Below are 71,356 nucleotides of genomic sequence, written 5' to 3' on the forward strand. Positions count from 1 at the left end.
ATGCCATCTCTCAGGGCACCACAGCACTTGAGTGCCCAGGGCTGGATTGCTTTTCTCTCTCTGCATATACCCCTACTCCCTCCTCCCCCATTTAACTTGGCAAATCCCTCCACTTGATTCGTGAGTCATTCGTTCCATAAATATTTTGTTAAAGTGCTGGCAATATGACAGGAAATCAGTGTCCTTGCATTCAAGAACGCTATAATGACATCGTTATCATTTTGCTAGCATATACTGAGAATTTAGCACATCCTTGGTGAAACTTGTGTGGAACATGAGAAATCATAGAAGTCAGTGGACATTTAATAGAAGATTAATTGATAATTCTAGAATAAAAAAACAAACCCTCAATTTGGGGAAGATCGGAGGAGGAAGCACAAGGCTAAAGTCCCCAGAAATGCTCCAGAACAGTGAGTGAGGAAAGAAGTCGGCTATTGCCACATCCCGGAAATAGCACTTAGCAAATGAGGACATTTCGTAAAGTGATTTCTTGTCCTAAATTTGCCTGACTCATCCTGCAAAGTCCAGCTAATCCATTCACCTCCCTGTCACTCCGCTTCCCACATCTGTCGTTAACCTAGTCTCAGCCTATGCGGTGGGTCTAGGTACAGTGCGAATGAAGTCCTGTACCTTAAAGGGCAGTGGATTACAAAGCACCTTATCAATGGGGAAGGAGAAAGGTTTTAAAAAGTCCCTCCTAGGGGTGATGGGGTGGCTCAGTCGGTTGGGCAACTGATCCTTGATTTCAGCTCAGGTCATGATCTCTTAAGATTCTCCTTCTCCCCTCCTCTGCCCCGCCCCTGCAAAGAAAAAAAAAATTTTTTTAAGTTCTTCCTAAAAAAAAAAAAAGTTCTTCCTAAGGGGGCTGAGCTCCTCTGTCCTCCAGGTACTTTCTTTCATGAACTCCCCCTCCCTGGTTCTACCATTCCTAGGGAGGGGGGTGGGGGGACTTTTACCCCAGCAGGGGTGCCTGGTGCTAGTGCCAGGGTCACTAGCCTTGTGCATGGTGCTTCCTTGGCAGACACTCTGCAGGGGAGAATCAACATGTCTCCTGCTTTCAAGGTGACAGCCAGGAGGCAGTGTCATGACCAGGGATCACAGACCAAGAGGTACCGCCACCAAGCAAGAGGCGGGGAACTAGATTTTCTGAGGAGTGGGTGTTTGAACCCCGTCTTAGAAGCACTTTGAAGATGTGAGAACACTTTTTCAGTGTTGCACATTGGCCCTGACTCCACCACAACCCCAGGGGTCCCAGAGGTCTGGTTTTGCATCCCAGGAGAGCCCCGAGGATGGTACTTGGCGTCCTTCTCCAGTGTCCATACCCAGGCGGTGTGCCCGCTTCCAGCACAGCTCTGTTCGCATGCCAGGCTCTCTACGGTCGGGAATGAGCTAGACTTGCAGAGAATCTCGTCCTCGGGTGCATGTGAAAAACCCCCGGTGGAGCCTTTAACACTCTGGCCTCCGGGTCGTTAAAATCAGACTTTCTGGGAGGTCGGGAGCTCTTGCATGGGGAGTGTTTACACCCTCCACCCCTCTTCCCACCCCTGGTGATTCTAACGTGCCTGGAGAGAGAACCACCAAAAGGCAGCACCCATCAAACTTTCATGCGTACACGAATTTCCTGAGGGTTTTGCAAAACGCAGATTTTTGATTCAACAGCTCTGGATTGGGGGCCCGAGATTTCCCCTTTCCAAACAAGCTTCCAAGAGACATGCTGATGCTGGTATTCAGACCAGGGTGGCCTAGGGCAGCGGGAACTCAGGCGGCAGGGCTCATGGTTCTTGCGCCCTCTGCTGGTCAAAACCTCCCTAGCGGCACCCTGCCGACGAGAACGGACGTCCGGAGTCTCCCGCTATAGATTCCATTTCCAGAGTATTTCCAGATCCTTCCCCAGAGCCCGGCCACTGACGTCTTCATTTCAGCGTTGCAATAACCTGCGTGCAAACCTGCCTGGACTCCTGACCTACAAAACTGTGAAGTAATAAGTGGGTGTTATTTAAGCTGTTAAATTTGTGGTAATTTGTGATGCAGCAATAGAAAAGTAATATAGGGAGTTTTATAGGCTTTACGATAATAGGCCGAGGGAGACTCTCAAGCCCACAGGCATTGAGCCGTGGCCCTGCACGATATCTTTGATGGATCTCTTCCCAGCCTCCCACTCAATGCGAGAAGCGGGAGAAAGGATTGTATTTTTTTTTTTTAATTTTATTTATTTGAGAGAGAAAAGGGGAGGGGCAGAGGGAGAAACCAAGCGGACTCTGCACTCAGCATGGAGCCCAACGGGGGCCTGATATGGGGTGTCGGCGGAGGGTGGGGGGGTGGGGGGGTGGGGGGGTGGGGGGCGGGGGCTCCATCCCATGATCCTAGGATGAGACCTGAGCCAAAACCAAGAGTGGAAGCCTCAGCTGACGGCACGCCCCAGGTGCCCGCTTGTATTTCTTATTTATCAGCATGACACCTGCTTTCTTATTTCTCACGACGACACACTTCTGTTCACATCATGAGGTCTGTTGTTACTGACACTCATGAAGGCTCAGGAACGGAGTGGGGCCCACTTTGCTCTTGGTGGCGGATTTTATCTTCCAATGACAAAGCCCATCCTACCTGCCCTTCTTACGGTCTGACCTTCTTACGATGGAGAGACTCCTCCATCAAGATGTGGCATCTACGTTCCCTCCCCCTGAGTTCAGCAGGCCCAAGACTATGGTGGGGATTGCCCTCGGAGTCTTTTGAGGCTAAGTCACAAAAGACAACACACCCTGCCTCAGTTTCTTCCAGGACCTCATCCCCAGAGCCCAGACACCACGCTATGAGGAAGCTCTCTAGCAGCCACATAGAAGGGCCGCCTGTAGGTGTCCTGGTCACAGCGCCCCCTCTGCAGCGTCAGTTGCAGACATGTGAGCCAGAGCCTGGAGAAGTTTCTAGCTCCCTGTCCTCAGGCTGGCCGCCCCCCACCCCCTTGCTGATGTTGAGTGCAGCAGACATGACCCGCCCCCGAACACCCCGCCCCCCGCCCCAGCCCTGTCCAAACCGCAGATCTATAAGCAATACAGATGTTCTAAGTCACTAAACTTCGGCTTATTGTTATGGGGCCATCGGTAAATGGTACTCTTTCAGACTCTCCCCTGGGGACAATACTCTGAATGTGACCAGGCAGCATGGGGTGGTGGTGAGTTTCAATTAATTACAGGCGAGTTACCCATTTTTCATTATTTACTATTTTTCCAGGGCCGTCTCATTAAGTTCAATGCTTAGAAACTATCAGGAACGTGGCCTTAATGTATTTTAGAAAGACTGACATTTTTATAACATTTCTCCTTTGCCATTTAATTCATCGAAACATTTGATTCCTTCAATAGTTCTCAAGAATAGGGATTTTCCTACAGATTCTTCCTCCCTTGTGGAAGGCCAACTTCTAAGAGGCCCTGCCATGCCCTCCCCCAGCACCTGTCCTTGGACTTGCTGTAATTTCCATCCCTGGTGGACCTGAACTTGGGACTGGCTTCTCCTGAATAGAACACTGCAAAGGTGATGGGCTGTCCCTCCCTTGATCAGACTTCAGATATTGCGACTTCTGTCTTGCTAGCTGACTCTCTCAAGTGCTTCTTGGCTTAAATGCTTTGATGACATGGCTGCCATGTTGGAGAGAAGGACCCGAAGGCAGCCTCCAGCCAACAGCCAGTGAAAAACTGAACCTCTCCGTCCCATAGCCCACGAGAAAGGAGTGAGCTAGAAAGTGGCTCCTTCATGGCTGAGCCAGGAGAGGCAACATCAGCCCTGCCTGACACTTCCATTGCAGCCGCAGGAGAGACCCAGAGCACGGCACCCAGCTAAGCAGTGCAGGGACTCCTGACCACGGAAACTGGGGGTAATACAGGTGTGTTGTTTTTAAGCCACTAAGTCTCTGGGTAATTTGTTACGCAGCAGTAGCTAACTAACACTCCACATCTCCTCTCGTTGCCTGCATGTCATCGCTTGATCAGAATCCCCAGTCACTCTCAGCCTAAACACGTACCCACACTGACCACACACGGCAGAGTTCTTGCCAAGCACGAGGACCTGCATCTAAGTGAAAGGAGTACTCAGTTCCACTCCAGCCACATGGCTTCTTTCCTGTGTGTCTCTATCCGTGTTGGCCGAACCCGTCTCAGAGGACTGACTCTCTTCACCGCCCCTGTAAGTCTTCAATCCTGGAGCCTGGGCTGGATTCTGGTAAAGCCTCAGACTCACACTTCCTCCCTGAATATTGCAAATTCATGCTCTCCCCCACGGGGCCAGGCAGAGCTCAGACCTTGCAGAACGTGCGGCTTCCTGAGGATGTCCTGGCTCTTCCGGTGGCAGGAAGAATCATTTCCTCTGAGCTAAGGGCTCGCTTCCCTTTGAGCTCTGGCTTTCCTTCTCTGACAGAGCTGGACTAGGACCCTTGGATCAGAAGCCACTTAGTGCTCCTTGGCATGGGCATCTGAGAAGTCTTGCCAATCAGAGAAGTTGATTGATTGGATCATCGAGAGGACAGCAGCAGCACCAGGAGCAGGGGCGGAGTTTTGGGCTGAGTTTGGTGGGAGAAGGACATTTTAAGGCAGCTGGGGCCACTGGAGTATCTCTGACCCCCCCCACACCCCCATACACCCGCTTACATATCATGTGAGAACAGAAATTGTTTTCCCCGCAAAGGTTGCCTTCACACCCCTGACTTTTCCTCTTGTCTTCACACATTGTGTTTTAAATTCGCATTCTGTAAACCGGGACTACACACCACAAACCCAGAAAAACAGACCTGTTTTGGTGCTGTAACGTTAGATTTTCCCCCCAGGACTTCTGGGATCACATCTTCTGCAGTTTTCCAAGTCAGACAAGAAAGATGTTTTCTAGATCCTGGAGCCATGGAATCCTTTAGTGACCTCCCCACATTATGAGAAAGGATGACTCAGCAAGGCTGGTTAGGGAACCACCCCAGAGAAGGCAGACAGCGCGATCACGGTCAAGGGGCTTCTTGCCCCGGGGAGAGACTACAGACAGTCTCCTTCTTGGAGAAATGTCCATGCACCTTGCTATTTGGGACAGGCTCTGAGTGAGTTTTCCTGTGAGAAAGAAGAGAAATGGAAGGCGCACCCTTGTGTGAGTGCCTTCTTTTGAGTGTGGGCCTGACTTCCTGTCTTGCTTCTAACCAATGGAATATGGCAAATGCGAAGGGATGTCACGTCCATGATGAGGTTACAAAAGACCGTGACTTCTGTCTTACTAGAAGCCTCTTTCAATTCCTTCTGTCTTATTAGTAGCCTCTTTCAATTCCTTGCACACCTCAATGATGTGAGACGCCATATTGGGATTATATAGTATGGGGGCCAGTAAAGCAGCATGGGCAACAGAAAATAATGGTTTGGGGAGAGGATGTATTGGCAGAACTATGTGTTAATTTGTGCATCCATTCCACAAATATTCACTTGAGTATCTACAAGGCATCAGGAACGGTCTTAGAAAGTGGTGCTCCAAAGGAGGATAGGGCGTAGAGAGCCATTCTCTCAAATCAGGATCCAACAGGAACAATGCAGAAGCCTAAACATAAGGCATGGGAATCCATGAAATACGTAAGTTAGCATGCCATAGTATTTGTAAAGATCAATGTCAGCTTTGGAGTGGTCTTTCTTTGTATGATATCAGAAATGTAAAGCCATAAATAAAACACAAAAAGCTAGAAATAATTGCTCTTCATATAACAATGGGTTAACTTGCCACCTATGTAAAGAACTCCTGAAAATCAATAAGAAAAAATAATAATTTAGTTTAAAAATCGGCCAAAATGATATCCTAGAAAAGGTCAATCTAAGGTGTCTAAGACTTAAAAAACCCACTCAAGCTCATTCACCTTGAGAGAAATGCCCATGGCCTTCTACATACGTGCACTATTTTCCACAACACCTTCTGTGTCAGAGAGGCCAGGACACTGCAGCCTCACCACCTGCACACCCAATGCCAGATAACAATTTTGCTTTTGGCTCCTCCCAATATCACTTTTGGCCTCATGACCTGTTTATTTACTGTGTCATCCATGTATTTATTCATTCGGAAGACTTTTTACAGCCGTAGTGTGTCTTGGCATTGAGTAAGATCTTACTTATCTGTCAATAAGTAAGGTATGTTCCTTATGCCGAGTGAACTAATGAAATATTTCTTCCTGTAGATAAATCTCACTGAGCAACCATCATGACTAAACCTTTTATATCTAAATAGAGGTTTTTGCAAATGCTGTAAATTACCTCCCACCCTTCCCCTATGTTGTAGCTAGCAATCTGAAGGACAGAGAAATTGGGTGACCATTTCACAGTTTTTATGCATTCAAATCAGCCTTAGGAGACTCAAAATTCCTTATTCTTCACCGTTTGCCACACTGGATTAAACTGTGACTCACTCTGGATGACCCAGGCACCCCAGGGCTGGACCCAGGCCTGGACGGAAGCCATCCCACACAGGGAACCCAAACCAGGGCAGCCAAGGGGAATTATTCCCTAGTGTTTTCCTTTTACCCACTTTCCACCCAGTCTGCTGTCCGTACCTGCTCCTGTGGTATGCACAACTTCCTCGGGGTCTGCTCTGGGTTGACACCATTCAAGGACTCTGCTGCTCCTATCAATAAATTCGAGCAGTATTTTTTATTTGATGGATCCTTCAGCATCAACGTTTTAATTTGAGAGTCACCTAAGAAATGATAACAACCAATGGCATTTCTCTAGTGCTTTAGAATTTACAAAGTGGTCTCACATACAGGATCCTAGGCAACCCTCATCCGAGACACGAGGAGCCTAAAGCCTAGAGGGAAAATGCGTGGCTTGAGGGAAAGTTAAACCCGGAATTAGAATCCAAATCTTCAGACTTTTCTGTGACAAAACTTCCATGTTCCCACAGAAGACGTTCTATAAGAGAGAGAAGGTTTGGGAATGATGGCAGGGGATCGGCAAGGTGTGACAAGAAGCATGAGGAATTCTGTAGAAAAGGGGGAATCTTATAAGTTAGTAGACATTTTGTAGGAGAATGAATGAAAAGCTAAATACGGAGGGAGGAAATAGGGCGACGTGTCTAAAATGATGGGAGGAAGTGATGAGATCGTAAAAGAGAGAATGAGGACACAGTTCTCAGACACTCATCTACACTGACCAGGAATGGAAGCCAGGAGCTCTCTCTTGCTGTGTCTGGAACAGAGCGTAATGGTTGGAAGCAGGTAAGCTAGACCTCGGATGAATGCTGCCTTATCAACCACGGGCCATCAGGATACTCTCTTTTTAAAAAATATTTTATTTATTTATTTATTTGAGAGTGAGAAAGAAAGCGTGTGAGTGGGGGGAGGGGGCAGAGGGAGAGAGAAAGAAAATCCTCAAGCAGACTCCCTGCTGAGTGTGAAGCCCAAGGAGGGGCTTGATCCCAGTACCCTGAGATCATGAAGTCAAGAGTCTGACGCTTAACCAGCTGAATCCCCCAGCACCCTAAGGTCCGGTTCATATAAGCAATCCCTTATCTCAGTCTCTTCAGAGAAGTTCTGCTTCCCTCACTGAATTCAGATAGACAGACAGCGATAGTATGATGAGTGGTTCTGGAACAGAAACTGAAGGATGGGAATCTGGACCAGGTACTCTGATTTGATTTGATTTAACCGTGTTCACGCCCGTTTCTGATGGTAGAGGAGACGGCAGTTGTCCATGGTGGGCAGTGGCACACCAGTGACTAAAGTTATTGCCTGTTGAAATGTAATGCCTGATGTGAAGCGCTGATTGCCAAGGTCTCCATTTCAATAGACATCCGTTCCAGATAAACATATCGCCAGCTGTAGGACGCAGCTACAAGTAAAATAACTAGATAAGGAACTAGGCACCCCCACACCCATAAAGTTCTCCTTTCAGAAGACACTGGGTGATGGCGAAAACTGGCATTTCTTGGGGCGCCTGGGTGGCTCAGCCTGTTGTGTGTCTGACTCTTGGTTTTGGCTCAAGTCATGATCTCAGTGTCATGAGATGGAGGCCCATGTTGGGCACCCTGCTCAGCACAGAGTCTGCTTTAAGATTCTCTCCCGCTGCCCCTCCTCCGTGTATGCCCGCTCTCTCTCTCTCTCAAATAAATAAATACATCTTAAAAAACAAAAAAAACAAAAAAAACAACTGATGCTCCTTGCATGACCCTGCCTCAGTCTCCCGTGCTCTGATTCCCACTCTAATGCTTCAAATGAGCCAATATAGAGTGACCTCGTGAAACCTAATAAAGACCCTAGTAAGACCATAATAAAGGCAGAGCCCCAGGTCTATATTTTCTCTTTCTCTCTTTCTGTGACCTCACTCTGAGGCCCCAGCATGCCAAGACTTGTGAGTTATTAGTCTTGTTTTTCAAAATTCCCAGACAGTTTTCCACTAAGTGCATCCTGCAATCAAAGTAAGAGCAACAAGATCCAATCCAGCCACAATACGGGCCCTGCTGGGGGAAATGTCTGGGCCTCCTACAAATAATACAGGCCTGGCAAAGGCCTCAGGTGTTCCTCGCTGAGAACATTACCTTTGGACAGGCTGGGACCAACACCACACCTGTAATCAAGATACCTGTGCTGAAGCGTCTCTGGGGTAAGGCTCTAGATGACCAACCACATCATTATCTGCGATAACTGTGATTTCTGCAGCCACAGCTCATTTTAGCAAAAATTTAAAAAGGAGTATAATGAGGTCTCTTGGTTGCTTCAAAGTACAGAAAGAAGATGAGCTCAGGGCTTCAAATTCTCAGCTCAAGGTCAAGGTAAGGGATAGACAGATTTTATGGCTGTCCTAAAAGAAACCCTTATTTCCCTCCAAGTTGAGATTTCTGAAACCTGAACCCAAAGTCTAATCCTATAGATGGCTGGATTATAATATAAATTGTGTATTTTGAAAGGAACAGCATCAGAAACACTCCTGGCATAAAATGGACAGCTTGATTACTAGTAACTTGGTGGCTTTAGATCCATTTTCTTCTGAAAGTTCACAGCAGCTGAGTCAGGAATCAAACCCGTGCCTGAGCAGACTCGCAGATGTGAAAATCACTGTCCTTCCTCTCCTGAGATGTCATAAAACAAATTTCCTTAAAGACATACAAAAATATACTAGTAACTTAAAAACATAAATGACAAACATTAATCTTGGAACTATAATTTGCAAAGACAGGCTGAAAAAGAGGGAGGACCCCTAAAAAGAGATATAAACCCCCGAAGAAATCTTAAAAGTAACCTGAGAGGCACTGTTTCCACACCACAGACAATAAGGGATCAGACCCAAGCACCTTGACAACCAAGTCTCAAGAAAAGTGCTAGGGAATTCTTTTTGGATGATTTGAAAGGGGATTTCTAAATTCAGTGGAAAGAATTGAGAAGGAAATAGTAATACTTTGAAAACAGTCAGTAATAAAGAGGCACTAGAAGACATCAACAGACACTTCTCCAAAGAAGACAAACAGATTCCCAATAGACACATGAAACGATGTTCAACATCACATTGTCAGGGAAATGCAAATCAACAGTACAAGGAGAGATCACCTCACACCTGTCAGAATGGCTAAAAAAATCAGCAACACAAGAAACAACAGGTGTTGGCAAGGATGTGGCAAAAAAGGTGCCCTCTTACACTGTTGGTGGGAATGCAAACTGGTACAGTCACTCTGGGGAAAAAAGTATGGAGGGTCCTCAAAAAGTTAAAAATAGAATTAACCATATGATCCAGGAATCGCACTACTGGGTATTTAGCCATAGGACACAAAAACACTAATTTGAAAGGATACGTGCACTCCTTTGTTTACAGTAGCATTATTTACAAGAGCCAAATTTTGGAAACAGCCCAAGTGTCCATCAACAGATAACAGATAAAGAAGGTGTGGTATATATGGGCACCTGGGTGGCTCAGTGGGTTAAGCCGCTGCCTTCGGCTCAGGTCATGATCTCAGGGTCCTGGGATCGAGTCCCACATCGGGCTCTCTGCTCAGCAGGGAGCCTGCTTCCTCCTCTCTCTCTCTCTGCCTGCCTCTCTGCCTATTTGTGATCTCTGTCTGTCAAATAAATAAATAAAATCTTATATATAAAAAAAAGAAGGTGTGGTACACACACACACACATACACACACAAAACGGGATAGTATTCAGTCATAAAAAGAATGAAACTTTGGGGCACCTGGGTGACTCGATCGATTAAGCTTCCAACGCTTGGTTTAAGCTCAAGGGTCCCGGTACCGAGCTCAGGGTTAGGCCCATGTTCAGTGTGGCGTCTGCTTGAGATTCTCTCTCTTTCTCTGCCCCTCCCGCTCATTCTCTCTCTCTCTCTCTCCCCATCTCTCTCTAAAGTAAATAAATAAAATCTTTAAAAAAAAGAATGTAATCTTACCACTTGCAATTATATGGATGGAATTGAAGTGTATTGTGCTTAGTGAAATAAGTTAGGCAGAGAGAGACAAATACCATGTGATTTCACTCATATGTGGAATTTAAGAAACAAAACAAGTGAACAAAGAAAATAAAGAGACAAACCAAGAAACAGACTCTTTACTAGAGAGAACAAACTGATGGTTCCTGAAGGGAAGATGAGTGGGCAGCATATGCCATTACAGATTTCCAGAACCCAATGAATATCAGACTTGGCCCAACACAAAATCATCCAGGGAAGAGAATTCATCCCAGATAGCAGAACTTGGCATTCTCACAAGGGCCTGCACTTTAGTTAAGACTAGGAAAATTAATATCTGCATAGACACAGATCGCTTTTGAGCTGTGAAAACTGAATAAAAGGAAATGTCACTTAACATGGAATTGGGAGGCCAGAAGGGGGAGCTCTCATACTGTATCACTCCTTACAGCACTCTGCAGAGCCAACAGGAAGAGACCTACTTTGCATTTTCCAACAGGAGGAAGCCTCCTTTACTATCCCAGGATGGGGAAGGAAGATTTCCTCCTTGCCCAGCAACAGCCCAGCCAATGACAGACTGTCACAACTCAACTAATGAAAAGTGAATAGACCTTGGACTCTCCGTTGACTCCAATGGACTTTTGTTTACAACAGCCTCTCCCAACTCCCCCCTTTTCTCCATAAAAGAGCATTCTTCTCCTTTGTTCTTTGAACCTGCCTATGGTTTTCCTGTAGTTTGCCAGTCTGGAGTTGTAATTCTCTGCAATTCCTGAATAAACCCATTTTGTTGGTAAAATCACTGACAGTTTTATTTTTAAGGTTAACCCAAGCCAGAGATTCTAGTGAGTATTAAGTGTTGCACTCCAAGTTACTGAACCCAGTAGAACAAAGAAGGTCCTCCACATATTGAGTAGCACAGAAGTATAAGGGAAGCCCAGAGTCTTCAGATTTATACAGAATATTCAGGCAAAACTGTTGGAGGCCATGATAAGGCTTGAGACAAGGACCAAACCAGGCCCTGACTTGTATCTCCCTTTAAGTCCAAATACCTTAATAAAGGGTTACGGACAGGAAAGGTTGAGTAGAACTGACTGAAAAAGGGTCTGCGCTACGCGTCGTGCGCTCGCCTACGTGACTTCCCACATGTTCTCCAAACAGAAGGGAACAATGTGGTCAGGGTCATAAATTCTTAGTTGGTCCTTGTTGTTCCTGTACTTCCCATAATCCACTCTCTGGTTGATGGTAACTTCTTGTATCAATAGTAGCTAATGGCATTAGCTGTGATTACCTGGCATCACGAGATTTGTATAGTAGGAACTTTATCTGACTAGATACTGATGTATTACTCCTTCTATTGTGGTCTGCCTTATAAATGCTTGTAAGATGTGGAATAAAATCAGCACTGGACATCCTCCTCAGTGCTTCTCCTGCCCCCATCTCTTTGTCTCTTAATTTCTTTTCACCATCTTCTTACCCTCACATTCCTGGTCGATTTGACACGCCTGCTGCTGCCTGCTGCGACACAAAACAAGTGGGGACTTTGGGAAAACCCTGGAGCACAACAGTCCAGGTACACAATTGATTTTCACACAGGAGGGTGAAAAGGGCTTGGGAGTTATACACAGGGGGTCTGCTGAAGAAAGCACAGTATAAATCAACCATGATGAAAGAAGTGGTGTCAGAGGGTATAAAAGCAGTGATAGTGCTGGGAGTCGGGAAAAACAATACACATATTACAATTTTATTTATGGCTCATAATTCTTGTACAAAATGGCAACCCTTTCCATGAGACAGGTAGGGAGGGTCAGAATTGACCAGTTGAGACATCCTAGTGCCCCTGGGATGGTCAGAATTGAGCCAGAATTGTAGGACACAGAGTCAGTGTCTGTTGAGAACTGGAGAACTGCATGGTGTCTTGCAGAGCTCAGAAATGGACCCATACAAATGGAGTCAACTTATCTTTGACAAATGAGCAAAAACAGTTTGATGGAGAGAGGGTAATCTTTACAACAAATAGTTCTGGAACAGCTGGACATTCCCCATACCTAAATAAATAAATAAATAAATAAAAATCTAGAATTGAGACACAGACCTTTCATCTCCACAAAAATTAACTCGAAATTGTTCACAGTCCTAAATTTAAAGCACAAAACTGCAAAAAAAAAAAAAATCTGAATGACCTTGTGTTGGGCTGTGACTTTTTATATACAGTACCAAAGGACAAGCCATAAAAGAGAGAAATTGATGAATTGGGCTTCCTTCAAATTAAAAACTTCTCCTCTGGGTGCCTGGGTGGCTCAGTAGGTTAAGCTGCTGCTTTCGGCTCAGGTCATGATCTCAGGGTCCTGGGATCGAGTCCCGCATCTGACTCTCTGCTCAGCAGGGAGCCTGTTTCCCTCTCTCTCTCTGCCTGCCCCCTGTCTACTTGTGATCTCTCCCTGTCAAATAAATAAAATCTTTAAAAAATACTTTAAAAAAACTTCAGCTCTGTGAAAGGAACTATCAGTAGAATAAGAAGAAAACCTTCAAATGGGGAGGGCATTTTTTACAAAATGTGAATCTGATAAAGGACAGTGACTAAAAAGAAGGACTTCTAACTCAACAAAGAAAGTAAACCACCCAATAAAAACAGGGCAAAAGGAACAGACACCTCCCCAAAGACACAGAGGGCGAGTAAGCATATGAAAAGATGCTCACCACCACATATCGTTAGGGAAATGCAAATTAACACCACAGTGTCATACCGCTATACACCTCTCAGAATGCCACAATCCAAAACACTGACAACACCAAATGCTGGTGAGGATATGGAGCAACAGAACTCTCATTCATCGCTGGTGGGAAAGCAAAATGGTACATTGGTTTTGGAGACAATTTGGCAATCTCTTGCAAAACTCAACAGAGTCTTAACACAATTCAGAAGTTGCACTCCATGGTATTTCGCCTCGAAAGAAGCGAAAACGTCTGTCCATACACACAAACTTGCATATGGATGTTTATAGCAGCTTTATTCATAATCGCCAGAAACTGGAAGTAACCAAGATGTCCTTTAGTAGGTGAATGGAAATGTTAACCATGGTCCATTCAGACAATGGAATATTACACAGTGCCAAAAAGAAATGAGCAACCAAGCTATGAAAGACTTAGAAACTTAAGTGCATACCACTAAGTGAAAGAAGCCAATATGAAGAGGCTAAATAGTGTATCATTCCAACGAAATGCCATTCTGGAAAAGAAAAAATGATGGAGGCAGTAAAAAAGGCCAGTAGCTCTGAGGAGTCCTGGGGGCAGAAGGGGTGGATGGGTGAGTAGATGGAACACAGGGGATTTGTTTATGGCAATGAAAGTACTTTGTATGCAAGTATAATGGTGACTACAAGATGTAGAGGTCATTTTTAGGCAAAGAGGCTTGACCAGTGGAATGTAAAAAGGGCCCCCAGGGACCCCCAGATGAATCCAGACAGGCCCATCAGGTGACCCACCTCAAAATCCCCACAGGCCCTAAATGACCACTGGACTACTTACAACCAGGCACAGTTACCAAGAATGGAGAATTCCATCCATCCATACCTCTTCATCTCCCTCCTTTAAAAACAGTCCCCACCCACTGCCTCCTTACACGAGGCCTCTCCTCTGCTGTCCTGCCCCTTCTCCACTGCGGTGTATCAATACATGGCATCTCCTTTGTTCTGCTTCAGGCGAACACTTTCAGGCCCACGCCACCGGCTTCCATCCAACTGTTGCTCCACATCTGGGGGCCTCATCTGATCTGGAGAGACACCCCATTTAGACACCACATGTGATAAATATTTGTCAAATCCCATAGAAAGTGAGGCATGTAGGCGAGGTCTGAGGACCCAGAGGGGGACCTACAGGACCAGCCAAGAGCATCCTTGGCTTTGTGCAGGAAGGAGATCAAACACGAGCCCTCAGGAAGTAAGAGCAGGGTTTATGGAAGGTGTAGAGAGTAGATGCAGAGAGAACATCTGGAAGACTCGAAAGGAAAGGAGAAAGAGTCATCTTCGTTTGGGGGCTGGACTTTCTATTGGCGATGGTGATCTGGTACACATGTCCTCTTAGGCATCCAGGACCTGGTCTAACAAGGGTGAGTGCTCAGGTGTCCTCTCTAAGTCACCTCTAGCCTGGAGCCAGGGGTCTTGGCCTCAAGGCGTCTGGAGTCAGTGGCTTGGAAAACATACAAGACAACCTCACCTGATCAAGACTTTAGATGTTACCTATTCTGCTAGAAGACTCCGAGAAATCATGAACTCCTTGACCTTCACAAGGGCAACATATAGCAAGGCCTGTGTAAGGTGGGAGTGTAGGTCCTAGGAGGAACAGAGACGGGAAAAGGACAAAAAAAAAACAGTTTTGTTTTGTTTGTTTTTTAAGTAGGATTCCTTCAGTTTCCCTTTCTCAAAAGTATAACACAGGGAACTCTAATGTAAACTACGGATTCATTTTGTTTAATACTGATGTGTCAGTGTTAGTTCATGGATTGTAACAAATGCACAACCCTTCCCAGATGCCGGAGGAGGGAGGACCTGTGTGCACTGGGGTGGGGGGAGAGGTATATGGGGACATGTGTGTTCAGCTCAATTTTGCTGTGCATAAAACTGCTCTGAATATAATACCTGTTATTTAAAAAATGTAATCCTTTACCTTACGCCTCCCAGATTGGCTGAAATGGAAGAAACAGGAAATAACAAGTGTTGGCAAGGATGTGGAGAAAAAGGAACCCTTGTTCACTGCTGGTGGGAATTTAAATTGGTGCAGCGACTATGGAAAATGGTATGGAGGTTTCTCAAAAAATTATTAGTAGAAATACCATATGAGGCAATAATTCCACTACTGGGCATGTATTTATCCAAAGACAGCCAAAACACGAATTCAAAAAGATACATGCACTCCTATGTTTCCTGCAGCATTATTTACAATAGCCAACCTAGGAGTTCATCGACAGATGAATGGATAAGGAAGATGTGGGTGGAATACGATACAGCCAGTAAAAAGGATGAGCTCGTGAGATTTGTGACAACATGGATGGACCTAGAGGGTAGTATGTCAAGTGAAATAAGTCAGATTGAGAAAGACAAAAGCATTTCATTTCACTCATATGTAGAATGTAAAAAAAATATAATTCCAAATGAATAAACAAATAAAAAGCAGAATCAGACTTATAAACATAAAAATGAATTATGATTAATCTTTCAGGGCATTTGGGACATTAAAAATCTCTGCTAATCTGAATGTTTTTTTCACATTAATTGAATGTAATAGTTGATGTGGCTGGGTTTTGTGGTTTTCTTTGACTCACTTGGTCTTTACCTAGTCCTTTAAAAATCCTTTCTACTCATTTATAATCCATAATTTTTTTCTAGTTTGGAAAGCGTATGCTTTGATTTTACTTCTTCTTTTAAGCTAAAAATTACAAAACTTATCTTAACATGCTGGTGCACAGAGTTATAAATACCTTTACCTTCCACCTGGGCTATATAGGGAACTTGGAATATTCATCCCTTTGTCCCATTTTGAGTACTATGATTTATTTTTAAAGATTTTATTTACCATTTGAGACAGAGAGAGAGAGAACACAAGCAGGGGGAGGGTCTGAGTTAGAGGGAGAAGCAGGCTCTCTGCCAAGCAGGAAATCTGATATGGGGCTCAATCCCAGGGCCCTGAGATCATGACCTGAGCTGAAGGCAGACGCTTAACCGACTGAGCCACCCAGGCGCCCCAAGTACTATGATTTTTAGGATATGCATGGTAATGCCTTTGTTCTAACTCCACAGGAGATAATATTCACATTTGATACAGAGAATACACTATTAGAGGAAGCCACAGACACATGCCTTTCTCAGAACCTCACCACATGTCCCTGAACCACAGGTTATATTGGGAGTGAGAGGTGACAAGTAACCTATTTTGCTATAGTCTGGGATTAGGTTAGGTTAGGAGCATAAGTACTAAGACTGAGATTGAGGCAGTGACTGGATAGGGTTTGGGGGCTGTCACATAAAAGAGAGGCAATGAGTGTTGAATGAACAAGAGGAATAAAAAATGCATATTTGGATACCAAATTGATGGACTGTCTTGAAACTCGTGATACGCTCATCCATCTCTCTTTATAAAAAGGATTTATTTATTCATTTGAAAGAGAGAGAGAAAGAGTGAGAGTCGGGGAAGGGCCAGAGGGAAAGGTAGAATCTCCAGCAGACTCCCGGCTGAGGGTGAGCCGGACACAGGGCTCGACTTCACGCCCCTGAGACCATGACCTGAGCCGAAATCAAGAGCGAGATGCTTAACTGACTGAGCCACCCAGGTGCCCTCAGCAATCTCTTTTCCTCCTTCTGTAATCCCTGCTTCCCTTCCCTTTCATTTGGACCACGTAAATGAGTTTGGGGCAATGAAAAAGGGACAGAAGGGACTGTGAGATTATGTCCTCATTATGTCTTCATGTCGTGCCTCGTTCTGGTACGGCCTCCTTGGGCCTTGGTTTCCAGTTCTCCAGGAATCAGTGATCTCTGGTGGGCTACATGTTTGAGTAGTGGACTGATGGAGCCTTGATGAGGACAGGCCTGGTAACCTCCAGCTGATGGACCTCAAGGCTGTCTCATGATCAGATATTTGAACCTGGCTTTGGCACTTCTGAAGGCCACAGGATAGTCAGGAGAGGGGCAAGTGTTGGTTCCTGTGACAAAGATATTCTCCTTGACCAACCTCTACTTAGGCTCTTCTGAATTCTCTTCTCAATGAGGCCCTGACGTTCAGACTTCCATGTTACTGTCTGCGTTGTAGCAAGAATCCCAAAGTCAGTTTGACCAGAACCACCCTCTGTATCTGATCACTGGTGATATCTGATCAGGTCCCTCATTCCCCAACACCCCCTACCTGACAGCTGATAATTCCAGTGGGCCTTCAGCAAGAATCCTGTTAGGTTTAGCCAGAACCTCTCTTATACCCTTCTATGTCTTCTCTTAGTAACTTCCCATCCCCGAGCCCCCACCTGTTCCTTGAGTATTAATTCCCACTTTTCTTTGTTCTACCTGGATCTCAGCACCCCCCGCTCACTATAAGCTCCTATGGTAGTGGTCCCTATGCCTAGCACAATAGGGCTTGAGAATTGAGTCTGCCTTATCATTCCTCAGCAAGTGTCTTGAATAATTTTTTCTTCAATGCCTACGAATTAGACATGAGTGATGACATGACACCCTGTGTAATGAACTTGACACCATGTCATTTCCATGATGTCCACTCAAGCCTGAGGTGCTAACATCTAACCCTGATGTTCTCCAGCGTTGAATCATGTGGCCCGTAAGAAGCTGTCCCTTACACAATAGGCCTACCTCTTGTTTATGAAATTCTCCTGCATGATGTATTTCTTTCTGATGTATTTTAAATAACAAAATAGCCAAATGGTAAAAAGGGTGCTTTCATGTAAACATTATCACCATCACCCATGCCATTTTTTGCTGAATTAGAGAGTCATTATTTTGACAAATATCCCAGTTATCCTGTAGAGAGCTGACTCTGATTCGCCCTCCCACAGTGGGACTGGGGATGACAACGCTTTTGCTGCTGCTGCTGGCTCTTACCTACATAGCAGTAAACACGTGTCAGTCGTTACGTACTAAGAGACAGACACAAAAACACACGCACACACCAGCGCGAGACTGGGCCCCACCTGCAGAATTTCCGAGTCCCTAGGTTTACGTTGTAGCCCAAGACCTTGCATTTTTAACAAATGGTGCTGCTGCTGGTTTGAGGAGCACTGAATTAGAGCTACGTTCACTATGAGTACACAGACCCTGCAGATCAGGTGTTGATTTTTCATTAGTCAGTGTGAACCTGGGTCCTCCAGAAGGTCTGAAAGTGTAAGGACCTACTTAGCCAGATCAACTCCACGTCAGTGAAACAGCCATTTTGTTGTTTATGCAGTAAAACTTACACTGACCCTGTCCCCCCGCCACCCTAGAGGAATTTACTTAGAAGCAAGTCTGGGAAACCAGCAAAATATGGCCCACCAGTACCTGATAACAGAGCCCAAACACAAGGTCGGGTCAGGTCAGGGGGAGATAACAGAGCCCAGAATACAAGGACAAGTCAGGCTAGGTGGAGACATCCAATCCATAAAGCGCACAGACTATCTCCATAACCACCAAAGAATGTAAACCCTGCCTTTTGGGCGCGAAACTTGGGTGTCAATTCTGACCAGAGTGATAGGTTCGTTCAAACAGCTACTACAAGGTAAACTGTAATTTAATTACCCACCTAACATGACTAATGCAACTCTCTCTGTGTGTTACAATCGCATTGGCCAGGCTCAACCACATGGCCTTTGCTCTATAAAAGCTAGTCTTTTTATAGTGAGCCAGCGGGTGGTGGCCCTCTCCACAAGAGACTCCCCGCTGGTAGGTTTCATCTTCAGTGCTGGCGCCAAATAAAGCTTAGTTGACCTTCGCTTTGTATCTGTCTTGCTGATACAAAGAGTTATAAATACCTTTACCTTCCTCTTGGGCAATACAGGGAACTTGGAATAGTCATCACTTTGTCCCATTTTGAGTACAAAATTTTGATCACGGACCATTTTGATCACCATCCCGGAACCCATGGTGGAGCACTCACCTGCACCCACGCACAAATTTGTCTCCCGTCAGAGTCCCCTAAGGGCTACTGGGACTTGGCTCCAGACAGAGCAGTCTGGGGATGGCCAGTGAAGAGGATAAAGCTGCGGGACCCCCCAACATCAGAGAACCAGCAGGAACCAGGGAGAAGCAGGAAACCTGCGCACGCACCGCCCCTCCGCGGTATCTTCTCCCACCTAACACCGCCCCCACCCGGGCGCAGCTTCCAAGCACCGCCCACTCCCACCGTCCCCAACACAGCCACCCCAGCACTACCAGCCGGCTCCGCGCAGCCCCTCGCGCCCCCCACATCCCGCACCACAACCCAGCCCCGGCCCTCGCGCACCCCTCCCAGGTCCGCGTTCCCGGGACCACCTCCTATCAACCCGCCCGCACCACCACCCAGCGCCCCCGCCCAGGACACTCCCCCAGGCGCATCGGTACCCAGCTCCGCCGTCCCAGCACCACTTCCTAGAACTGTACCCCCCGAGCACCATCCAGCACGGCCCTCTCGGTCCGCGCTCCCAGCACAACTACTTAGCCCCGACTCCCCCAGAACGGCTCACTCAACACCTCCACCACCACCGAACCACCACCCGGCATCGCCCTCCCAGGACCGCCTCCCGGGACCGCCTCCAGTCCCCCCACTCAGCACCGTTCCCCAGTGCCCCAACCTTGCACCGCCCACCGGCGCGGCCGTGGGCGGGACGGGAAACGCGGTCGCAGGAGACTGAACCCGGAGTCGCCTGGCGCGGGGCCAATAACAGGCCGGGAGCGCGGCGCCGCTTGGGGCCGGAACTTCCTGCGTTCCTGGCCAGCCATTCCCGGCCCGGGCCGGGGGTCGCGCACCCGCGTTACCGGGCCTCTCCTGAGCTAGGGGGCGAGACCGGGAGGCTGGGCCCCTGCTGCGCCCGGCACCCCAGAGACGCGGGTCCGCCAGGTCCGCCCGCGCCTCGCGTCGCACGCCGGCATCAGCTGGAAATCCCAGGGCCCGCCGTGCCCCGGGACAGGCGAAGCTAACCGGTCTCCACCGACTCCGCTGCGAGCCCCGGCACGGATGGCGGCACTGGGGGCTGACCCGACTCCGGCGGCTCGGCTGCGAGACTGGGCAGCGATGGTGGTGGCGGCGGCGCTCAGGGTCCCGGCACAGGTGAGTGCACAGGTAGCCGCCGCGACCCCCACGCCCTTGTCTGTCTCTATCCTCTCCCATTTCTCCTCGGATTTTGAGTCTGGGGGCGCTGGAGGGGAGCTACGCCCAGCCTGGGGTGCTGGATCCAGGCCGGAGGTGGTACCTCCAGAGCGCTTCGCATTTCCGAAATCTAGTGGCAGGAGGCGAGGAGAGGTGTCCTAGACACAGACACCGGCGTGCGCATAAGCTTGGCGGAGAGATTGAGCTGAGTGTTTGGAGAGCAGGTGGGAGACGGTGAGGCCCCGAAAGACGGGCTGAAGAGCTGTTCTGAGGGTGCTGGGAGCCATAGGCGGTTTCGAGTAGAAGAGGGAGGTGATCTGACTTGGGTCTTGACGGGCTCCCTGTGGACGAAGAGTGGAAAAAGGACTTGGGGATTGGGTGGAGACAGGCAGGGCAAGGAGCGCGTTATTGGAGTAGCTCAGTTGAGTAGTGCAGGTGGCTGGAGGCAGAAGTGATTGGATTGTGGATCCCTCTTTTAAGGCAGGCCGACCAGATTTTCCGAGGTGGAAAGTGAAAAAGAGAAGGGATGGTTTTTGGCTGCAGCAGCTGGAAGGATGGATGCGCCATCAACTGAGATGGGGAAGTTGGTTCTAGAAGGAATTTTCAATATAAGAACAGAAGTGAGGTTTTGGCCGTGCTGAGCTCTGAAGTCCCTGAGACCCCTGAATGGAGTCGAGTGGGCAGCTAGACACAGGATCTGGTGTGTGAGGGTTGTATAGTTCAGGTCAGGAGAGGCCTAGTACACAAAGGGACAAAGGCCAGACCATATATAAAAATAGAATTCTTAACCCACAACCTGCAGGGACCTGCCCAGGAAACCAACCTCTTTATCAACAACAAAGAACCCAGGACTCTAGCCCGCTTAAATTCCACTTGCAGGAAGCCAGATTGCTATCTCTAGTGACAATCCAAAAACAGTACCTTCTGTAACAATCCGCCCCACACGACTAGGGCTGAATTAATAACTGCCAGCTTCTCTAATTTTTGTTCCTACTTCCAGTCTGGGACCAAGGAGAGAAAACCAAACAGGCATGCCTCACCAGTCACATAGGATACCCCGCATCTAGTTAGCCTGCCTACAGCCTCTCCTGGCCAGCAGGCCCCCAGTCAGGGCACATCTGAAGCCTTCCCTTTCCCACTAAAAGCTTTCCCACTCCTCTGCCTGCCTTTGAGTTTGCCAAAACATGAGCGGCCGGGATGCTCTCCCTTCCTATCACAAGCTCAGTATCAATAGCTTTTGCTCTTCTTACTTGGTTAGTCTTTCCACAGTTAAAATATCTAAAATGTGGTATCTGGTGCATGGATAAGAGTGTGGTTGTGTGTCCAGTTCTAGAGGGTGAACCTTCAGGTCATAGTGGCAGTGGTGTTAGAGGGAAAGAGGAAGGCAGGGCCTCTGATGGGAGAACAGAGTCTCTCGCTGGGACACCGTGGTTGGTTTGTTGGGCGTCATGGAGACAGACATGGAGGAGTAGTTGTCCGGGTGAGGGGGGCAGGCAAAGGGGTCTAGCAGGTGGTGTAGATATGGGAGGGATGGGTAGGCTTAGTAGTAATGAAGGTAGTATTACAGCGAGCCCTAAGCTGGTGCTTGTTCACCACTTTGCATTCTCAGCAGGTCCTGTGGTGCCCCTTGATGGGGCCCGGGGGTTTTCATTTGGGTTGGGAAATTAACTCAGTGGCAAATGGGGTCAGCTGGGAGTGGGTGACCCTGAGGGTGGGGATCGGAGAACCCATGTGCAGCATAGAAGAGGGAGAGGCCCGAGGGTATCTGGTGTCTGTGTGGCTCTGCGTGGCTCAGGCTGAAGCTTGGAAAATGCTGGGCGGGGAGCCCTTCAAACCATGGGCAGGTGTTGCTCTTGGCAGTGGGAGCCATCCAAGGGTCTGGATGGGATCATGGTTGTGTTTGCTAGGAACGTTCTGGTTGTTGTGTGCAGAGTGATGACATGTGAGGGTCTGTAGCGAGGCTGTGATGTGGGCTGGGATGGGGAGAGGGTACAGTGACAATGGGGATGCAATGGTGAGGTCTAGAGTCTGAGGAAGGTGCAGTCCAAGAAGTGACACGCATATAAGGAGTGAGTGTGAGCTGTTGGCCCCAGGGCCTTGGTACTGGCCGCTAAGGGAGGAGATTGAGTCCATGTTTGTATATGGGAAAGATAATGTTGGTGACATGGGAGGGGCCCACAGAGGAGGGCGTTGGGCCCTGGTGTCTCTCTGCCCCCCTGCCCGTTGATGCTGTGGACTGACACAGGGGTCAGGTGAGGCATAGAAAAGAGCAAACAGCGGTGGAGCCAGGGCCTGGGATCTCCTGTGAGTTGGGAAGCTGGGGAGGAAGGGGAACAGGGGACAGACAGGAGTGCCTGAGGAGAGAAGCTGATCCTGGAATGAACTGTCCCCATTATGGCAGGGCTGTGTGACCTTTGAGGACGTGACCATTGACTTCTCCCAGGAGGAGTGGGGGCTCCTTGATGAGGCTCAGAGGCTTCTGTACTGTGATGTGATGCTGGAGAACTTTGCCCTTATAGCCTCGCTGGGTAAGGCCTTCACCCCCACTGGGTGTCCTGAGCTCGTTTCTACCTTTCCCCTTTTCTTTCACTTCACCAGCCCTACTGGCACCGCTTCTTTCCCCACTCTCCCAAGATATGCGCTGCACGTTCTGGGCCCAGGCGGAGCGCAGTGTCCCAGCCCCTTCAGGAGCTGCGCCAGTACCTGCTGCCGCAAAGCATTGTGGGGTGGGGCCGGGAATGAGGAGTCCTGTTGTGGCCCAGTGGATCCTGGTGGGCTCGGCCACTCCCTGCCTGGGGGATCACGTCCTTTAGCTAACGTTTCCTGGGGCCTGACCGCCACTACGCTGATGCGGTTCCCGCTTGCCATGACCACTGGGATTTTCTTGCCTTACCTCTTGTGTGTTCCTGTTGTACTCTTTAATTTCTTTCCTGTGGTCTGTCATCAGGTGGGTCACCTGGCCAGGTGCTGGCCACTTACCTGCCCTGTCTTTCTTCAGGTCTGACGTCTTTCAGGTCTCACATAGTTGCCCAGCCGCAGATGGGGGCAGAGCCGTGGGTGCCTGACAGGGTGGACATGACGTCAGTCATGGCAAGAGGGGTGTACAGTGGACTTGTCTCTGGTGAGTGGGGGATGGGGGGGCAGGTGATGTCACTGCTGTTCTCAAATCCTACCTGCAGTGTTTCCTCAGGCTCATCATGGTTTTGGTGCCGAGCCATTGTCCACATCTCTCTTCTACCTTTCCTTTCCTGCTCTTGACACACAGCCCACTTGTTTCTGCTCTGACTTGCGTCCCCTGGCTCACTCTTTACACAGCTCCCTCTGAGACTGTCTCCAGCGTGGAGCTACACTTACTATGTCATGATAGGTGCGTATTCCCTTTCATAGTTTGTAAACATGAGCTGCTCAGTTGTAGTCAGACTTTACTGGGCCTTGACCCACCATTCTGCCGGGGACTCGTGTGCTAGCAGCGGCCAAGGCCCTGCCACAAAGCCTTTAGAGAGGAGGGAGTTGGAGACCCCACCTCCCAGCCCAAGACTGAGCCCCATCCTTGTGTCCTTAGGCCTGGCAAGGCCTCCCTTGGCTCGTGACCCTGCCAGGCACGGTACTGCGGCAGACCATTCCTTACCCTGACGTCAGGGTCCTCCTCCTGCCAGCAGTCCCTAGGACTCATGCCAGGGTCAGGCATGATTTGTCACAGGCTGCTTCCTTCCCTTAGGGATCCTGGGAGCTTCACCAGCATTTCTCTGCTTTCAGGTTTTGGCTGTGGAGTGGAGGGTGAGCGTAGTGTGTCTGCAGAAGGCGTGTCACAGGACAGGAAGCTCAAGGAGGCTCTGTGCAACCAGAAAAACTACTCCCGTGACACACGTGGCCTGCCCTTGAAAGACGTTTCGCACCTGACCGAACACCAGGCAACACATCCCAGGCAGAAACCAGATGCGTGTGAGGCTACTGGGAGAGGGTCGGAGTCCAGTACAAACCTTCAGCAGCAGCAGAACATAGACCAGCCTGGCAGAAGGGATGAGGACAGGGCCTCCCTTGTGAAGACCTGCAGAGATGACACATCAAAGGAGCCTCTCACAGTCAGGGCGGTTGGGAAGGACTTCGCGGGCGGTAAGGCCACATCCAGCTTTCTCCAGCGCCAGGTCGTTCACAGAGTGGAGGAGCCTCCCCAGAGCACTGGCCCGCAAAGTCATAACAAGTGCAGTGAATTTGGGAACGCTTTCCCTGACAAGCCCGCACCTGTTTGGCACCAGAGAACCCACACTGGGGAAAGGCCTTTTGAGTGCAACAAATGTGGGATATTCTTTAGCCACGCCTCCGGTCTCTCTCAGCACCAGAGAGATCACAACAGAGGAAAGCCTTATGAGTGCTCCGAATGTGGGAAGTTCTTCAGCCAACACTGTAGTCTCATGAGACATCAGAGAGTTCACACTGGGGAAAGCCCTTATGTGTGCAGCGAATGTGGGAAATTCTTTAGCCGAAGCTCCAACCTCATTCAGCATAAGAGGGTGCACACTGGAGAGAAGCCTTATGAGTGCCGTGAGTGTGGGAAGGCCTTCAGCCAGCGCTCCAATCTCATTCATCATAAGCGGGTCCATACGGGCAAAAGCGCTCATGAGTGCAGAGAGTGTGGGAAGTCTTTCAACTGCAACTCCAGCCTCATTAAGCACTGGAGGGTTCACACTGGAGAAAGACCTTATAAGTGCAATGAATGTGGGAAATTCTTCAGCCACATCGCCAGTCTCATCCAACATCGTATCATCCACACTGGTGAACGGCCTTACAGGTGCAGAGAATGTGGGAAGGCCTTCAGCCGGAGCTCTGACCTCATGAAGCATCAAAGAGTCCACACTGGGGAGCGGCCTTATGAGTGCAGCGAATGTGGGAAATTGTTTAGCCAGAGCTCCAGCCTCCATAGCCATCGGAGACTTCACACTGGGGAACGGCCTTATCAGTGCCCCGAATGTGGGAAATTCTTTAACCAAAGCTCCAGCCTCAATAACCATCGGAGGCTTCACACCAGTGAGCGGCCTTATGAGTGCCTCGAGTGTGGGAAAACCTTCAGGCAGAGGTCTAATCTGAGGCAACACCAGAAGGTTCACAAACCAGACAGGCCATATAAGTGCGGTGAATGTGGAAAAGCCTTCAGCCAGAGGCCTACCCTCGTCCGGCACCAGAAAATTCACACGAGAGGAAGGAGTGCAGAGAGTGTGCACCCTCCTCCAGCACAACGATGTGCACAGGTGATAAGCTCTGAGAACAGTCTTGATGAGGGGGCCATCAGCCAGAGGGTGAACCTTGTTCATCCCATTGTCCACAATGGGCAGAGTCCCTATGAATGCTAGTTCTTCTGGAAGCTTTCTGGAACAAAGTAGCATTTTTCTCACCATGGACTCTACCAGAGCCTTGCCACTGCGAGTGTTTGAGGTAGAAGCCATAGAGCTCTGGCAGGTTTCCAAGAATATGTGTCAGCCAGTCCTTATGTTCGGACCTCTTCCTTTTCTGAGAGGGAATCCCGAGTAGCCTGAGGCCAAGGAAGATGTCATTCCTTCCCTCTGTGACCAGTGTAGCTATGGACATGACCCATCTTTGACTGTGAAGACCTGAGCTGGGTTCTGCTGGCAGCTTGCAGAGAAGGTTTCCCTTCTTTCAAAGACATGGCTGATCTCATATGATGCTCATGATAGATTTATCCAGACTCCACATTACCCATCCCAACAAGCACCTACTTTACATTGCCTTAATGATCAAGCCACCTATAATCGGATGTGTTTTGATCACTGTGAAGTGGGTTGAGAACACAGTTGAGGTCTACCAAACGAAAAGGGTTTCTAAATGTATTGCCTCGGAGGAAGAGCAGGATGGTGAAGAATAGCTCTCGGTCCAGATTTGGCCTCCTTTGTGTTGCTACTCAAGGTCTCCTGGGAAAGATGGTAGGACTTTATGGGCCAAATGTTGGGATCTGAGTGGCGTGAATTTTTGTGAGCCAGGGATGACCCTGAGGACGGGTCAGTTATGACAACCTCCTCTGCATCTGGGAGCGGCATGAATAGGGCCCCATGTTTCCACAGGATGCCTCACGTTCCCTAGCACTGTTAAGTAGACACTGTTTACCTGACACTTGCCAAGGAGCCATGTGTCTTGAAGTTTAGCCTCTGGTAGACAGGTGTCCTAACTGTCGGATATACTGGCCCAGTGAGACTATAATTTGTATGGAAACACTGGACGTGAGAGTACAATAGGTGAGTCTGTAGCAAGCTAGAGGGAGTGTACCTGTTCTAAAAGTACATCCACAAATGTTCCTTTGAATATGACTGTGCAGGATTCAGGCTTTGCAGAAATTCTCAGGACCTCCAGACCTCTGTTCTATGACTTAGGTCACTGACAGAGCAAATATCTAAAGATTTTGTGGGTAATAAGGCTCCCTGCACTTTTCGTGCCACAGCTGTTGCTGCTTTGGCAGGAGAATGGGGCTGGGAGAAGGCAGATCCTGTACTCCAGGGGTGTAGCATTTGTCACATAGCCATTTTTGCTGCCAAGGCATGAGAGAGAGTCAATGTAGGATTGCCAAATCCTCTAATTTCTGACATGAACGAGAGATCAGATTTTTATGTGCAACAATTTCTTTAAATCTTTGTTGAGATACAGTTGTCATGCAACAGTCATCCGTATTTGATCTGCACTGTTTAAGAAGTTTTTCAGTATGTATACACTCAGGGAACCAACACAGAACCGGGACAACGGACCTATCCATCACCCACAAAGCTACCTCATGCCCTTTACTATCCCTCCTTGCCTTCCCAGTAAACCATTGATTTCCTTATTTTTCGTCTGTTTTCTTTCACAACGTAATTATATGGAGAATTATCCATGCTGTATGTATGAACAGGTCATTCTTTTTGCTGTTGCGTAGTGCTCTCGAGTGAATCCACTATTTTTTATGCTTTATTTTTTAAATTAAAAAATTTCTGGTAAGATACACATAACATAAAATTTACCATCCAGACCATCTCTAAGTGCATAGTTCAGGAGTATTAAGTACATTCATATTGTACAGCCATCACCACCATTCACATCCCGAGCTCTTTTCATCTTGCAAAACCAAAAGTCTGTAGCCATTAAACAATAACTCCAAAGTCTCTCCCTGCTGCCAAGCCCCTGGGAACTGCCGTTCTACTCTCTGTCTCTCTGAACTTGATTACCCCAGGTACCTCCTATGAAGAGAGTCATCTAGTATTTGTCTTTTTGTGGCTGGTTTATTTCACTTAGCATAATGTCCTCAAGGTTCATCCGTGTTTTATGCCATTGTCAGAATTTCTGACGATGTATTTCTGTGCCATATTTTGCTTATTCCCTCATCTGTCAATGGTTATTTGGTTTACTTCTACCTTTTAGCTGTTGTGAACCATGCAGCTGTGAACATGGGTGTACAAATATCTCTTTGAGATCTTGCTTTCTATTGTTGTTTTATTTAAGATTGTATTTATTTGACAGAGAGCAAGCAGGAGACAGAGAGCAGGAGTAGGGTGAGGGGCAAAGGGAGAACCCGACTTCCTGCTGAGCAGGGAGTCCAGTGTGGGTCTCCGTCCTGGGATTCTGGGATCATGACCTGAGCTGAAGGCAGACAGTTAACCAACTGAGCCACCCAGGCACCCCCTCACTTTCTTTATAGATATATCTGGAAGTGGAATTACTGGCTCATATGGTAATTATATTTTTAATTTTTTGAGGAACCTCCATACTGTTTCCCACAGTTGCTCTATCATTTTATATTCCTACCAATGGTATACATGGGTTCAAATTTTTACACATCCTCAGCAATGCTTGTTTTATTATTTTTTTTAATTGTTTTAAATGCTTGAATAGTATCTGGCCTGATAGATATAGTTTCCTTCTGTCCTAGCTTATTGAGTGTTTTTATCATGAAAGGATTTTTCAAACGCTTTCTTTGCGTCAGTTGATAGGGTCCTGGGGTTTTTCCTTCCATTAATGTGTATTACACCGGTTTTCATATGTTGAAACTTCCTTGCATTCCAAGAATAAACATGGTATATAATCCTTTCAGTATGCTGCTAAATTCTGTTTACTAGTATTTTGTTTGCTAGTATTTTGTTAAAGATATTTGTACCACTTTCATAAGTAATATTGGTCTGTACTTTCCTTGTGTATCATTTTCCGGCTTTGGTATCAGGGCAAATGAATTAGGAATTATTCTCTCCTCTTCCAAGATTTTGGAAAATCCTAACAAACATTAGGGCTATTTCTTTAATGTGTATAATTCCCCAATAAAGTCACTGGGTCCAGAGCTTTGTTGTGGGGAGGTTTTTGGTTTTTATTCATTATACTTACTAATTATAAGTTTATTCAGATATTCTCTTCATGGTTCAGTATTGATAGGATTTGTGTTTCTAAGGATTGTCTATTTCATTGAGGTTCCATTGTGTGTGTGTGTATATGATTGTTCGTAGTACTCTCATAATCCTTTTTATTTCTGTAGAATTGGTAGTAATGTCTCCACTTACATTTCTGATTCTAGTAGTTTGAGTCTTCTCTCTTTTAGTCACTCTAGCTAAAGATTGGTCAATTTTGTTAGTCTTTATGAAGAACCATCTTTTGGATTTGTTTGTTTTTCTCTATTGTTTTTCTATTCTCTATTTTTTTTTTAAAGATTTTATTTATTTACTTGACAGACAGATCACAAGTAGGCAGAGAGGCAGGCAGAGAGAGAGAGGAGGGAGCAGGCTCCCTGCTCAGCAGAGAGCCCAATGCGGGGCTCGATCCCAGGACCCTGGGATCATGACCTGAGCCGAAGGCAGAGGCTTTAATCCACTGAGCCGCCCAGGTGCCCCTCTATTCTCTATTTTTAAAATCTCTCGTTTATTATTTCTTAACTTTGCCTAACTCTCGGTTTAGTTCTTTTTCTAGTTCTCTAAGTTGCAAAGTAAGGTCGTTGATTTGAGATCTTTTTTAGTATAAACCTTCCTCTTTCCTTCCATCCCTCCCTCCCTCCCTTCCTGTGCACGTGTCCATATGGGCAGGAGGTGGAGGGGAGAAAGAGAGGAAAAGAATCTTAAGCAGACTGTGCATGGAGCGTACAGCTTGACCTGGGGCTTGATCTCACAATCCTGAGATCGTGACCTGAGCCAAAATCAACAGTTGGACACTTAAACGACTGAACCACCCAGGTGCCCTGTGTTTTTGTTTTCTTTCATCTTGGGTGTTTTCTAATATTCCATGTGATTTCTCCTTTGTTCCATTGATTGTTTAAGCATGCATTATTTAATTTCCACAGATATGTGAATTTTCCAATTTGCCTTTTGTCAGTTTCTAACTTCATCCTTTTGAGATTATATAGTTTGTATAGTATCTATTGAAACCTATTTAGCTTTAATTTGTGACCTAATGTGGTCTATCATGGAAATGTCCCATATGCACTTGAGAACAATGTTTTCTCTTGATGGTGGCTAGAGTATTGTGTACATTTCTGTTAGATCTGATTGGTTTATTGTGGTGTTCAAGACCTTTATTTTCTTTTTTTTTTTTTTTTTTTTTTTTAAAGATTTTATTTATTTATTTGACAGACAGAGATCACAAATAGGCAGAGAGGCAGGCAGAGAGAGAGAGGAGGAAGCAGGCTCCCCACTGAGCAGAGAGCCGGATGTGGGGCTCGATCCCAGGACCCTGGGATCATGACCCGAGCCGAACGCAGAGGCTTTAACCCACTGAGCCACCCAGGTGCCCCAAGACCTTTATTTTCTTAATGACTCTTTTCCATTATTGAGAGCAGGATATTTAAGTCTCCAACTATGGTAAAATTGTTTTTTCCTGTCAGTTTTTGAGTTTTACATTTTCTTGGTCTGTTAATAGTTTTATAAATGTTTATCATTGTTATACCTTTTGCCATATAAAACCTTTTATTAGGATAGAAAAATGTCCGAATTTATGTTGTAGACTTACTTGTATGGGATGCTTTTCCATCCTTTCACTTTCCACCCACTTGTGTCTCTGGCTGTAAAGTTAGTCTCCGTAGACAGTATATAGTTAGATAACTTTTTGAACAGCCATTGTGTCAGTCTGTGTCTTTTGATTGGAGAGTTTAATCTATTTACATTGACATAATTATGATGAGGGGTTTCCTTCTATGATTTTGCTATTTGTTTTCTCTATGGTTTTTTTGTCCTCCATTTCCTATATTACTGTCTTTTGTTTTTTTATTTTTGTAATGTGAAGTGTTTTAATTCCCTTCTCATTTCCTTCTGTATATATTCTATCGCTGTTTTCTTTGTGGTTACCATGGAGATTATCTTGAATATTCAAAAATTATTGACACTCTGGGGTGCCTGGGTGGGTCAGTGGGTTAAAGCCTCTGCCTTCAGCTCTGGTCATAGTCCCAGGGTCCTGGAGTAGAGCCCCACGTCAGGCTCTCTGCTCAGCGGGGAGCCTGCTTCCCTTCTTCTCTCTCTGCCTGCCTCTCTGCCTACTTGTGATCTCTGTCTGTCAAATAAGTAAATAAAATCTTCAAAAAATATTTTAAAAATTAATTTAATTCATTTTTAAAAACTAATGTAATAGGAAACAACCATCCTTGCCCCTCCAAGCCTGAGCAAACAAGGGACAGGCGGCGGAAAGCTGGCCGCACCAGCAGATGCTCAGGCCACTAGAGGAACAGACAGCTCTGGGTGGGACACAGCTCTCAGAGGGAGCCCACTGCCACCGATGAGGTTCGCACATCCATGCGACAAGCCCACTGGGGCCACTCTCAGCTCTTTCGTTCGCTGAGCAAAACACTACCTACTCTGGGGCACCAGAATTCTGTCTGCCTTCAGCTCAGGTCATGATCATGGGGTCCCGTGATCGAGCCCCACATCAGGCTCCGTGCTCAGTGGGGAGCCTGCTTCTCCCTTTGCCTGCAGCTCTCCCTGCTTGTGCTCGTGCTGTCATTCGCTCTGTCAAATAAATTTTTAAAATCTTGGGGAAAAAAAAATACCTATTCTCAGAAACAGGAGAAAAAGTTGGTCTGACTTAGGAAACTCTGCACTCCAAACACTTGTAAACATTTCATTTGGAATGCTGTGCACATTTCAAACAAATCTAAATGGATAGCAATACAACTAAATTCTAAATGACACTTGTATTCGTTTCCTGGAGGTGCCATAAAAATCACAAACTTGGGAGCTTATGATCACAGATTCATGATCTCAGACGCCCAAAGTCAGGGGCTTTGCTTCCTCCAGAGGCTCTAGGGCAGAATCCCTCCGTGCCTCTCCCAGCTTGTGGGGGTCCCAGTGTTCCTTGGCTGATAGTTTTGTAACTCACCATCTCCACTTCAGTCTTCAAATGGCCTTCCCCTCCCCACTGTGTGTCTCCCATAAGGACATTTTGTCACAAGATTTAAGGCCTGCCTATATAATCCAAGATGATCTCATCTTGAAATCCTTAACTTAATTACATCTACAAAGACCCTTTTCCCAAACAATGTTATACTCGCAGATTCTGAGGGTTCAGCTGTGGACATATCTTTTGTGGGAGAGGAGCACCATTGAACCTAGCTTGTCACTCCAGAGAAAAGATGGTCAATATCCACCAAAAGAAATGTGCAAAAAAAAAAAAAAAAATACTGGCTTTATTCAGAGTAGCCCCAGACTGAACCAACCCAAAGGTTCATCCACAATAAGTAGGGTCTCTGGGTGGCTCAGTTCGTTAAGCCTCTGCCTTCAGCTCAGGTCATGAACCTGGGGTCCTGGGATCGAGCCCCACATTGGGCTCCCTGCTTGGTAGGAAGCCTGCTTCTTCCTCTCCCTCTCTCCCTGCTTGTGTTCCCTCTCTTGCTGTGTCTCTCTCTGTCAAATAAATAAAGTCTTAGAAAAGTGAAAAGAGCTCTCCCAGCTCATTTTATAAAGCTAGCATTACCTTGATACTAAAATACACTATCTCATTAGAAAGGAAAATTATACTCATAAGCATAGATGCAAAAAAATCCCCCAAAATATTAGCAGACTGAATCCTGCAGTTGGGTTTATGCTATGAATGCAAGGACGGTTTAACAAAGAAAATCAATAAATGTTATTCAATTTATTAACAGATCAAAAGATGCAAAAAAAAAGCATTCCAAAAAATTCAACATTAATTCATGATTAAAAACTTGTAGCAATATGGAAATAGAAATGAAAAAGTACTTCATATACACTATAAGTGTTAAACCAAAAAAGGTAACTCCTAGAAAGTAGAATGTAAGATATAATGTATAGTAAGAGAAAAGGTAAGAAAATTAGAGGATAGGGTGCCTGGGTGGTTCAGTGGGTTTTAAGCCACTGGCTTGGCTCCGGTGATCTGTGATCTGTGAATGGAGAAACAAAACTTTTCTTTCCTTTCATTGGGATGCAGGAGATGGTGGGAGGGAAGCCATGGGAGAAGGGACAGTGTAGCTGGTGTGTGTGTGTGTTTGCAGTGGGGGGAGAGGGTCCTGGGGTGGACCCTCAGAGAAGATACATGGGATGGAGGCAGAGCACATCATTCCACATCCCTCCTCCAATGTCTGGTGAGGGGGAGGTGTTTGGGGACCCCGGAAGAAGAAGGATTTCTACCCAAGATGAGTAAGGCACTTGACAGAAGAAAGAGCTGGAAGTTCCTACTGAAGAAGTCAACATCTGGAGGTTTTCTGAACTCTTCAAAGAACTTCACAGCATTGAGGGCCTGGGTGGCTAGGCAGGTTGAGCGTCATCAGACTCTTGGATTCAGCTCAAGTCATGATCTCAGGGTCATGAGATCGAGCCCCAGGTGGGGGCCCATGCTCTGGAAGGAGTCTGCTTGAGATTCTCTCTCTCCCTCTCCCTTCCTCTCTGATCACCCTAGGCCTCTCTCTCTCAAATAAAGAAAGAAAATCTTTAAAAATAACTTTACAGCATTTCATGTGAGCAGAAAATACATCCAGATTTTAACTTCCTTTTTCTGCACCACAGAAAAGGAACAGGAACAGGAGAGGAACAGGAAAAGGGAGTAGGACACAGAGCGTTGGCCATTATTTGAGAAGACGAACCCAGCTCTCTTCTGTGGTGCTGACAGTGTGTCTACACATGCCATCTCTCAGGGCTCTGTGCCCACCACAGCACTTGAGTGCCGAGGGCTGGATTGCTTTTTTCTCTCTGCATATACCCCTACTCCCTCCTCCCCCATTTAACTTGGCAAATCGCTCCACTTGATTCGTGATTCATTCATTCCATAAATATTTCGTTAAAGTGCTGGCGATATGACAGGAAATCAGTGTCCTTGCGTTCAAGAACGCTATAATGACATCGTTATCATTTTGCTAGCATATACTGAGAATTTAGCGCATCCTTGGTGAAACTTGTATTGAACGTGAGAAATCATAGAAGTCAGTGGACATTTACTAGGAGATTAAATGAGAATTCTAGAATTAAAAAAAAACAAAACCCTCAATTTGGGGAAGATCGGAGGAGAAAGCACAAGGCTAAAGTCCCCAGAAATGCTCCAGAACAGTGAGTGAGGAAAGAAGTCGGCTATTGCCACATCCCAGAAATAGCACTTAGCAAATGAGGACATTTCGTAAAGTGATTTCTTGTCCTAAATTTGCCTGACTCATCCTTCAAACTCCAGCTAATCCATTCACCTCCCTGTCACTCCGCTTCCCACATCTGTCATTAAACCAGTCTCAGCCTATGCGGTGGGTCTAGGTACAGTGTGAATGAAGTCCTATACCTTAAAGGGCAGTGGATTACAAAGGGCCTTTATCAATGGGGAAGGAGAAAGGTTTTAAAAGTTCCTTCTAGGGGTGATGAGGTGGCTCAGTTGGTTGGGCCTTGATTTCAGCTCAGGTCATGATCTCAGGATCCTGAGACCAAGCCCGACCTCCAGCTCTGTGCTGGGTGTGGAGCCTGCTTAAGATTCTCCTTCTCCCCTCCTCTGCCCCTCCCCTGCAAAGAAAAAAAAATTTTTTTTAAGTTCTTCCTAAAAAAAAAAAAAAAAAGTTCTTCCTCATTGGGCTGAGCTCCTCTGTCCTCCAGGTACTTTCTTTCTTGAACTCCCCCTCCCTGGTTCTACCATTCCCAGGGAGGGGGGTGAGGGGACTTCTACCCCCAGCAGGGGTGCCTGGTGCTAGTGCCAGGGTCACTAGCCTTGTGCATGGTGCTTCCTTGGCAGACACTCTGCAGGGGAGAATCAACATGTCTCCTGCTTTCAAGGTGACAGCCAGGAGGCAGTGTCATGACCAGGGATCACAGACCAAGAGGTACCACCACCAAGCAAGAGGCGGGGAACTAGATTTTCTGCCTGAGGAGTGGCTGTTTGAATCCCATCTTAGAAGCACTTTGAATATGCAAGAACACTTCCTCAGTGTTTCACATTGGCCCTGACTCCGCCACAACCCCGGGGGTCCCAAAGGTCTGGACTTGCATCCCAGGAGAGCCCCGTGGATGGTACTTGGCGTCCTTCTCCAGTGTCTACTCCCAGGTGGTGTGCCTGCTTCCAGCACAGCTCTGTTCACACGCCAGGCTCTCTACAGTCAGGAATGAGCTAGATTTGCAGAGAATCTCGTCCTCGGGTGCATGTGAAAATCCTCAGGGGAGCCTTCAACACTCTGGCCTCCGGGTCATTAAAATTAGACTCCACAACACCTTTTGGGTCAGAGAGGCCAGGACACTGCAGCCTCACCACCTGCACACCCAATGCCATATCACAATCTTGCTTTTGGCTCCTCCCGATATCACTTTTAGCCTCACGACCTGTTTATTTACTGTGTCATTGTGTATTTATTCATTCGGAAGACTGTTCTTACAGCCGTAGTGGGTCTTGGCATTGAGTAAGATCTGGGGTTGTTCAATAAGTAAGATGTGTTCCTTGTGCCGTGTGAACTAATGAAATATTTCTTCCTGTAGATGGATCTCACTGAGCAACCATCATGACTAAACCTTTTATATATAAGTAGAGATTTTTGCAAATGCTGTAAATTACCTCCCACCCTTCCCCTATGTTGTAGCTAGCAATCTGAAGGACAGAGAAATTGGGTGACCAGGCCACTTCACAGTTTTTATGCATTCAAATCAGCCTTAGGAGACTCAAAACTCCTTATTCTTCACTGTTTGCCACACTGGATTAAACCTTGACTCACTCTGGACGACCCAGGCACCCCAGGGCTGGACCCAGGCCTGGACGGAAGCCATCCCACACAGGGAACCCAAACCAGGGCAGCCAAGGGGAATTATTCCCTAGTGTTTTCCTTTTACCCACTTTCCACCCAGCCTGCTGTCCGTACCTGTTCCTGTGGTATGCACAACTTCCTCGGGGGTCTGCTCCGGGTTGACACCATTCAAGGACTCTGCTGCTCCTGTCAATAAATTCGAGCAGTATTTTTTATTTGTTGATCCTTCAGCATCAATGTTTAATTTGAGAGTCACCTAAGAAATGATAATAACTAATGGCATTTCTCTAGTGCTTTAGAATTTACAAAGTGGTCTCACATATAGGATCCTAGGCAACCCACATCCGAGACACAAGAAGCCTAAAGCCTAGAGGGAAATTTTGTGGCTTGAGGGAAAGTTAAATCCGGAATTAGAATCTAAATCTTCAGCCTTTTCTGTGACAAAACTTCCATGTTCTCACGGAAGACGTTCTATAAGAGAGAGAAGGTTTGGGAATGATGTCAGGGGATTGGCAAGGTGTGTGACAAGAAGCATGAGGAATTCTGTAGAAAAGGGGGAATCTTATAAGCTAGTAGACATTTTGTAGGAGAATGAATGAAAAGCTAAATACGGAGGGAGGAAATAGGGAGACGTGTCTAAAATGATGGGAGGGAGCGATGAGATGGTAAAAGAGAGAATGAGGACACAGTTCTCAGACACTCATCTACACTGACCAGGAATGGAAGCCAGGAGCTCTCTCTTGCTGTGTCTGGAACAGAGCGTAATGTTTGGAAGCAGGTAAGCTAGACCTCAGATGAATGCTGCCTTATCAACCACGTGCCATCAGGATACTCTCTTTTTAAAAAATTTTATTTACTTAATTATTTAATTATTTATTTATTTGAGAGAGGGAGAGAGAGAGAGAGAGCATGTGAATGAGGCAGAGGGAGAGAGAGAGAATCCTCAAGCAGACTGCCTGATCAGTCCAAAGCCCGAGGAGGGGCCGATCCCAGGACCCTGAGATCATGAAGTCAAGATTCTGACACTTGGAGTGCCTGGGTGGCCCAGTGGGTTAAAGCCTCTGCTTTCAGCTCAGGTCATGATCTCAGCATCCTGGGATCGAGACGCACATCGGGATCTCTGCTCAGTAGGGAGCCTGCTTTTCCCCGCCTCTCTCTACCTACCTGTCTGCCTACTTGTGATCTCTGTCAAATAAATAAATAAAATCCTTAAAAAAAAGAGAGAGAGTCTGACATTTAACCAGCTGAACCCCCCAGGCACCCCAAAGTCCGGTTCTTAGAAGCAATCTCTTATCCTAGTATCTTCAGCGAAGTTCTCCTTCCCTCGCTGAATTCAGACAGATAGACAGCGATGGTATGATGAGTGGTTCCAGAACAGAACTGAAGGACAGGAATCTGGACCAGGTACTCTGATTTGATTAGATTTAACCCTGTTCACGCCCCTGTTTCTGATGGTAGAGGAGATGGCAGTTGTCCGTGGGGGGCAGTGACACACCAGTGATTAAAGTTATTGCCTGCTGAAATGTAATGCCTGATGAGAAGCGCTGATTGCCAAGGGTCTCCATTTCAAAAGACATCTACTCCAAATAAACTTATCGCCAGCAGCTACTAGTAAAATAACCAGATAAGGAACTAGGCACCCCCACACCCATGAAGTTCTCCTTTCTGAAGACACTGGGTGATGGTGAAAACTGGCATTTTTTGGGGCACCTGGCATTTCTTGGTTTTGGCTGAAGCCATGATCTCAGTATCGAGAGATGGAGGCCTGTGTTGGGCACCCTGCTCAGTACAGAGTCTGCTTTAAGATTCTCTCCCACTGCCCCTCCCCCTGTGTATGCACTCACTCTCTCTCTGATTCTCTAAAATAAATAAATACATCTTAAAAAGAAAACAACTGATGCTCCTTGCGTGACCCTGCCTCAGTCTCCTGTGCCCTGATTCCCACTCTAATGCTTCAAATGAGCCAATATAGAGTGACCTCGTGAAACCTAATAAAGACCCTAGTAAGACCATAATAAAGGCAGAGCCCCAGGTCTATATTTTCTCTTTCTCTCTGTCTGTGACCTCACTCTGAGGCCCCGGCATGCCAAGACTTCTGAGTTATTAGTCTTGTTTTTCAAACTTCCCAGACAGTTTTCCACTAAGTGCATCCTGCAATCAAAGTAAGAGCAACAAGATCCAATCCAGCCACAATACGGGCCCTGCTGGGGGAAATGTCTGGGCCTCCTACAAATAATACAGGCCTGGCAAAGGCCTCAGGTGTTCCTCGCTGAGAACATTACCTTCAGACAGGCTGGGACCAACACCACACCTGTAATCAAGATACCTGTGCTGAAGCGTCTCTGGGGTAAGGCTCTAGATGACCAACCACATCATTATTGCGATAACTGTGATTTCTGCGGCCACAGCTCATTTTAGCAAAAATTTTAAAAGGAGTATAATGAGGTCTCTTGGTTGCTTCAAAGTACAGAGAGTAGATGAGCTCAGGGCTTCAAATTCTCAGCTCAAGGTCAAGGTAAGGGATAGACAGCTTTTATGGCTGTCCTAAAAGAAACCCTTATTTCCCTCCACCATCAAGTTGAGATTTCTGAAACCTGAACCCAAAGTCTAATTCTGGGATGGCTGGATTATGATACAGATCCAATCCCCAACTTCACATGGTCTCATGTTACGGCAAAAGCATCTCAGAGACTGGAAAACCCAGGGGTTATAAGAAAACAGCTGGTTGACTCAGGGATGTGTATCGGCTGAAGTTGGGTTATATGAGAGGGAAAAGGAAGATACAGAATGTTCGTGAATAGTGTGGCGACTCCATTTAATCCTCAGGGGCTGGAATCCTGAAGAGTGGTCCCTGTGAGCAGAGGGTGGCTTGGCTGAAGTTTTGGAGAGAACAGTGAGAAGCCATGCAATGCTGGCATGTAGTTTGGGGTTCAAGTCTTGCAAAAATGGATAGCACTATCTTTTAGGGCAGTTGTTGGTAAGAACTTGTGTATTTTGAAAGGAACAGCATCAGAAACTCTCCTAGCATAAAATGTACAGCTTGATTACTAGTCACTTGGTGGCTTTATATCCATTTTCTTCTGAATGTTCATAGCAGATGAGCCAGGAGGCAAACCCATGCCTGAGCCCAGACTCGGAGATGTGAATATCACTGTCCTTCATCTCCTGAGATGGCATGAAAACAAATTTCCTTAAGGACGTACAAAAATATACTAGTAAATTAAAAACATAAATGACAAACACTAATCTTGGAACTATAATTTTCAAAGACAGGCTGAAAAAGAGGGAGGACCCCTAAAAAGAGATATAAACCCCCAAGAAATCTTAGAAGTAACCTGAGAGGCACTGTTTCCACACCACAGACAATAAGGGATCAGACCCAAGCACCTTGACAACCAAGGCTCATGAAAAGTGCTAGGGAATTCTTTTTAGATGACTTGAAAGGGGATTTCTAAATTCAATGAAAAGAATTGAGAAGGAGATAGTAATACTTTGAAAACAGTCAGTAATAAAGAGGCACTAGGAGACTTCAACAGACATTTCTCCAAAGAAGACAAACAGATTCCCAATAGACACATGAAACGATGTTCAACATCACATTGTCAGGGAAATGCAAATCAACAGTACAAGGAGAGATCACCTCACACCTGTCAGAATGGCTAAAATCAGCAACACAAGAAACAACAGGTGTTGGCAAGGATGTGGCAAAAAAGGTGCCCTCTTACACTGTTGGTGGGAATGCAAACTGGTACAGTCACTTTGGGGAAAAAAGTATGGAGGGTCCTCAAAAAGTTAAAAATAGAATTAACCATATGATCCAGGAATCCCACTACTGGGTATTTAGCCATAGGACACAAAAACACTAATTTGAAAGGATACATGCACTCCTTTGTTTACAGTAGCATTATTTACAAGAGCCAAGTTATGGAAGCAGCCCAAGTGTCCACAAACAGACGAACAGATAAAGAAGGTGTGGCGCGCGCGCGCGCACACACACACACACACACACACACACACTGGAATAGTATTCAGCCATAAAAAGAATGAAACTTTGGGGCACCTGGGTGACTCGATCGATTAAGCTTCCAACTCTTGGTTTAAGCTCAAGGGTCCCAGATTCCAGCCCACACTTCGGTCCATGTTCAGTGTGGCGTCTACTTGAGATTCTCTCTCTCTCTTTCTCTGCCCCTCCCGCTCATGCTCTCTCTCTCTCTCTCTCAAATAAATTTAAAAAATCTTAAAAAAAAGAATGAAATCTTACCATTCCAATTATAAGGATGGAACTGGAGCGTATAATGCTTAGTGAAATAAGTTAGGCAGAGAGAGACAAATACCATGTGATTTCACTCATACGTGGAATTTAAGAAACAGAACAATGAACAAAGAAAATGAAGAGACAAACCAAGAAACAGACTCTTTACTAGAGAGAACAAACTGATGGTTCCTAGAGGGAAGATGGGTGGGCAGCATATGCCATTACAGATTTCTAGAACCCAATGAATAGGAGACTTAGCCCAACACAAAATCATCCCAGGGAAGAGAATTCATCCCAGATAGCAGAACTTGGGATTCTCACAAGGGCCTGCACTTTAGTTAAGACTAGGAAATTTATTATCTGCATAGACAGTAGATCGTTTTTGAGCTAAAACAGTGAAACTGAATAAAAGGAAATGTCGCTGAACATGAAATCAGGAGGCCAGAAGGGCGGGGCTCTCATACTATATCACTCCTCACAGCACTTTGCAGGGCCAACAGGAAGAGACCTACTTTGCATTTTCCAACAGGAGGAAGCCTCCTTTACTACCCCAGGATGGGGAAGGAAGATTTCCTCCTTGCCTAGCAACAGCCCAGCCAATGAGAGACTGTCACAACTCAACTAATGAAAAGGTACTAGACTTTGGACTCCCTGTTGATTCTAATGGACTTTTTGTTTACAACACCCTCTCCCAACTCCCCCCTTTTCTCCATAAAAGAGCATTCTTCTCCTTTGTTTTTTGGACTTGCCTAAGGGTTTTTTGTTGTTGTTGTTGTTTTTTAAAGATTATTTATTTATTTATTTGACAGACAGAGATCACAAGTAGGCAGAGAGGCAGGCAGAGAGAGAGGAGGAAGTAGGCTCCCTGCTGAGCAGAAAGCCCGATGTGGGGCTCAATCCCAGGACCCTGGGATCATGACCTGAGCCAAAGGCAGAGGCATTAACCCACTGAGCCACCCAGGCGCCCCTGGACTTGCTTATGGTTTTGCTGTAGTTTGCCAGTCTGGAGTTGTAATTCTCTGCAATTCCTGAATAAACCCATTTTGTTAGTAAAATTACTGACAGTTTTATTTTCAAGGTTAACCCAAGCCAGAGCTTCTAGTGAGTATTAAGTGTCGGACTCCAAGTTACTGAACCCAGTAGAACAAAGAAGGTCCTCCACATATTGAGTGAGCATTGAATTACAAGAGAAGCCCAGAGTCTTCAGATTTACACAAAATATTCAGGTAAAACAAGTGGGGACGTTGGAAAAGCCCTTGAGCATGACAGTCTAGGTACACTGTTGATTTTCACATAGGAAGGCGAAAAGGGCTTGGGAGTTACATACAGGGGGTCTGCCGAAGAAAGCAGAGTGTAAATCAACCATGATGAAAGAAGTGGTGTCAGAGGGTATAAAAGCAACGATAGTGTTGGGGTTGGGAAAAATAATACGCATTTTACAATTTTATTTATGGCTCGTAATTCTTGTACAAATTGGCAATCCTTTCCATGGGACAGGTAGGGAGGGTCAGAATTGAGCCAGGTTTGTAGGACACAGAGTCAGTGTCTACTGAGAACTGGAGAACTGCATGTTGATCTTGCAGAGCTCAGAAATGGACCGAAACAAATGGAGTCAACTTATCTGTGACAAATGAGCAAAAACAGTTTGATGGAGAGAAGGTAATCTTTCCAACAAATGGCACTGGAACAACTGGACATCCCCATATGAAAATAAATAAGTAAAGAAGGAATTTAGAATCTAGACACAGACCTTTCATCAAAAATTAACACGAAATTGTTCACAGTCCTAATTTTTGTTAAGGATTTTATTTATCTATTTGACAGAGAGAAATCACAAGTAGGCAGAGAGGCAGGTAGAGAGAGAGAGGGAGAAGCAGACTCCCTGTTGAGCAGAGAGCCTGATGTGGAGCTCGATCCCAGGACCCTGAGATCATGACTCGAACTAAGGGCAGAGGCTTAACCCACTGAGCCACCCAGGCACCGATACAGTCCAAAATTTAAAGCACAAAACTGCAAAACAAAATCTGAATCACCTTGTGTTTGCCTGTGACTTTTTATATACAGTACCAAAGGAAAGCCTAAAAGAAAGAAATTGATGAACTGGGCTTCCTTCAAATTAAAAACTTCTGCTTTGTGAAAGGGACTGTCAATAGAATAAGAAGACAACCTTCAAACGCGGAGGGCATTTTGTACAAAATGTGTATCTGATAAAGGACAGTGACTAAAATGAAGGACTTCTAACTCGACAGAGAAAGTAAACCACCAAATAAAAACTGGGCAAAAGCCTGAACAGACACCTCCCTCCCCAAAGAGACACAGAGGGTGAGTAAGCATATGAAAAGATGCTCAGCACCACATGTCTTTAGGGAAATGCAAATTAACATCACAGTATCATACCACTACACACCTCTCAGAATGCCACAATCCAAAACACCGACAACACCAAATGCTGGTGAGGATGTGGAGCAACAGGAACTCTCATTTGTCACTGGTGGAAATGCAAAATGGTACATTGGCTTTGGAGACAGTTTGGCAATCTCTTACAAAACTCAATGGACTCTTAACACAACTCAGCAGTTGCTCTCCGTGTATTTCCTCAAAAGAAGCGAAAACTTTTGTCCATACACACAAACTTGCATATGGATGTTTATAGCAGCTTTATTCATAATCGCAGAAACTGGAAGTAACCAAGATGTCATTCAGTAGGTGAATGGAAATGTAAACCACGGTCTATTTAGACAATGGAATATTATGCAGTGCTAAAAAGAAATGAGCTACCAAGCTATGAGAGACTTAGAGGAAACATAAGTGTATACCACTAAGTGAAAGAAGCCAATATGAAGAGGCTAAATAGTGTATCATTCCAACGAAATGCCATTCTGGAAAAGAAAAAATCATGGAGGCAGTAAAAAAGGCCAGTAGCTCTGAGGAGTCCCTGGGGGCAGAAGGGGTGGATGGGTGAGTAGATGGAACACAGGGGATTTGTTTATGGCAATGAAAGTACTTTGTATGCAAGTATAATGGTGACTACAAGATGTAGAGGTCACTTTTAGGCAAAGAGGCTTGACCAGTGGAATGTAAAAAGGGCCCCCAGGGACCCCCAGATGAATCCAGACAGGCCCATCAGGTGACCCACCTCAAAATCTCCACAGGCCCTAAATGACCACTGGACTACTTACAACCAGGCACAGTTACCAAGAATGGAGAATTCCATCCATCCATACCTCTTCATCTCCCTCCTTTAAAAACAGTCCCCACCCACTGCCTCCTTACACGAGGCCTCTCCTCTGCTGTCCTGCCTCTTCTCCACTGCGGTGTATCAATACATGGCATCTCCTTTGTTCTGCTTCAGATGAACACTTTCACGGCCCACGCCACCGGCTTCCATCCAATTGTTGCTCCACATCTGGGGGCCTCATCTGATCTGGAGAGACACCCCATTTAGACACCACATGTGATAAATATTTGTCAAATCCCATAGAAAGTGAGGCACGTAGGCGAGGTCTGAGGACCCAGAGGGGGACCTACAGGACCAGCCAAGAGCATCCTTGGCTTTGTGCAGGAAGGAGATCAAACACGAGCCCTCAGGAAGTAAGAGCAGGGTTTATGGAAGGTGTAGAGAGTAGATGCAGAGAGAACATCTGGAAGACTCGAAAGGAAAGGAGAAAGAGTCATCTTCGTTTGGGGGCTGGACTTTCTATTGGCGATGGTGATCTGGTACACATGTCCTCTTAGGCATCCAGGACCTGGTCTAACAAGGGTGAGTGCTCAGGTGTCCTCTCTAAGTCACCTCTAGCCTGGAGCCAGGGGTCTTGGCCTCAAGGCGTCTGGAGTCAGTGGCTTGGAAAACATACAAGACAACCTCACCTGATCAAGACTTTAGATGTTACCTATTCTGCTAGAAGACTCCGAGAAATCATTAACTCCTTGACCTTCACAAGGGCGACATACATCAAGGCCTGTGTAAGGGGGTGCAGGTCCTAGGAGGAACAGAGACAGGAAAGGGGCAAAAAAACAGTTTTGTTTTGTTTTGTTTGTTCTTTAAGTAGGATTCCTTCAGTTTCCCTTTCTCAAAAGTACAACACAGGGAACTCTAATGTAAACTATGGATTCATTTTGTTTAATACTGATGTGTCAGTGTTAGTTCATGGATTGTAACAAATGCACAACCCTTCCCAGATGTCAAAGGAGGGAGGACCTGCGTGCATTGGGGTGGGGGGAGAGGTATATGGGGACATGTGTGTTCTGCTCAATTTTGCTGTGCATAAAACTGCTCTGAATATAATACCTGTTATTTTAAAAATTAATCCTTTACCTTACGCCTCCCAGATTGGCTGAAATGGAAGAAACAGGAAATAACAAGTGTTGCAAGGATGTGGAGAAAAAGGAGCCCTTGTTCACTGCTGGTGGGAATTTAAATTGGTGCAGCCGCTGTGGAAAACGGTATGGAAATTACTCAAACAATTAGTAGTAGAAATATCGTATGATGTAATAATTCCACATCTGGGCATGTATTTACCCAAAGACAGCCAAAACACGAATTCAAAAAGATACATGCACTCCTATGTTTCCTGCAGCATTATTTACAATAGCCAACATAGGGGAGCAACCTAGGAGTTCATCAATAGATGAATGGATAAGGAAGATGTGGGTGGAATATGATACAGCCAGTAAAAAGGATGAGCTCGTGAGATTTGTGACAACATGGATGGACCTAGAGGGTAGTATGTCAAGTGAAATAAGTCAGATTGAGAAAGACAAAAGCATTTCATTTCACTCATATGTAGAATGTAAAAAAATATATAATTCCAAATGAATAAACAAATAAAAAGCAGAATCAGACTTATAAACATAAAAATGAATTATGATTAATCTTTCAGGGCATTTGGGACATTAAAAATCTCTGACTGGGGCGCCTGGGTGGCTCAGTGGGTTAAGCCGCTGCCTTCGGCTCAGGTCATGATCTCAGGGTCCTGGGATCGAGTCCCGCATCGGGCTCCTGCTTCCTCCTCTCTCTCTCTCTCTGCCTGCCTCTCTGCCTACTTGTGATCTCTCTCTGTCAAATAAATAAATAAAATCTTAAAAAAAAATCTCTGACTGCTAATCTGAATGTTTTTTTCACATTAATTGAATGTAATAGTTGATGTGGTTGGGTTTTGTGCTTTTCTTTGCCTCACTTGGTCTTTACCTAGTCCTTTAAAAATCCTTTCTACTCATTTATAATCCATAATTTTTTTCTAGTTTGGAAAGCGTATGCTTTGATTTTACTTCTTCTTTTAAGCTAAAAATTATAAAACTTATCTTAACATGCTGGTGCACAGAGTTATAAATACCTTTACCTTCCTCCTGGGCTATATAGGGAACTTGGAATATTCATCCCTTTGTCCCATTTTGAGTACTATGATTTATTTTTAAAGATTTTATTTACCATTTGAGACAGAGAGAGAGAGAACACAAGCAGGGGGAGGGTCTGAGTTAGAGGGAGAAGCAGGCTCTCTGCCAAGCAGGAAACCTGATATGGGGCTCAATCCCAGGGCCCTGAGATCATGACCTGAGCTGAAGGAAGACGCTTAACCGACTGAGCCACCCAGGCGCCCCAACTACTATGATTTTTAGGATATGCATGGTAATGCCTTTGTTCTAACTCCATAGGAGATAATATTCACATTTGATACAGAGAATGCACTATTAGAGGAAGGCACAGACACATGCCTTTCTCAGATCCTCACCCCTCTCTCCCTGAGGATTCTGCCTGGAATTACTTTTTATTGTTCTTAAGTTATAGTCATTAGAATCACATTTTATGTCGGTTACTTTACCATTAAAATTTTCCTTTGGGTCTTGAAATAATCTTATTTCAGTTATCTTTTTTCTTGGGACACACTTTTGCTATGTATAGAAATTTAGGTTGGTAGTAATTTCTTCAGTAGTTTAAAAAGGTCCTTGCACATGTCCCTGAACCACAGGTTATACTGGGAGTGAGAGGTGACAAGTACCTATTTCGTTATAGTCTCCTGGGATTAGTATAAGTACTAAGTACTTATAAGTACTAAGGAGTATAAGTACTAAGACTGAGATTGAGGCAGTGACTGGATAGGGTTTGGGAGCTGTCACATAAAATAGAGGCAATGAGTGTTGAATGTACAAGAGGAGAAAAAAAATGCGTATTTGGTTAACAAATTGATGGATTGTCTTGAAACTCATGATACATTCATCCATCTCTCTTTATGAAAAGGATTTATTTATTCATTTGAAAGAGAGAGAGAAAGAGTGAGAGTCGGGGAAGGGCCAGAGGGAAAGGTAGAATCTCCAGCAGACTCCCGGCTGAGGGTGAGCCAGACACAGGGCTCGACTTCACGCCCCTGAGACCATGACCTGAGCCGAAATCAAGAGCGAGATGCTTAACTGACTGAGCCACCCGGGTGCCCTCAGCAATCTCTTTTCCTCCTTCTGTAAACCCTGCTTCCCTTCCCTTTCATTTGGACCACGTAAATGAGTTTGGGGGCAATGAAAAAGGGATAGAAGGGACTGTGAGATTATGTCCTCATTATGTCTTCATGTCGTACCTTATTCTGGTATGACCTCCTTGGGCCTTGGTGTCCAGTTCTCCAGGAATCAGTGATCTCTGGTGGGCTACATGTTTGAGTGGTGGACTGATGGAGCCTTGATGAGGACAGGCCTGGTAACCTCCAGCTGATGGACCTCAAGGCTGTCTCATGATCAGATATTTGAACCTGGCTTTGGCTCTTCTGAAGGCCACAGGATAGTCAGGAGAGGGGCAAGTGTTGGTTCCTGTGACAAAGATATTCTCCTTGACCAACCTCTACTTAGGCTCTTCTGAATTCTCTTCTCAATGAGGCCCTGACGTTCAGACTTCCATGTTACTGTCTGCGTTGTAGCAAGAATCCCAAAGTCAGTTTGACCAGAACTACCCTCTGTATCTAATCACTGGTGATATCTGATCAGGTCCCTCATTCCCTAACACCCCCTACCTGACAGCTGATAATCCCAGTGGGCCTTCAGCAAGAATCCTGTTAGGTTTAGCCAGAACCTCTCTTGTTTCCGTCTATGTCTTCTCTTAGTAACTTCCCATCCCCGAGCCCCCACCTGTTCCTTGACTATAAATTCCCACTTTTCTTTGTTCTACCTGGATCTCAACCCCCCCCCCCACTATAAGCTCCTATGGTAGTGGTCCTTATGCCTAGCACAATAGGGCCTGAGTACTGAGTCTGCCTTATCATTCCTCAGCAAGTGTCTTGAATAATTTTTTCTTCAATGCCTACAAATTAGACATGAGTGATGTCATGACACCCTGTGTAATGAACTTGACACCATGTCATTTCCATGATGTCCACTCAAGCCTGAGGTGCAAACATCTAACCCTGATGTTCTCCAACGTTGAATCATGTGGCCTGTAAGAAGCCGTCCCTTACACAATAGGCCTACCTCTTGTTTATGAAACTCTCCTGCATGATGGATTTCTTTCTGATGTATTTTAAATAATAAAATAGCCAAATGGTAAAAAGGGTGCTTTCATGTAAACATTATCACCATCACCCATGACGTTTTTTGCTGAATTAGAGAGTCATTATTTTGACAAATATCCCAGTTAACCTGTAGAGAGCTGACTCTGATTCGCCCTCCCACAGTGGGACTGGGGATGACAACGCTTTTGCTGCTGCTGCTGGCTCTTACCTACGTAGCAATAAACACATGTGGGCCCTGTTACGTACCAAGAGACAGACACAAAAACACACGCACACACCAGCGCGAGACTGGGCCCCACCTGCAGAATTTCCGAGTCCCTAGGTTTACGTTGTAGCCCAAGACCTTGCGTTTTTAACAAATGGTGCTGCTGCTGGTTTGAGGAGCACTGAATTAGAGCTACGTTCACTATGAGTACACAGACCCCGCAGATCAGGTGTTGACTTTTCATTAGTCACTGTGAACCTGGGTCCTCCAGAAGGTCTGAATGTGTAAGGGCCTACTTAGCCAGACCGACTCCACGTTTTTGAAACAGCCATTTTGTTGTTTGTGCAGTAAAACTTACACTGACCTTGTCCCCCCCCCCCCCCCCAGGAACTTACTTAGAAGCAAGTCTGGGAAACCAGCAATATATGGTCGACCAGTACCTGATAACAGAGCCCAAACACAAGGTCAGGTCAGGTCAGGGGAAGATAACAGAGCCCAGAATACAAGGACGAGTCACGCCAGGGGGAGACATCCAATCCATAAAGCGCACAGACTATCTCCCTAACCACCAAAGAATGTAAACCCTGCCTTTTGGGCGCCGAACTTGGGGCCCAATTCTGACCAGAGTGATAGGTTCCTTCAAACAGCTACTACAGGGTAAATTGTAATTTAATTGCCCACCTGCATGTGACCTAACATGATTATGTAACTTCCTCTGTGTGTGTTACAATCTCATTGGCCAGGCTCAACTACATTGCTTTTGCTCTATAAAAGCTAGTCTGTGAGCCGGTCGCTCTCTCTATAAGAGACACTGGAGCCAGTCGGTTTCATCCTCCTTGCTGGCGGGAAACAAAGCTTTGCTTCACCTTCGCTTTGCATCAGTGTCGCTCCTTTGATCACGGACCCCATCAAAAGATGCAGGACTCACCTGCACCCACGCACAAATTGGTCTCCCGTGAGAGTCCCCTAAGGGCGACTGTGACTTGGCTCCAGACAGAGCAGTCTGGGGCCGGCCAGTGAAGAAGATAAAGCTGCGGGACCCCCCAATACCAGAAAACCAGCAGGAAACAGCGAGAAGCAGGAAACCTGAGCACGCACCGCCCCTCGGCGCTGACCTCTCCCACCTAACACCGCCCCTAGGGGCCGCGGCTTCCCAAGCACCGCCCACTCGCCCCGTTCCCGACAAAACCGCTCCACTCCACCGCTCCCCACCTCCCGCACCACAACCCAGCACCGCCCCTTCGCACCACCCTCCCAGCTCCGCGTTCTAGCAACCCCCTCCTGTCATCCCGCCCGCACCACCATCCAGCGCCCCCGCCGAGGACCGTCCCGCAGACGCATCACTACCCAGCGCCGCCGTCCCAGCACCACCTCCTAGAACTGTCCCCTCACACCGCCCTCCCAGCATCGCCCCCGCTCCCAGCACAACTACTTAGCCCCGATGCCCCCCAGAGCCACTCACTGAGCACCTCCCCCACGACCGCACCACCACCCGGCAACCTCCCCAAACCGCCACCCAGCACCGCCTCCCAGAACCGCCCCCAGCACCCCCGCAATAAGCACCGCCCCCGCCGCAGTACCCCACCTTGCACCGCCCACCAACCGGCAGGGGGGCGGGACCGGAAACGCGATCCGAGGAGACTGAACCTGGAATCCGCCCCGGGCGCCGGGCCAATGACAGCCCGGGATCGCAGGGCTGCTCCGGGCCGGGACTTCCTGCGTTCTAGGTCAGCCAGTCCGGCCGCTGCGGCGGGTCGCGCGCCCGCGTCTCCCGCCCTTTTCGGAGCTAGGGGGCCGAGATCGGGGGATGGGCCCCTGCTCCGCCCGGCGCCCCGGAGACGCGGGTCCGCCAGGTCCGCCCGCGCCTCGCTTCCCGCACGCCGGGATCAGCCGGGAGCCCCAGGCCCGCCGTGCCCCGGGGTCAGGCGAAGCTGTTCGGTACCCGCCGACTCCGCTGCGAGCCCCGGCAAGGATGGTGGCATTGGGCGCTGATCCGTCTCCGGCGGCTCCGCTGCGAGCCCGGGCAGCGATGGTGGTGGCGACGGCGCTCAGGGCCCCTGCACAGGTGAGTGCACAGGTAGCCACCGCGACCCCCACGCCCTTGTGCCTGGCGCGGGGACCGCGGAGGTGGCCTTGTCTGTCTCTATCCTCTCCCATTTCTCCTCGGATTTTGAGTCTGGGGAAGCTAGAGGGGAGCTACGCCCAGCCTGGGGTGCTGGATCCAGGCCGGAGGTGGTACCTCCAGAGCGCTTTGCATATCCGAAATCTAGTGGCAGGAGGCGAGGAGTGGTGTTCTAGACACAGGCACCGGCGCGCGCATATGCTTGGCGGAGAGATTGAGCTGAATGTTTGGAGACCAGGTGGGAGACGGTGAGGCCCCGAAAGACGGGCTGAAAAGCAGTTCTGAGGGTGTTGGGAGCCATAGACGGTTTCGAGTAGAAGAGGGAGGTGATCTGACTTGGGTCTTGACGGGCTCCCTGTGGATGCAGAGTGGAAAACGGACTTGGGGATAGGGTGGAGACAGGCAGGGCAAGGAGCGCGTTATTGGAGTAGCTCAGTTGAGTAGTGCAGGTGGCTGGAGGCAGAAGTGATTGGATTGTGGATCCCTCTTTTAAGTCAGGCCGACCAGATTTTCCGAGGTGGAAAGTGAAAAAGAGAAGGGATGGTTTTTGCTGCAGCAGCTGGAAGGATGGATGCGCCAACTGAGATGGGGAAGTTGGTTCTAGAAGGAATTTTCAATATAAGAGCAGAAGTGAGGTTTTGGCCGTGCTGAGCTCTGATGTCCCAGAGACCCCTGAATGGAGTGGAGTGGACAGCTAGACACCGGATCTGGTGTGTGAGGGTGGTATAGGTCAGGAGAGGCCTAGTACACAAAGGGACAAAGGCCAGGCCATATATAAAAATAGAATTCTTATCCACAACGTGCAGGGACCTGCCCAGGAAACCAACTCTTTATCAACAACAAAGAACCCAGGACTGTAGCCCGCTTAAATTCCACTCACAAGAAGCCAGATTGCTATCTCTAGTGACAATCCAGAAACAGTACCTTCTGTAACAATCCAACCCACACGACTAGGGCTGGATTAATAACTGCCAGCTTCTCTAATTTTTGTTCCTACTTCTAGTCTGGGACCAAGGAGAGAAAACCAAACACGCACGCCTAACCAGTCACATAGGATGCCCCGCATCTAGCTAGCCTGCCTACAGCCTCTCCTGGCCAGCAGGCCCCCAGTCAGGGCACATCTGAAGCCTTCCCTTTCCCACTAAAAGCTTTCCCACTCCTCTGCCTGCCTTTGAGTCGGCCAAAACATGAGCGACAGAGACTCTCTCTTCCTGTCGCAAGCTCAGTATCAATAACCTTTGCTCTTCTTACAGTTAAAATATCTAAAATGTGGTATCTGGTGCATGGACAAGAGTGTGGTTGTGTGTCCAGTTCTAGAGGGTGAACCTCAGGTCATGGTGGCAGTGGTGTTAGAGGGAAAGAGGAAGGCGGGGCCTCTGATCGGAGAACGGGGTCTCTCACTGGGACACCGTGGTTGGTTTGTTGGACGTCATCGAGACAGACATGGAGAAGTAGTTGTCCGGGTGAGGGGGGCAGGCAAAGGGGTCTAGCAGGTGGTGTAGCTATGGGAGGGATGGGTAGGCTTAGTAGTAATGAAGGTAGTATTACAGCGAGCCCTAAGCTGGTGCTTGTTCACCACTTTGCATTCTCAGCAGGTCCTGTGGTGCCCCTTGATGGGGCCCGGGGGTTTTCATTTGGGTTGGGAGATTAACTCAGTGGCAAATGGGGTCAGCTGGGAGTGGGTGACCCTGAGGGTAGGGTTCGGAGAACCCATGTGCAGCATAGAAGAGGGAGAGGCCCGAGGGTATCTGATGTCTGTGTGGCTCTGCTCGGCTCAGGCTCAAGCTAGGAAAATGCTGGGCGGGGAGCCCTTCAAATCATGGGCAGGTGTTGCTCTTGGCAGTGGGAGCCATCCAAGGGTCTGGATGGGATCATGGTTGTGTTTGCTAAGAACGTTCTGGTTGTCATGTGCAGAGTGATGACATGTGAGGGTCTGTAGCGAGGCTGTGATGTGGGCTGGGATGGGGAGAGGGTACAGTGACAATGGGGATGCAATGGTGAGGTCCAGAGTCTGAGGAAGGTGCAGTCCAAGAAGTGATACGCATATAAGGAGTGAGTGTGAGCTGTTGGCCCCAGGGCCTTGGTACTGGCCACTAAGGGAGGAGATTGAGTCCATGTTTGTATATGGGAAAGATAATGTTGGTGACATGGGAGGGGCCCACAGAGGAGGGCGTTGGGCCCTGGTGTCTCTCTGCCCCCCCCCACCCCCCACCCCCACCCCCCCCCCGCCCATTGATGCTGTGGACTGACACAGAGGTCAGGTGAGGCATAGAAAAGAGCAAACAGCGGTGGAGCCAGGGCCTGGGATCTCCTGTGAGTTGGGAAGCTGGGGAGGAAGGGGAACAGGGGACAGACAGGAGTGCCTGAGGAGAGAAGCTGATCCTGGAATGAACTGTCCCCATTATGGCAGGGCTGTGTGACCTTTGAGGACGTGACCATTGACTTCTCCCAGGAGGAGTGGGGGCTCCTTGATGAGGCTCAGAGGCTTCTGTACTGCGATGTGATGCTGGAGAACTTTGCCCTTATAGCCTCGCTGGGTAAGGCCTTCACCCCCACTGGGTGTCCTGAGCTCGTTTCTACCTTTCCCCTTTTCTTTCACTTCACCAGCCCTACTGGCACCGCTTCTTTCCCCACTCTCCCAAGATATGCGCTGCACGTTCTGGGCCCAGGCCGAGCGCAGTGTCCCAGCCCCTCCAGGAGCTGCGCCAGTACCTGCTGCCGCAAAGCATTGTGGGGTGGGGCCGGGAATGAGGAGTCCTGATGGTGGCCCAGTGGATCCCGGCGGGCTCGGCCACTCCCTGCCTGGGTGATCACGTCCTTTAGCTAACGTTTCCTGGGGCCTGACCGCCACTACGCTGATGCGGTTCCCGCTTGCCATGACCACTGGGATGTTCTTGCCGTACCTCTTGTGTGTTCCTTTTGTACTCTTTAATTTCTTTCCTGTGGTCTGTCATCAGGTGGGTCACCTGGCCAGGTGCTGGCCACTAACCTGCCCTGTCTTTCTTCAGGTCTGACGTCTTTCAGGTCTCACGTAGTTGCCCAGCCGCAGATGGGGACAGAGCTGTGGGTGCCTGACAGGGTGGACATGACATCAGTCATGGCAAGAGGGGCGTACAGTGGACTTGTCTCTGGTGAGTGGGGGATGGGGGGGCAGGTGATGTCACTGCTGTCTTCATATCTCACCTGCAGTGTTTTTTCGCATTCATCATTGTTTTGGTACTGAAGTCATTGTCCACATCTCTCTTCTACCTTTCCTTTCCTGCTCTTGACACACAGCCCACTTGTTTCTGCTCTGACTTGCGTCCCCTGGCTCACTCTTTACACAGCTCCCTCTGAGACTGTCTCCAGCGTGGAGCTACACTCACTATGTCACGATAGGTGCGTATTCCCTTTCCTGGTCTGTAAACATGAGCTGCTCAGTTGCAGTCAGACTTTCCTGGGCCTGGACTCACCGTTCTGCAGGGGGCTCGTGTGCTAGCAGCGGCCAAGGCCCTGCCACAAAGCCTTTAGAGAGGAGGGAGTTGGAGACCCCACCTTCCAGCCCAAGACTGAGCCCCATCCTTGTGTCCTTAGGCCTGGCAAGGCCTCCCCTGGCTCGTGACCCTGCCAGGCACAGTACTGCGGCAGACCATTCCTTACCCCGACGTCAGGGTCCTCCTCCTGCCAGCAGTCCCATGGACTCATGCCAGGGTCAGACATGATTTGTCACGGGCTGCTTCTTTCCCTCAGGGATCCTGGGAGCTTCACCAGCATTTCTCTGCTTTCAGGTGTTGGCTGTGGAGTGGAGGGTGAGCGTAGTGTGTCTGCAGAAGGCGTGTCACAGGACAGGAAGCTCAAGGAGGCTCTGTGCAACCACAAAAACTACTCCCATGACGCACGTGGCCTGCCCGTGAAAGACGTTTTGCACCTGACCGAACACCAGGTAACACATCCCAGGCAGAAACCAGATGCGTGTGAGGCTACTGGGAGAGGGTCGGAGTCCAGTACAAACCTTCAGCAGCAGCAGAACATAGACCAGCCTGGCAGAAGGGATGAGGACAGGGCCTCCCTTGTGAAGACCTGCAGAGATGACACATCAAAGGAGCCTCTCACAGTCAGGGCGGATGGGAAGGACTTCGCGGGCGGTAAGGCCACATCCGGCTTTCTCCAGCGCCAGGTCGTTCACAGAGTGGAGGAGCCTCCCCAGAGCACTGGCCCACAATGTCACAACAAGTGCAGTGAATTTGGGAACGCTTTCCCTGACAAGCCCGCACCTGTTCGGCACCAGAGAACCCACACTGGGGAAAGGCCTTTTGAGTGCAACAAATGTGGGATATTCTTTAGCCACGCCTCCGGCCTCTCTCAGCACCAGAGAGATCACAATAGAGGAAAGCCTTATGAGTGCTCCGAATGTGGGAAGTTCTTCAGCCGACACTCTAGTCTCATGAGACATCAGAGAGTTCACACTGGGGAAAGCCCTTATGTGTGCAGCGAATGTGGGAAATTATTTAGCCAAAGCTCCAACCTCATTCAGCATAAGAGGGTGCACACTGGAGAGAAGCCTTATGAGTGCCGTGAGTGTGGGAAGGCCTTCAGCCAGCACTCCAATCTCATTCATCATAAGCGGGTCCATACGGGCAAAAGCGCTCATGAGTGCAGAGAGTGTGGGAAGTCTTTCAACTGCAACTCCAGCCTCATTAAGCACTGGAGGGTTCACACTGGAGAAAGACCTTATAAGTGCAATGAATGTGGGAAATTCTTCAGCCGCATCTCCAGTCTCATCCAACATCAGATCATCCACACTGGTGAACGGCCTTACAGGTGCAGCGAATGTGGGAGATCCTTCATCTGGAGCTCTGACCTCATGAAGCATCAGAGAGTCCACACTGGGGAGCGGCCTTATGAGTGCAGCGAATGTGGGAAATTGTTTAGCCAGAGCTCCAGCCTCCATAGCCATCGGAGACTTCACACTGGGGAACGGCCATATCAGTGCCCTGAATGTGGGAAATTCTTTAAGCACAGCTCCAGCCTCCATAGCCATCGGAGACTTCACACCGGTGAGCGGCCTTATGAGTGCCTCGAATGTGGCAAAACCTTCAGCAAGAGGGCTACCCTTGTCCGGCACCAGAAAATTCACACAAGAGAAAAGAGTGCAGAGAATGTGCACCCTCCCCCAGCACAACGATGTGCACAGGTGATAAGCTCTGAGAACCGTCTTTATGAAGGGGCCATCAGCCAGAGGGTGAACCTTGTTCATTCCAATGTCCACAATGGGCAGAGTCCCTACGAATGCTAGTTTTGCTGGAAGCTTTCTGGAACAAAGTAGCATTTTTCTCACCATGGACTCTACCAGAGCCTTGCCACTGTGAGTGTTTGAGGTAGAAGCCATAGAGCTCTGGCAGGTCTCCCAAGAATATGTGTCAGCCAGTCCCTGTGTTTGGACCTCTTCCTTTTCTGAGACGGAATCCTGAGTAGCCTGAGGCCAAGGAAGATGTCATTTCTTCCCTCTCTGACCAGCGTAGCTATGGACATGACCCATCTTTGACTGTGAAGACCTGAGCTGGGTTCTGCTGGCAGCTTGCAGAGAAAGTTTCCCTTCTTTCAAAGACATGGCTGATCTCATATGATGCTCATAATGGATTTATCCAGACTCCACATTACCCATCCCAACAAGCACCTACTTTACATTGCCTTAATGATCAAGCCACCTTTAATCTGATGTGTTTTGATCATTGGGAAGTGGGTTGAGAACACAGTTGAGGTCTACCAATCAATCAAAAAGGGTTTCTAAATGTATTGCCTCAGAGGAAGAGCAGGATGGTGAAGAATAGCTCTCGGTCCAGATTTGGCCTCCTTTGTGTTGCTACTCAAGGTCTCCTGGGAATGATGGTAGGATTTTCTGGGCCTAATGTTGGGATCTGAGTGGCGGGTATTTTTGTGAGCCAGAGATGACCCTGAGGATGGGGCAGTTGTGACAACCTCCTCTGCATCTGGGAGCGGCATGAATAGGACCCCATGTTTCCACGGGATGCCTCACGTTCCCTAGCACTGTTAAGTATACACTGTTTACCTGACACCTGCCAAGGAGCCATTTGCCTTGAAGTTTACCATCTGGTATTCAGGTGTCCTGTTAGGTTTACTGGCCCAACTGAGACCATAATTGGTATGGAAACACTGGGTGTGAGACTAGAATAGGCGAGTCTGTAGCAAGCTAAAGAGAATGTACCTGTTCTAAAAGTACATCCACAAATATTCCTTTGAATGTGACTGTGCAGGATTCAGGCTTTGCAGAAATTCTCAGGACCTCCAGACTTCTGTTCTATGACTTAGGTCCCTGACAGAGCAAATACCTAAAGGTTTTGTGGTATAAGGCTCCCTGCGGTAATCGTGCCACAGCTGTTGCTGCTTTGGCGGGAGAATGGAGCTGAGAGAAGGCAGATTTGTACTCCAGGGGTGTAGCATTTGTAACATAGCCATTTTTCCTGCCAAGGCATGAGAGAGAGAGAGAGTCAATGTAGGATTGCCAAATCCTCTAATTTTCTGACATGAATGGGAGATGAGATTTTTATGTGCAACCATTTCTTTAAATGCTTTGTTGAGATACAGTTGTCATTCAACAGTCGTACGTATTTGATGTGCACAGTTTAAGAAGTTTTTCAGTATGTTTACACTCAGGGAACCAACACCAGAACCATGACAATGGACCTATCCGTCACCCACAAAGCTACCTCATGGCTTTTACTATTCCTCCTTGCCTTCCCAGTAAACCATTGATTTCCTTTTCTTTCTTTTTTTTTTTTTAACTACAGATTTGTTTGCCTTTCTTAGAATTTTATACAACTGGAATCATAAAGTATTTATACCTTATTTTTGGTCTGTTTTCTTTCACAACATAATCATCTGGAGAATTATCCATGCTGTATGTATGAACGGGTCATTCTTCTTGCTATTGCATAGTGCTTTCGAGTGAATTCATCAAAATTTTTTATGCTTTATTTTTTAAATTAAAAAATTTCTGGGAAAATACACATAACATAAAATTTACCATCCAGACCATCTCTAAGTGCATAGTTCAGGAGTATTAAGTACATTCATATTGTACAGCCATCACCACCATTCACATCCCGAGCTCTTTTCATCTTGCAAAACCAAAAGTCTGTAGCCATTAAACAATAACTCCAAAGTCTCTCCCTGCTGCCAAGCCCCTGGGAACTGCCGTTCTACTCTCTGTCTCTCTGAACTTGATTACCCCAGGTACCTCCTATGAAGAGAGTCATCTAGTATTTGTCTTTTTGTGGCTGGTTTATTTCACTTAGCATAATGTCCTCAAGGTTCATCCGTGTTTTATGCCATGTGTCAGAATTTCTTTTTAAGGCTGAATAATATGCCATTGTATTTCTGTGCCATATTTTTGCTTATTCACTCATCTGTCGATGGTTATTTGGTTTACTTCCACCTTTTAGCTGTTGTGAACCATGCAGCTGTGAACATGGGTGTACAAATATGATGCGGGGCTCGATCCCAGGACCCCGAGACTACTACCCAAGCCGAAGGCAGCATCCCAACCCACTGAGCCTCCCAGGTGCCCCACTAATTATAAGTTTATTCAGATATTCTCTTCATGGTTTAGTCTTGATAGGATTTGTGTTTCTTAGGATTATCTATTTCATCTAGGTTCCATTTTTTCGTGTGTGTGTGTGTACGATTGTTCAACGTACTCTCATAATCTTTTTATTTCTGTAGAATTGGTAGTAATGTCTCCACTTGTATTTCTGATTCTAGTAATTTGAGTCTTCTCTCTTAGTCACTCTAGCTAAAGATTGGTCAGTTTTGTTAACTTCATGAAGAACCGTCTTTTGGATTTGTTTGTTTTTCTCTATTGTTTTTCTATTCTCTATTTTTAAAAATCTCTCATCTTTATTATTTCTTAACTTTGTCTACTCCTGGTTTAGTTCTTTTTCTAGCTCTTTAAGTTGCAAAGTAAGGTTGTTGATTTGAGATCTTTTTTAGTATAAACCTTCTTCTTTCCCTCCCGCTCTCCCTCCCTCCCTTCCTGTGCACGTGTCCATATGGGCAGGAGGTGGAGGGGAGAAAGAGAGGAAAAGAATCTTAAGCAGACTGTGCATGGAGCGTACAGCTTGACCTGGGGCTTGATCTCACAATCCTGAGATCGTGACCTGAGCCAAAATCAACAGTTGGACACTTAAACGACTGAACCACCCAGGTGCCCTGTGTTTTTGTTTTCTTTCATTTTGGGTATTTTCCAATATTCCTTGTGATTTCTCCCTTGTTCCATTGATTGTGTAAGCATACATTATTTAATTTCCACAGATATGTGAATTTTCCAATTTGCCTTTTGTCAGTTTCTAACTTCATCCTTTTGAGATTACATAGTTTGTATAGTATCTATTGAAACCTGTTAAGCTTTAATTTGTGACCTAATGTGGTCTATCATGGAAATGTCCCATATGCACTTGAGAACAATGTTTTCTCTTGATGGTGGCTAGAGTATTGTGTACATTTCTGTTAGATCTGATTGGTTTATTGTGGTGTTCAAGACCTTTATTTCCTTAATGACTTGTTTCCATTATTGAGAGCAGGGTATTGAAGTCTCCAACTACTGTAAAACTGTTTTTTCTTACCAGTTTTTGAGTTATGTATTTTCTTGGTCTATATTAATAGTTTCATAAATGTTTATCATTATTATACCTTTTGCCATATAAAACCTTTTATTAGGATAGAAAAATGTCCGAATTTATGTTGTAGACTTACTTGTATGGGATGCTTTTCCATCCTTTCACTTTCCACCTACTTGTGTCTTTGGCTGTAAAGTTAGTCTCTGTAGACAGTATATAGTTAGATAATTTTTTTTTAAAGATTTTATTTATTTATTTGCCAGAGAAAGAGAGGGAGAGAGAGAGCGCACGCAAGCGAGCACAGGCAGACAAGAGTGGCAGCAGAAGCAGAGGGAGAAGCAGGCTCCCGGCCGAGCAAGGAGCCGGATGTGGGACTCGATCCCAGGACGCTGGGATCATGAACTGAGCCGAAGGCAGCTGCTTAACCAACTGAGCCACCCAGGCGTCCCTTTTTTTTTTTTTTTTTTTTTAAGATTTTATTTATTTAGTTAGATAATTTTTTAAACATCCATTGTGTCAGTCTGTGTCTTGCTTGGAGAGTTTAATCCATTTACATTGACATAATTACGACGAGGGATTTACTTCTGTGATTTTGCTATTTGTTTTCTCTGTGGCTTTTTTGCCCTCCATTTCCTATATTACTGTCTTTTGTTTTTTTATTTTTTTAATGTGAAGTGTTTTAATTCCCTTCTCATTTCTTTTTGTGTATATTCTATCACTATTTTCTTTGTGGTTACTGTGGAGATTATCTTGAATATTCAAAAATTATTGACACTCTGGGGTGCCTGGGTGGGTCAGTGGGTTAAAGCCTCTGCCTTCGGCTCAGGTCATGATCCCAGGGTTCTGGGACCGAGCCCCACATGGAGCTCTCTGTTTAGTGGGGAGCCTGCTTCCCTTCTTCTCTCTCTGCCTGCCTCTCTGCCTACTTGTGATCTCTGTCAAATAAATAAATAAAATGTTTTTTTAAAATTTATTAACAGTCTAAGTTGAATTTATATCAACCTAACTTCAATACCATACAACAACTCTGCTCCCATGTAATTCCATCCCCAACTCTTTCAGTTATTGATACTGATACTATACATTTTATGTCCAAAACATAGGCTAATAATTGTTCTTAAATATGCACAAGCTGCATGAACTTTTTAAAAAAGATTTTATTTATTTATTTGACAGAGAGACAGCAAGAGAGGGAACACAAAGAGGGAAGTGGGAGAGGGGGAAGCAGGCTTCCAACTGAGCAGGGATCCCGATGCAGGGATCCTGGGATCATGATTGTGATCCTGAGCTGAAGGCAGCCGCTTAATAGCTGACCCACCCAGGTGCCTCCTGCATGAACTTTTAAATCATGTAGAATTTTTTTTAAAAGATTTTATTTATTTATTTGACAGAGATCACACAGGTAGGCAGAGAGGCAGGCAGAGAGAGAGGAAGGGAAGCAGGTTCTCTGCTGAACAGAGCGCCTGATGCAGGGCTTGATCCCAGGACCCTGGGATCATGACCCGAGCCCAAGGCAGAGGCCTTAACCCCCTGAGCCACCCAGGTGCCCCAAATCATGTAGTATTTTTAAAATGGTAAATTGTCCATGTATTTATATTTACAAGTGATCATTATTCCTTCATAATGCCCTTTGATTTCAAGTGGAAGGACTCCCTTTAGCATTTCCTGCTGGGAAGATCTAGTGGTAACAAGCTTCCTTGGATATTGCTTATCTAGGAATTAATTTCTCCTTCCTTTTGAAAGACAATTTTACCAGATATGTGATTCATGGTTACCATTTCTCTTTTCCTTTAATATTTTGAATGTACCAGCCCACTGCCTTCTGGCTTCTAAGGATTCTGATGAAGAATCTGTGGATAATCTTACTGAATATCCTTTGTATGTGACAAGTCCTCTCTCCTGTGCCTTTCAAATTTTTCTGTCTTTGTCTTTTGACTGTAATTTGTCTTGATTTGGGCTTCTTTGAATTTATTCTTGAGGTTCATTGAGCTTCTTGGATGCTTATATTCATGTATTTCATCAAATTGTGGAAGTTAATTCTTCAAGTTATCTCTCTCCTTTCTCTCATCTCCTGGAACTCCTACAATACGTATATTGTTCCGCTTGAAGGTGTTCCAGAGGTGCCTTATATTCTGTTCACTTTCATCTTTTTTTTCTTTAATTTTCCTATCTTGAAGTTCACTGATTCTTCTGTATTGTCACATCTGCTTTTGAATCCCTCTAGCAAATTTTTCATTGCAATTATGGTAATTTTAGCTCCAGAGGTTTTTTTTTTTTTTTTTATGTTTTCTGTATCTCGAGATATTTCCATTTTGTTCATACAGTACTCTCTTGCCTTTCTCCTTGTCTTCCTTAGTTATTTGGTCATCTGTAAGATAGTCTTTTTAGTCTTTGTCTAATGGAGCTGCCATCAGATCTTAAGAGATAGTTTCTGATGATTTTCTTTCCCCCTGAATGGGCCATACTTTCCTGTTTCTTTATATGCCTTGTGATTTTTCTTTTTTTGAACAGTGGACAATTTAAAGTTAATAATGTGTTAATTCTGGAAATAAAATTTTTTTTAATACTTATTTATTTATTTGACAGAGATCAGAAGTAGGCAGAGAAGCAGGCGGAGAGAGGAGGAAGCAGGCTCCCCACTGAGCAAAGAGCCCAATGCGGGACCCCAAGATCACGACCCGAGCTGAAGGCAGAGGCTTTAACCCACTAAGCCACCCAGGTGCCCTGGAAATAAGATTCTTAATCTTTCCCCAGGGTTTGCCATTTTTACTTAATTTTTAAAATTTAACTGTTATTAGCTATCTCTGCTGGGGAACAGCCTGTGGTATATCTCAGGTCTTTTCTGAGCCTGTGCCTTGACTTTCAAAATTCTCCTATATATGTGATTGCTTTGGAATGTCTTAATCGTAAATATTTGGCTCCCAAAAAGAGAGAGTGGAAAAATGAAGGGGAAAAAATGTGCTGGTACTTTCAATTCCCTGGAAGTCACTCTGCCAGAGAGGGAGGGGCTTGCAGCAATTGGATAAGGGTTGCACAAATGGCTGCCCACTGTGTGTTTTCATCTCTGCTATCAGGTTGGAGCACAGATCCTCAACATTTGGAGAGTGGGGTCCTACCTAGACTCCCAAAAATTGCATGCAAGGTGCTCCAGGGACACACAAATGGCTGCCTGCTACAGGGCAAGGGGATAAGGGATGGGAGCTGCTACAGTGCTAAGGACTGACACTGACCCAAATTAACTGTCATTTACTACTGCTTAAGCCTTCCTCTGGAAGTTGTAAGCCTTTGAATGGACCCCAGAGTTCCAAAGTAGTTCCAATAGACACAATTCTGCCAGTACAGTTTTTGTCAGAGTGGGGAGATGACTTCCTAATGCTTCTTATCTTCTGTCTTCGCAGAATCCTTATTCAAACACACCGTAACTTTTTAACATTTTTATATGTTATATGACATGGGTTTTTAGCTATTCAAAATTAAGCTATGACTGTGAATGTACAGGTCTTCATAGGGGCTGATGCTTTTGTTTCCCTTGTGATAATATCTAGGAGTACAGTACCTTTGTCACAGGGCAGAGGAATATTTAAATTTTTAGAAATGGACAAACTGTGTTTTAAAGTGCTTATACCACGTTACTTTCCCCCAGCAGTGAATGAATTCCAGTTCTTCCATATACTAGGCAACAATGTTTTTAATGTTTGCCATTTTAACAGGTAGGTAGAATCTCACTGTCGCTTTACCTTGCATTTATCTAATAGCTCATGACCTTGAGCATTTTTAAAATGTTACCACCCATATATCTTTGGTAAAATGTCTTTGCATTCATATCTTTTGCTTATTGTTGAAATAAATGTTGGTTAATATTCCTCTTTTCATTAACAAGAATACAATGAAACAGCAAAGAACTTTGTTGGAACTTCAGTCATTTATCAATGATATTGGTAACTTACTTACTTTGAGGTAGTAAGTTTGAATATTGAAAATATTTCCTCAAAATGTTATGTTGTTCCCAGTAGAAAACTATAGACATAGTACCCTTTTAATTTGAATTATTAACATGTCTATTTTCTTAAATCATCACAGCTAATGAAACAATAAGTCAAGCTCTGAGTTAGAGTGTTTACCATGTGGCCATTTTCAAGGTATGACATGCTGTCCCTGACTGGGAAGTTGGGAAACTATGTGTACACCATTCTATTCTATTCTATTTCCATCACAGAGATGCAACAGATGTAAATAAACTTATTGTTTAACTTAATAGATATAGGACTACACAGGTTATCTATTTTTTTGTTATGTAAACTTCAGTTATTTCTGCCTTTAAAGGAATTTGTCCATTTCATTTAAGTTGTTCATTTATTGGTATAGATAGGTTCATGATTTTTCCTTATTCCCTTTCAGTATTTGTATAATCTGTAGTGCTGTCTCCTTTCTCATTCTTGATATTGATAATGTGTGTATTTTCTTTTTTTAATGTTGTAAATCTTGGCTAGAGACTTATCTATTTTATTTTTCTTAAGACTTTTGGTTTTATCAACCTTATAGTTCAGTCTGTTTACTTCTCTGATTCCCACTTAGATCTTTTATTTTGTTTTCTTTTGCTTTTCTTTTCCTAGTTTTCATTTTACTTTAAGATTTATATAAAGTAAACTCTTGACCCAGTGTGGGGCTTGAACTCACCACCCCGAGTCAAGAGTCACATGCTCTACTGACTTGAGCCAGCCAAATGCCCCTTCTTTTCCCGTTTTGTTTTTTCTTAATTGTGGAAACAGATCCTTTTCTTGATATTTTTTGTGCATTTAATGTTTGTTTATTATTCACTTACCCTTCAGTCCTAACAATTTCCTCTTTTTTTTTTTTTTAAGATTTTATTTATTTATTTGACAGACGGAGATCACAAGTAGGCAGAGAAGCAGGCAGAGAGAGAGAGAGGAGGAAGCAGGCTCCCTGCAGAGCAGAGAGCCCAATGTGGGGCTTGATCCCAGGACCCTGGGATCATGACCTGAGCCGAAGGCAGAGGGTTAACCCACTGAGCCACCCAGGTGCCCCACAATTTCCTCTTTTATTTCCTTCTCAATATTTTGTACTTTTACATTTTATTTCAGTCTGTGATCCATTTTAAGTTCATTTTTATTTACAGTAAAAGGATTTTCTTCCTCTTGTGTCTCACATTTGGGCAAGCTGATAAAATTGCCCTATTAGTCCCTTCTTTTGCAAGATTCAAACCATGCAAGGCCCTGCCCAAGCAAGGAAATGGTATTTACCTCAGCCCCACCTTCAGATATTCTGGGTATGCTGGTCTGTTTCTATTAATTTAAAAAAAAAAAACTAATAAAAAAAGAAACTATATTTGGAAATTTTAATAATAAAAAGTTATTAAAAACTAATATAGTCCTCTCCAGACACAGAGAAGTGAGCTACATCTCTGGCCTGTTACAATTTGAGCAATAGAAGAGAATATAGACCATTATGGGTTAAAATACACTGAACACATAAAAATGAGCCCAGAAGGAGACTTCTTTAAAAAGATAAGCAAAAAGGCGTTACATGCCATTACATCTGTATGACATTGCAGAAAAAATAAGTATGAAGCTTTCTATGAGTTTAAGCTCTCATAAAAGGATTAGGCAAAGAATAAAAAAAAATGTAAGTGAAATTTCTATAAAGTGGATACATACCAAATTCACATTGATTGTTACTTCTGGGGAGGTAGAATATGTGAGTAGGTATTCAGACAAAGAAAAATTTCTCAGACTCTTAAAAAAGAAGAAGAGGAAATCCTTCCAAACTTATTTAACAAGGCCAGCATTACCCTGATATCAAAACCAGACAAGAACACCACAGAAAAAGAGAATTGCAGGCCAATATGCCTAATGGACATAGATACCAAATCCTCAGCAAAATATTAGCAACCCAAATCCAACCAACCATGTCCAACCAAACCCAAATCCATTAAAAAGAATATACACTGTGATTAAGTGGGATTTATTCCAGGCATTAAAGTTCAACAGCCATAAATCAATCAATGTAATAAACTACATTAACAAAATGAATCAAAATCATATGGTCATCTCAATAGTTATAGGAAAAGCATTTGACAAAATTCAATTTATGATAAAAGTGGGTATAGTGTGATCAATCTCAACATAATAAAGGCCATTTATGGCAAAGTCACAGCAAACATACTCAACAGTGAAAAGCTGAAAGCTTTTCCTCCAAGATTAGGAATAAGACTAGAATGCTCACTCTCTTCACTTTTATTCAATATAGTATTGCAAGTCTTGGCCAGAGCAGTGAGGTAAAGAAAAGAAATAGAAGACATCCAAACTGGAAAGGAAGAAATAGAACTATCACTATTTGTGGACAGTAAGATTTTATATATAGAAAACTCTAGAGATTCAAAAAAAAAAAAACCCTATCAGAATTAATAAATTCAGTAAAGTTGCAGGATACGAAATAAATAAAACAGTTGTTTCTATATAAAAACAAACTGTCAGAAAAAAATTAAGAAAACAATCCCATTTATAATTACATCAAAAAGAATAAAACAACCAGTAAATTTAATCAAGGAGGTGAAACATCCTTACATTGAAATTTTAAAGACATTGATAAAAGAAATCAAAGACAAATAAATCTAAAGATATTTCATGCTCCTCGATTGGAAGAAATAATATTGTTAAAATGTCCATATTTGCTTGTCCCCAAGCAATCTATGGGTTCAGTGTATTCCCTATCAAAATCCCAATGGCATTTTTCATAGAACTAGAACAATCCTAAAATTTGTATGGAAACACAGAATTTGTACTACATAACCAAAGCAATCTTGAGAAAAAAGAAAAAAGCTGGTGGCATCATATTTCTTGATTTCAAACTGTATTATAAGACTACAGTAATCAAAACTGTGATACTAGCATAAAGCAGATACAAAAACCTACATGATGGCATAGAGAGCCCATAAATAAATCCGGCATACACAAGTTCTGAGAAAGGAGCCAAGAGTAAACAATTGGGGAAAGACAGTCTCTTCAATAAATGGTGCTGGGAAAACCAGATACCCACATGCAAAAGAATGAAACTATACCACTATCTTACACCATTCACAAACTTTAACTCACGATGGATTAAAGTCTTGAATAATAGATGAGAAACTATAAAACTCCTAGAAGAAAACAGGCAGCAAGTTCCTTGATGTTGCTCTTGGTGGTATTTTTTGGATCTGACTCCAGAGGCAGTGGCAACAAAAGCAAAAGTAAACAAATAGGACTAGATAAATTAAAATGTTTCTGCACAATGAAGGAAACCATCAACAATATAAAAAGGCAACCTACTGAATGGGAGATGATGTTTGCAAATGACTCATTGATAAGGGGTTAATATCCAAAATATATAAAGGACTCATACAGCTAGGTAGCAAAAAACAATCCAATTAAAAAATGGGCAGATCTGAACAAAGATTTTTCCAAAGAAGACATGTCCACAGGCATATGAAAAGATGTTTATTACCAGTCATCAGGAAAACGCAAATCAAAACCACAATGAGATCTCACCTCACACCCGTCAGAATCGCTATTAGGAAAAAAACCAAGAAATAACAAGTTTCAATGAGAATGTGGAGAAAAGAGAATCTTTGTGCACTGTTGGTGAAACGTAAATTGGTGTAGCCACCATGGAAAACAGTATGGAGTTTCCTCAAAAAAATGAAATATATAACTACCATACAATCCAGCATTTCCACTTCTAGGTATTTATCCAAAGAAAATGAAATCACGAATTCAAAAAGATATATGTACCCCTATGTTCATTGCAGTATTATTATGGGAACAATCAATGGATGAAGAGATCATGAAAATGTATTTATATACAATGGGATACTATTCAGCCATAAAAAGAATAAAATCTTGCCATTTACAACAACATGGATAGATCTTGAGGGTATTATATTGTGATATAAATCAGGAAAAAACAAATACCATATGATTTCACTTATATGTGTAATACAGAAAAACAAAACACAGATGCAGAGAACAAATTTGTGGTTGCCAGAGGGGGTTAGGTAAAATGGGTGAAGGAGGTCAAGATGTAACATTTCTAGTCATAAAATAAGTCATGGGGATGTAACATACAGCATAATGCTACAGTCAACAATATTGTATGAATACAATATTGTATGTAGCTTTATATGAAGATAGAAGGAAACTAAACATCATTTCATTTCACACCATTTCACAGTGTATATACAAATGTTGAATCATTATGCTACATACCCGAAACTAATATTATATGTCAATTATGCCTTAATTTTAGAAAAAAAAATTGGAAAAAAATGAGGCACTAACGCTGCTGACTTGAAACTGTGTGCTTCTAATTATGGTAGAGTTGTGTTGGGTACCATCATTTCATCTGGATAATACCAAATATCAGTATCTATAATCATATTTTTGGATGTTGCATAGTTTACTCAGAAAGGAAACATTCAAACTCCATCAAAATGAGTACTATATAGTAGCAAAATGGAAAAGATAAATGGAGACATAAAAACTCAGACGATGATGTGAGTGGCCATCATCGTAGGGGAGGGTCCGGATGGAAGCTGGGGCTCCAACATAAATACTATGGAGCCCATGGAGTCCAAAATATATAATCAAAGAAGGAAATGGTTATAAATGAATCAGAAGTTGTTGAATGGTCTCAGTCATTATTCATAACATTTTTCTGATACATCTAATCTTTCTTGGACCAGTCATAGGCACGATGATATATACTGGGAGGTGGAAGATTCATTTTTGACAAAAGTTCAAAGGCGATTCAATAAAGAAAGAATAACCTTTGCAACAAGTGGTGTTGGAACAATTGGACATTCAAATGCAAAAAAATGAACTTCAACCTGTAATCGCACATACTACACAAAAATTATTTCAAAATGAATCATAGACACAAAATGTTAAACAAAAAACTCTGAGAAGGGAATACAGGAAAAAATCTTCATGACCTTGGGTTAGGCAGAGTTCTTAGATAAAAGTACTGTATATAAGGGGCGCCTGGGTGGCTCAGTGGGTTAAGCCGCTGCCTTCGGCTCAGGTCATGATCTCAGGGTCCTGGGATTGAGTCCCGCATCGGGCTCTCTGCTCAGCAGGGAGACTGCTTCCCTCTATTTCTCTCTGCCTGCCTCTCCATCTACTTGTGATTTCTCTCTGTCAAATAAATAAATAAAATCTTTAAAAAAAAAAAGAAAAGTACTGTATATAAGGTAAGCTGACAAAATGAGAGTACATGAAAAATTAAATACCTTTGCTCTATAAACAAGAGTTAAGATAATAAAAAGACAAACTGGATTGGACAAAACATATTTATAAATCATACATCTAACAAACAGCTTATATCTAGAATATATAATAAACCTCAAAACTCAACAGTATAAGAACAAATAGCCCAATACATAAATGCTTCGCAAGATATGTGGGTGTTAAATAATCACTTGAAAAAGTGGTGAACATATTAGCCACTAGGAAAATGCAAATTAAAAACACAGTGAGGTACTATCAGACACATATGAGAGTACCTGAAAACAAAAACAAATTGACAATACCAAGTATAGACAACAGTGTAACAACTGGAACTTTCACATTGATGTTGGGAATGTAAATGAGTGCAGTTCTTTTGGAAAATAGTCTGGCAATTTCTCCTGATGTGAAAAACATATAGTTACTATATGACACCACATCTACTCTTAGGTATTTACCTAAAGAAATAAAAATGTCCACACAAAAGTGAGAGCAGTGCCTTTATTCATGATTGCCAAAACCTGGAAACAACCAAAACTGGTATCATCTGGTGAATGGACAAATGGATTGTGGTTCACCCATAAGGAATACTTCTCAACATTATATATATTATATTTATTCAACAACAGCATTTATCATAACCTCAAGAATTATGGCATACTTAAGGATAAATTTAACAAAATATGAGGAAGACTGAGTATTACACAACATTGCTAAGAGAAATTAAAGACCTAAATAAAAAGAAAAGTGTTCATGAATTGGTGGACTCAACAGTGTTAAGATGTGAGTTATCTCCATATTGATCTGTAGATTTAATACAATCCACATTATAACCCTCCAAAACACTTTCCCCCATAGCAACTGACAAGCTGATTTTAAAATATGTAATTGAAAAATACTTTCAACAAAGCAGTAGCAGTTTTGAAATGTGCAGTAATCAACACTCTTTGGTATTGTTAGAATGATAGACACATGGTACAATGGTATAGAAGAATATTCTGAAATAAATATTACATAGTCTACTAATTTTCAGAAGGCAACTCAATGGGAGAGAGAATTCAAGAATTCAAAACTCATACTGTTGAGTTTTGTCCTAGAACAAATGTGTATGATTGTCCCTTAGTAGCTTTATTCATTGCATACACTGTGACAGTAAGCTTTTAGTTAATTCATTTTTTTTTTTAAGATTTTGTTTATTTGTCAGAGAGAGAGAGAACACAAGCAGGCAGAGTGGCAGACAGAGGCAGAGAGAAAAGCAGGCTCCCTGCTGAGCAAGGAGCCTGATGTGGGTTTTAATCCCATAACCCTGGGATCATGACCTGAGTTGAAGGTAGTCACTTAACTGACTAAGTCACCCAGGCATCCCAACTTTGTTATTTTTAAAATTTATGTTCCAGGGACACCTGGGTGGCTCAGTTAGTTAAGTGTCTGCCTTCAGCTCAGGCAGCGATCCCAGAGTCTTAGGATCAAGCCCCACATCAGGCTCTCTGCTCAGTGTAGAATCTGCTTCTCCCTCTGCCCCTCCCCCGACTCATGCTTGTGAGCTCTCTCTCTCAAAATAAATAAAAATTTTTTCAAAAACTAATGTTCCAATTACAGTTCTGACCTCATATCAAAATTTCTGATACACAGACATTTCATTATCTTCTCTGAGTAGAACGTTATTTCATAGCATTTGGTTTTCTCTTTAATCCTAAACTTATAGATACACGTGATCACTTCCCAAATTGAGATGTTAAAAATATCACTATTCAGATGATTAATTGCAAAAGAAGGTATACAATGGAAAGCTCCAGCAGTGACGACCCTACCAAAGCTTCAATATTTAGTATTACTAATTATGTGAAACACCAATGTTGTGTTTACAAAAAATGCGGAATTATCTTGGAAGTGTTCTTCAGAACCCAACGAAATGTGTAACTTCCAATTTGGAAAAAAATCTGGGTAGAGGAACAAGTTAGGTGTCAGTGTGAGGAAACAAACAAACAAAAAAATGTGAGGCATTCTCTAATATAACTTCCTTGGACTTTTCCCAAAAAATTATGTAAAAAAGGTGGGACTCTAGGGTAAAAGGCTAACATTTAGGAATAAAGTCAACAACTTCCTCTTACATGTAGAAATAAACATGTACAATAGAGATGGGGTGCCTGGGTGGCTCGGTGGGTTGGGTCCTTTGCCTTCAGCTCGGGTCATTATCCAGGGTCCTGGGATCAAGACCCGAGTCAGGCTCTCTGCTCGGCTGGGAGCCTGCTTCCTCCTCTCTCTCTCTGCCTACTTGTGATCTCTCTCTCTGTCAAATAAATAAATAAAATCTTTAAAAAATATATAGAGATAAAATAAATAAGGCAAAATGTTACCAAAGATGGTGGCAATTTTGCTATTCTTTCAACTTTTCTCTATGTTGAAATTTCTATGAAAAAAAAAGTTAGAAAAGAAATTTCTAAGTGGATGTTTTTCTGTCCCATTATTAATTTTGAACCTACGCTGAGTTTTGGATAAAGAATGTAGATTATAGGGGCACCTGGGTGGCTCAGTGGGTTAAGCTGCTGCCTTCGGCTCAGGTCATGATCTCAGGGTCCTGGGATCGAGTCCCACATCGGGCTCTCTGCTCAGCAGGGAGCCTGCTTCCCCCTCTCTCTCTGCCTGCCTCTCCATCTACTTGTGATTTCTCTCTGTCAAATAAATAAATAAAATCTTTAACAAAAAAAAAAAAAGAATGTAGATTATATAGGTTGTTCTCAACAACTTCACACACATTAAATCCTGCGTATCTTTCAAGAATTGTTTGATTCAACTTAAGGGATGAGTTCTAAATGAATATCCTCTCGTGTTTCTTTTTTTCTATGAAGTTTTATCCAGAAAGAGTTATCCAAAATTGTACAATGGATAAATATAAGGGCATTTCTAAATTAATGACTCCTGCAGGATCTTACATTCAAAATTTCACTAGCAGTTTAAAAAAAATGCTAATAATAAATAATGAGCATAGATTTTTACAATCACCATCATTTTAAAGCAATGTCCTGAAATAAAAGTAAGGGGCCTACTGCCAAACAGTTTGAAGGTGGTGGCATGACAATGATGAGAATTGACATCTGTGCTGTGGCAGGCTTTCCAATATATAGATAATTGTTCTTAAGAAATCAGGATGAATTTCATGTTCAGCAGTGACTTAAGAGTAACTGGAAGGTTTTTTATTCACTCGTTGATTCAGCCATATCAGGAAATGTCATATAAAATTTCATGCTATCCATGCTGTATTGATGTTTCCCACCTTTTCCGAATTGGCCATAATTCAGAGTATTCAGATTCAGAGATCATATACACAAGAATGACAAATAAAGGCTTTCTTATGTTTTCTAAATTCCATTATGAATTCTCTAATGAGAGATAGTTTCTAAAGACCTACCAAGATTTTTAACATCCATGTTTCTCATTAGCATAATGCATTCTCTGATGCTGAACAATGTTTAAACCATATATAATGGACTTTCCAAATTCTTTAAATTCTTAGGGTTTTACATGCATATGATTTCTCTGATGTACTTTAAGGACTGACTATATCTACAGGTCTTTCCACATTTTTTACGTTTAAAGGGTTTCTCACTGGTGTGTATCCTCTGATGTTCACTAAGGAACGAATTAAGTCTAAAGGTCTTGCCACATTTCTTACATTCAAAAGCTTTCTCACCAGTATGAACACTCTGATGTCCAATAAGTTGTCCATACCTTGGAAAGGCCTTTCCACATTCCTTACATTCATAAGGTTTCTCACCAGTATGAATCCTCTGATGCTGAACTAGGTAAGAGCCAGAACTAAAGGCCTTACCATACTCCTTACACTCATAGGGTTTCTCACCAGTATGAATTCTTCCACGTTGTACAAGGTATGAGGCACAATTGAAAGTTTTTCTACATTCCTCACATTTATAGGGTTTCATGTCAATGTTGTTGTGTTCTGTTCTGTTGTGTGAGATGTACATGTACTCTAAAGGCCATCCCACATTCCTTACTTTCATAGGACTTCT

At 45.0% G+C, this 71,356-nt stretch overlaps 2 protein-coding genes and 2 long non-coding RNA genes across 4 annotated transcripts in view; 2 read left to right on the forward strand and 2 right to left on the reverse strand.

Moving 5' to 3' along the window:
* Window positions 1-1,596: 1,596 nt before the first annotated feature.
* LOC116579017 lies at window positions 1,597-19,780 on the reverse strand. The gene is made up of 3 exons (XR_004281108.1): window positions 19,695-19,780; window positions 6,554-6,624; window positions 1,597-1,971 (listed from the first exon to the last, which is right to left on the reverse strand). It is a non-coding gene; the product is annotated as an uncharacterized LOC116579017 (long non-coding RNA).
* On the forward strand, window positions 19,753-27,164 carry LOC116578958 (zinc finger protein 792-like). The gene is made up of 4 exons (XM_032323649.1): window positions 19,753-20,170; window positions 22,611-22,737; window positions 23,208-23,330; window positions 23,966-27,164. The coding sequence occupies exons 1-4, from the start codon at window positions 20,078-20,080 to the stop codon at window positions 25,555-25,557; spliced, it is 1,935 nt and encodes a 644-aa protein (XP_032179540.1). The 5' UTR covers window positions 19,753-20,077; the 3' UTR covers window positions 25,558-27,164.
* A 21,685-nt stretch (window positions 27,165-48,849) lies between these two features.
* LOC116579904 (zinc finger protein 792-like) lies at window positions 48,850-55,373 on the forward strand. Its single transcript, XM_032325855.1, has 4 exons — window positions 48,850-49,378; window positions 51,846-51,972; window positions 52,444-52,566; window positions 53,203-55,373. Exons 1-4 carry the CDS (start codon window positions 49,121-49,123, stop codon window positions 54,708-54,710), a joined length of 2,016 nt encoding a protein of 671 aa, XP_032181746.1. The 5' UTR covers window positions 48,850-49,120; the 3' UTR covers window positions 54,711-55,373.
* Window positions 55,374-68,743: 13,370 nt separating this feature from the next.
* Window positions 68,744-71,356, reverse strand: part of LOC116579769 — a 3,467-nt gene continuing 854 nt past the window's right edge. The window contains exons 2-3 of the long non-coding RNA XR_004281412.1: window positions 70,884-70,886; window positions 68,744-68,756 (exon numbers count right to left, since the gene is read on the reverse strand). This is a non-coding gene — a long non-coding RNA (uncharacterized LOC116579769). The remainder of the gene's footprint in view (window positions 68,757-70,883; window positions 70,887-71,356) is intronic.

This window comes from Mustela erminea, chromosome 19 (genome assembly GCF_009829155.1).
Source record: "Mustela erminea isolate mMusErm1 chromosome 19, mMusErm1.Pri, whole genome shotgun sequence".
Lineage (NCBI taxonomy): Eukaryota > Metazoa > Chordata > Mammalia > Carnivora > Mustelidae > Mustela > Mustela erminea.

Excerpts from the sequence above, each read along its gene's own strand:
- LOC116578958 (XM_032323649.1), top strand. The coding sequence starts at position 20,078 with ATGGCGGCACTGGGGGCTGACCCGACTCCGGCGGCTCGGCTGCGAGAC. Across the intron at positions 22,738-23,207 it reads TGCCCTTATAGCCTCGCTGG|GTCTGACGTCTTTCAGGTCT; the intron begins GTAAGGCCTTCA and ends GTCTTTCTTCAG. Across the intron at positions 23,331-23,965 it reads GTACAGTGGACTTGTCTCTG|GTTTTGGCTGTGGAGTGGAG; the intron begins GTGAGTGGGGGA and ends CTCTGCTTTCAG.
- LOC116579904 (XM_032325855.1), top strand. The coding sequence starts at position 49,121 with ATGGGCCCCTGCTCCGCCCGGCGCCCCGGAGACGCGGGTCCGCCAGGT. Across the intron at positions 49,379-51,845 it reads CGCTCAGGGCCCCTGCACAG|GGCTGTGTGACCTTTGAGGA; the intron begins GTGAGTGCACAG and ends CCATTATGGCAG. Across the intron at positions 52,567-53,202 it reads GTACAGTGGACTTGTCTCTG|GTGTTGGCTGTGGAGTGGAG; the intron begins GTGAGTGGGGGA and ends CTCTGCTTTCAG.